This window comes from Aethalodelphis obliquidens, unplaced genomic scaffold (assembly GCF_003676395.1).
Source record: "Aethalodelphis obliquidens isolate GAN/ISIS:26980383/991018 unplaced genomic scaffold, ASM367639v1 scaffold19, whole genome shotgun sequence".
Taxonomy (NCBI): domain Eukaryota; kingdom Metazoa; phylum Chordata; class Mammalia; order Artiodactyla; family Delphinidae; genus Aethalodelphis; species Aethalodelphis obliquidens.
This window is the reverse complement of record NW_020837963.1, coordinates 20,072,253-20,144,341: the sequence shown is the minus strand read 5'-3', so window position 1 is coordinate 20,144,341 and position 72,089 is coordinate 20,072,253.

Genomic DNA, 72,089 nt, shown 5'->3' with positions numbered 1-72,089 from the left:
TTTCTCATTCAGGTGGCAGGGACCCTCCAGGCCAGCAAAAGAATCAACTCAATACTACCCTCAAATAGCTCCACCAGCACAAGGAGCTGTTTGTCTTAGAAGTGTCTGTGTTACTTCAAACATGTGATAGGGCTCATAGGGTACTTCTTAGAGTACAGAGCACTAGAAGCCTTGTTTGATCCACTCCAAATGCCACCAAATGCACTGGTAATACAGCTGAGGGCTGCTTGCTCATTGGAAAAATAAGGAAAAAATATGGAATGGCTTTACAATTGTAAACAGTTACTGACAATCTCATTTTAAAGAACAAATGCATACTAGAAACAGTAACAAGACTTTGTTTGATGTACATTACCAGAATGTAAGTTTCTTATATAGTATGTAAGTTTATTTTAGGGCCATGTGGTTGTCAAGAAATTTGTTTATCATTTTATTTATTTTATTTTATGTTCATCAGTTTATTATACATGATGAATCCCACATTTCCCTAAAGTTATAAAAAGTATGTTAGTCACTTATGTTTTGAGCTGAAAACATTTCTCATACTGGAGGGTGGATAGCCCTGAAAGAGAAAATCTTTACAACATGGTATTCGAAATCTGAAGGCCTAATTGACTATTGTGTCTGTAAACATGAATTTTTAAATTGGATTTTAAAAGCCTAACTTTATTTTTATAGCAACCTCTTCACAATTTCAGATTTTACTAATAGCCAGAAGAATTCACCAACAGCCAAAACTTTCAAAAGCCAGAAAATAATTATTTTGCTAAAATCACTGCTAAACGTGGATAAGTTTCAGTATAATAAGATTCTGTAGGGTATGCCAATTTCTCATTTGTCTCACATAATTAAAAAGATACAGGCAACAGAATGTAGGTATTAAGAAGCTCTCTGTGGAGATAATCTTTTCTCATGTGAATGAGGTAAACATATTTCTCTAGACTACTCTTTGTAGATAGTTCTGCATCTACAGATTCTCTTTTATACTGTTCATTTATTTATTTACCAAGACATTATTATTTCTGTGTTTAAAAATAATAAGTACTGATTGATTATAATATCTGAAAATGCTCAAAGTTTATTAATGTGGTTTTACTGAACTGCAAATAAAAGTAATGTAAGGTTTTCTGTTTTAGGCCATTTTCTATATGCATCACTCCAAACACATAGAAAAGATAAATAGAAATAGAAAATCAATGGTAAAAAGAGAAGATTAAAAACATGGACACTTCTCAAAATGTGAAAGAAGCAATGAGGGTCTTTTGCTCACAGAAAAATAGAAAGCTGCTGCTCACCCGCTGTTTCTTGTATGTTACTTCCTAGGGAGAAGACACAGGCACTGCCCACAGAGTAGGGCCTGAACCCAGCCATCCATAAGCCAGCTCTGTGACTAGATCTGGAATGCCGCCAATTTCAGCAGAAGACAACTCCAAGCTGAAAATGTAACACCTAACTGGCAACGAAGAATCGAGAAGATTTAAGGAAAAAGACAATGATTTTAGAAGGAATGTCTGAGCTGACGGAAGGATAGGCAAAAACCTTGGTAAATAAGCAGATAAACTGAAACAAAAAAAAATAAACAAACAAAAAAAACTCCACTGCTTATAGCTACAACACCGACAAGAGTGTTTGATTTGGAGATAATGAAAAAAATATAACTGAAGTCAAGAACACTAGGTAAGTCAGAGAGAGGTACCAAGAGCCAAGTCTCTAAAGTTCGTATCTTCTTCTGGGGGAGGACCCAATGTTGGTACAGGTTTTTACAAATTGTTAAGGTAAGTATGCATGTAAAACATTAAAAGTGATCAGCAATGGGAGGGAAATATATTGATTCCAAATGTGTACGGGAAAAAATGGGCATCTTGTCCTTTGAATACAATAACAAACAAAAATGCAGTAAAGAGGAGTAACAATGCCAAAACTTGGTACTCTACAACAGTTAACAAAAAATATTTTAGACAAAAATATTGAAAGTGAAAAGGGAGCATCACACCATAAATCAGCTTTTTAAATGACTGAAAAAATGGTAGTTAGTGAATAACCAACTCCATGTCACTACATTAGGGAGCTGTGCCAAACACATGACTTTCTACACAAAAAATTAGCCCATGACAGCTGGCTGAAGGAGGAAATAGGTTGGATAAGTCTAGTACAGATTAGTTACATGTGAACCACTGGATTTAAAAAAATCTTCCCACAAAACACAGGCCCAGATGTTTTTCTTCTCTTTTTTTTTTTTTTTTTGCGGTACACGGGCCTCTCACTGTTGTGGCCTCTCCCATTGCAGAGCACAGGCTCTGGACGTGCAGGCTCAGCGGCCATGGCTAACGGGCCCAGCCGCTCCGCGGCATGTGGGATCTTGCCAGACCGGGGCACAAACCCGTGTCCCCTGCATCGGCAGGCGGATTCTCAACCACTGTGCCACCAGGGAAGCCCAGGCCCAGATGTTTACAGAGGTGAATGCTGCCATAAACTTTCTGATAATGGAGAAAGAGAAACCATTTCCCAATCCATTGTTTAGGCTCTTGACCCTTTGAATACAAATCCAAAAAATATTTTTAAAGTACAGACATGTTCATCTATAAACATAGATGTAAAAACTCTCAGCATAGTATTAGGAAATTAAATTTGGCATTTTATAAATAAGGAATATATATATAATTTTTTTTGCTTAATATTTTTCTGATTAATTTTTTTTAATTGCTTTATTTTTAATGATATGCAATCATCCATGGCTTATGTCTACCTTTTTCAAAGTATCTAATTAGATTTTTGCTACATTTAAATTCTAATTTGACAGATGTTCTAAAAGATTAATTAATTTATTGAGGATTATTGTGATTAATATTTCTAAATTTTAATTACATATAAGATTTATAAGTACTAAAGAATAATTGTAACATGTTGGTTAGTTTAAATGTAATAATTTTAAAGTGCACACATATCAACCAGAAGTCAACTTATCAGTGGTCATAAGTTGAGTTTGTGTTTAGAACCCAGGCATATATATTTGTGAAGGGATATTGGACCAATTTTTGACTGTTGGCCAAAGGAGACAGTTATGTGGGTGTTAAGCCTGATGTGAACAGCTTAGTGAGAAGGTCCTGAAGCGAGCAGGCCCAGGAATATGGATTGGGCTCCTGAGGGAAAGCACAGAATTTGGTAGTTGTGACTTACTGTGGGCAAATGGCCAGGGAGAAGTTGTTGTTGCAGAAAGAGTTCTTTTAATTTATAACGCTGACTTACAAGAAGATTGTTTTGAAAAAGATGATTAATGGTACTTCTTCCAGTTGCATACTTGGCAATAGTCGCTGGATTACTCTCCATGTTTTATAAGTCATTTTAGTTGACAGATCCCAGAGAATATATGTCTCTCATGCTCAAACTATATCTCAGTTTCCTCCTGCAATACACTTTCCTTTTTATTTCATTAAGATCATATTGTTATTTTATGTTTATATCATTTCTATATATCGGTTTCCCCAGAGAGTAAAGGCTTATGAACTTTTTCTCTCTTTTTAAAAAAAGTTTTCTCCAAAATTTTGAGAAACAAAAAGAGATCAGTGTGGATTACATTTCCACAGGACCGGGAGGGTGATGTGATCAATACCATCAAATGTATGAGGTCAGGGACACTGAGACAGTCCCTGCAGAGTGTGCTGTGTGACAGGGGGCAGGTGTCTTGCAAGCAGATAAGCCAAACTAGAATCTGACTATCCTGCTTTCCATTTAGCCTGGTGTAAATCTCATCTCTCACCATGTTGCCCTCATTAAAAAATATACAAAGTGCAATATTTACTTTGCTAGGTTGTCCTGAGGTTAAATAATAAAGGTGTAAAGTTTTTAGTGCCTGGTAATCCCTCAAAGCACCATTTAGAAAACGCCTTTTTCTCCTACTTCTCCTGCTCCCAAACTCCCCAGTCTCCTCAGTTCTTTCTCTCCTCCCTCCCCCTCCCTCCATCCCTGTCCCTTTCTCTTCCTTTTCTCCTTCTTTCCGTCCTTTCTTTTCTCCCTCCCTCCTTTTCATATGTTCCAACTCTCTGCTTTACTTTCAGGCAGCCTAATATATTTCAATATTCTTTTCAGCAAAAAGGAATGAGTTGAGTTACCATATAATCCAGCAATCCCCCTCCTGGGCATATACCCTGGAGAAAAATATAATTAGAAGAGATACATGCACCCCAATGTTCATTGCAGCTCTATTTACAATAGCCAAGACATGGAAGCAACCTAAGTGTCCATCAACAGATGAATGGATAAAGAAGATGTGGTACATATATACAATGGAATAGTACTCAGCCACAAAAAAGAATGAAATAATGCCATTTGCAGCAACATGGATAGATCTAGAGATTATCACACTAAGTGATGTAAGCCAGACAGAGAAAGACCACTATCATATGATACTGCTTATATGTGGAATCTAAAAAGAATGATACAAATGAACTTATTTGCAAAACAGAAATAGACCCACAGACATAGAAAACAAATTTATGGTTACCAAAGGGGAAAGGGGTGGGGCAGGGATAAATCAGGAGTTTGGGATTAACATACACACTACTGTATATAAAATAGATAGCCAACAAGGACTATAGCACAGGGAAATATGCTCGATATTTTGTAATAATCTGTAAAGGAAAAGAATCTTAAAAAAGAATATACATATGTATGTATATATATATGTGTGTGTGTGTGTATATATATCTATATCTGAATCACTGTGCTGTACACCTGAAACTAACACAACATTGTGAATCAACTATAGTTCAATAAAAAAATACATATATATAAAACAAATGAGTATCAGAATCCACAGAATTTGCATAACATTTGAAAAATATATTGGTGAGGCTAAGTTTTGTTAGTATTTGTGCGTGTGTATGTGTGCTGTGTTGTATGTATGTGATATGACTATAGAATGTAGAGTTCTTCAGGCCAGAGATTATAAATTGTAAGTTATAAGATGAATAAGTTCTGGGATCAAATGTACAGAATGGTGATTACAGTGAACAATTCTGTATTGCATACTTGAAATCTGTCAAGAAACTAGATCTTCGATGTTATCATCACACATAAAAACCAAAATCATAGTAACTGTGTGAATTGAGGGATGTGTTAATTAACTTGATTGCGGTGATCATTTCACAATGTATACACAAATCATCACATAGTACAACCTAATTTATGCAATTTTAATTTGTTAATTTTGCATTAATAAAGCTGGAAAAATAAAATTTAAAAGTATTTTTGTGTAAACAAAAACAAACAAGTGAACAGTCAATAAACAGTCTTTTAGTTTATTAATAAATAGCCAATGGACACTAAAAGATGTATCACTAGCCATTTTTTTAAGTGGTATATTTGCTTGATTGTTTAGTTGCTTTCTTCATAAAGCTAATTCTCAAAATTCTTACTCTATAAAAAAGATATAGTAACACCTACCTTACGAAAAAAATTAAGCTAAATTTTTCCTCATATTTTTTAGTTACTTCGCTTAGTGTCTGACAATTCAAGAAGCTCACTATTTCTGTAGGTGGATCAGGAGTGTTGCTATGAAGAGCAGCATGTAATCAGTATCTCCAGTCTGATGCATCTCAGCCTCCATCCCTTACCAGGCTGAATGATAAATGTCATTGTGTGAAAGCTTGAGGGTGACTGCCCTAACTGGTGAAGAATCCATCTCTCCTGAACCTGCTGCTCTTTGCTATGACTGCTTTACTGGTCACTTTCACACCTGGTTTCCGTTTAACCTTTCCAGCTCTGTTGTAGATCCATTTACTTGCTTCTGGCTCTCACACTCTGGCTCTATTCTGACTCCTTAGTTTGGAGAGCATTTTCAGGTTTGATGCTTTGAAATGAAATCCAGAAATAATGGCTATGTGTTTCCCTCTTCTTTACATATTTACAGGAAAAAGCCTAGTCAAGGGCCCAGATCACTGTAGATTCATAAATGCTGATGTATTAGCCAAACAGAAAAAAAAATGTGTCTCCTTGGTTTGGAAAGGGATTTGAAAAGCATTATGAGGATGAAGACTGCACAAAAGGGAGACCCAAATTCACAAATCCTAGTGTGTCTTTATTGCCAAGAATTGTTATCCCAAATAACTTCTTAGGGGGCAAGAATAGAAGTTTATATCAAAGAAAGACAGGAACTAAAATTATCTGATTTATTATATAAACCATATATATAAACATAAAGTTATATGATCACTGTAGTATAATCACACATTTTCAAAGAAAATACTCATTTCAACTGCACAGCTACTAAATTTGAGTATTTCTTTCAAAATTTTTGAGTTGATCTATAAGACAGCCTTGGATTGATTTACGCAACATGGTACAAGTTATGTGTTTAGATAACTGGATAACTACAGATGAAATTCTCCTTGCCCATTAGTTTTTATCATTTCTAAGTATGTGAGGAGTGATGTAAAGGAAAAGAGAATATAAACAATGAAAGTAAATGATCTAATGTGCTTTTTGACATAGAGTTTATAAGTAAAGATATATAAAGTGCAGTGAGAGCACTTATATAGAAATTAAAAGTTGGGATCCAAGATTTTTCCCATGATGAATTAGCATTATGTAAAGAGTATAAACATGTCAAATAGTTAAAAATAATCAGGGCAGTGATGCTTCAAAAATTCTTATATTTTTGAAGAGAACAAAACTTTTAACTTGAAACCATTATATCAGTTTATCATCCTCTGGTGCTATATTAACCTTTACAAATTATCATATAGAGTGAAATATAGTTTTTATCCAACTGAAAGAGGCCAATTTTATCTCTTCTTTTATGAAAAACGTATTATTTTTAAATGACTTTCATCCACAAATATCTTTAGAATATTGGAAAGGAATCATTTGCTTTTTAGATTCATAAAATATTTTGGATATCTCCATGGACACATCTAGACTATCTACCATGTCTTCCTTCATTTACCATATTACATCACCTGACTTATGAGCTATACAATTTATTAGAAAGTAGAAAGATGTGTGTTATTTATAAACCTGAAAAATAACTACTTTCAGTCTGTTTGTATCTTTAATATGTAGCCTACAACTAAGTGTCCTAGGTGAAGTAATTTTGATTTCTTCTTTACTTTTTATTAAAGAGCAAACTTGGCTTCAATAAATGTGTTTTTAAAATCTAGTGTCTTTGTTACCTGCAATCTGTTTCTATTGAATTCTTACCCCTCCATTTTCAACAAGGAGGATGTTCTCAGAAAAAGGATGCGAAATTGGATGTATATTCACTGCACCTGGCTGGCGACAGAACTGATGTTCTGTTCATCTGATTGAGGAGAAACCTTGAAAAATCTCAACCTCCTACTTTCAGGCTCTGCTGAAAAATATTTCTCTTTTGAATAATAGCTAAGGCGGTATTATGTAATAAATAACAGAACAATTACAGAAGACATGCATTTTTCTGTCTCCCTAGGCAGACGTCTCTTCTTCCCTTTTAAGCTTCAGTTGAAATATTTCTTTTTCTTTAATGTGCACATTCTTGGACCTGAATCCTGAGAGATTCTCTGTTTTCACACTGGTCTCAAGCTACCTAAGTCAGCCACTCCTTCTCTTATGTGAGTCTTTTATTTTTCTAATCTGGTAAAAACAGCATGCTACACACAAATACTGATATGGAGAAATACCCACAGATTTTTAATGATAGCTGAGATTGTCCTCTCTTTTTATTTGGAAAGAGAAAAACTTTAAATTATTATATTTGTCACTATTAATAAACAGTTTGACTTGCAAAGTTTAATCAGACTTGATATTTAAACCCTTAAAATTTCACAATTAATTTGAATTTGAGATGAATATGAGAATATGAGATGCATATATAGAATATGTATATATAATAAAGGACGATTGAACATTTGAATATGCTATTATTTATTTGTACCAGATTATTACCAACTTGGAATCATCCGCAAAGCCTTCTAAGTTTTTCTCTGCATTTCAGAGAATAAGCTAAGGACTTCACTTCTCAGAATCCCCTTCCCTCTGTGCTCCAGGTTACGATTTGCCAACACAATAAACTCACGTGATATTTGGAAGGTGTTCTATTTGGAAGGTGTTCCATTTGTAGGTAGAATTGCCTCCAGACTCTCCTGTAGGCCTGAGACTCTCAGCAGATTCTTGGTGAGTCCTTGGGAAACACTCATTTTGAGGCTGCATGAGGAGAGACAGGATGGGAGTTTGAGAGCTTCCTTAAAACTGAAGCAGCTTTCTGGTGGTCGTCTTAGAACTACACATTTTAAATAACATATTTGAGTGTGAAATTACTGTTCCCTTACTGAGAGCCTATGGTGGTCAGTTTTGTTTGCGCCAAAGGCGAGACAAGGCTCTCCAGCCGCTCCTGACTGCCATGTAAGCTCACGTGCTAGCTGGGCCACAGGATCCACCCAAGAAAACGGTGATTATAGGAGCGAAGGGTCTGTGTCATTCCGTTTGGAGGCTTTGGTAGGTTTTCACGAGAGGTTCTCCTATCACTGACTTGCTGGGTCAGGGGTGCCAAGATCACCGGCACGTTCAGTGCTTCACTACAAGGACTCACAGTACTCAGCATATGATTGTACTCACAGGTATGATTTACTATGGGGACACAGTGAGGATGCCACTGGGCCAGTAAGGGAAAAAGACACATCAGGTAGAGTCTGGAGAAATCCATGCGTTGACTTCCTATGCTTTCTCCCACTCCTTGGTGGGGGTCACGCAGAGCATGACCTTTTCTCAAGCAGCAAATGCATCAATGTGTGTGCGCAGTATTTTTGTCCAGGGAAGCCCTGTTGTGACTTAATGCCTGAGTTTTACTGAGGACTAATCACACAGACACTTTCCACCCACCAAAATTCTGGACTTCTAGAAGGAAATCAAATATTCACATGGTAGAAACACTGGACAGGCTGGCACCATCCTGTAAGTAAGCCCTTCTTAGATCAGGCCTGCATATTCTTTCCCGCACACACGCATGCAGATACCTGAAAATATATGTGAACATCTGCAAATATTTAGTATCCTATTGAAAAACGGTTTCTGGCTGGCTATTGATCCCTGGTATAGATTGAACACTTGATCGTGGGGTGCCCTGAGCTGCCCATCATGAAACTGATGTGGATGTGGTCATAGTACTACAAGGTAGGTCAGATTTAACACAATTCTGAAGGACAGAAGCACAGCAAGTAGTTTAGATTATTATCGTAACTAGGACTATTACATTAAATCCTATCCCTCAAACCACATCTATAGGATCATAGGGAAATCACTATGACTCACTGACTCTTGAAGAAGGTATTATTTTTCCAGTCTTTGGATGATTCTACACATGAAAGTGGAACACATGAAACTAGATAGCTTGAGGATTATAAACTTCACCTAGTCATGGCTCCAAAAGACAATGACAAATTCTTTTAGCGAACAAAACTTGAAACAATGAATGTGGAATTTTCCACTCTCTTTGGAAGAGGGTATGGAAGAAGTGTAGACTGATGCTGATTTTTTAACAATTTTACTGAGGTATGATTAACATACAATGATTCATACATATTTGCACTGTGCAATTTGATAAATTCATACATACATTTGTGAATCCATCACCACAGTCAAGAAAGTGAACAAATCTATCACCCTCATAAGTTTCCACGTGACCTTCTGTTATCTCTCTTCTCCATCCCTCCCCAGATCCCCTCCTAGATGACTACTGATCTGTTATCTGTCACTACAAATTAGATTTTTTTAAAGTTTCTAGTGAACAGAATCACATAGTATATATTTTCTCTTTTGCCTTTTTCCCCTTATAATTATTTATGACATTGTATGTTTCAATAATTATTTTTCCTGAGTAGAACCCTATTGTTCATATACACTACAATTTATTTATACTTTTACTGATTGATAAATTTTGAGTTATTTCTAGATTTTGTGATTACAAACACAACTGTACAAAACTTGTATGAACATATGACTTCGTTCCTCTTGGGGTAAATTCTTGGGAGTGGAATGGCCGGATCGTATGGCATTTGCTCTCTACCTAATTGCTGAGCTGGAACATTGATCTTCTCCTGCCCTCAGCACTCCGGGTCCTCAGGCCTTTGGACTCAAACTGGAACCTAGACCATCAGCTCTCCAGCTCTCAGGCCTTCAAACTTCACCTTGGGCTTTCCTGCATCTCCAGTGCAGACTGCCGGTCCTGGGACTCTCAGCCTCCAAAATCACATCAGCCAATACCTTATAATAGTTTCTCTCTACGTAGATACTATTGCTTGTTTCTTGGGAGAACCCTGACTAATCTAACTTTTTGATAAGCTGTCAAACTCTTAATGTGCCTACAACATTTTACATTCCACCAGGATTGTATGAAAGCTCCACTTCTATTACAGCCTTGTCAAACTTCCAAAAACAGAAAAGGAGGGAACATTTCCTAATTAATTCTATGTTACCAGTATTACTCTGTTACCAGAACCAGATGAAGACACCACAAGAAAACTACAGACTATCCCCCTTATGAACACTGATACAAAATGTCAACAAAATACTAGCAAAGTGAACACAACAGCATATTAAAAGGATAATACCCCATGACTGCATGGGATTTATCTCAAGAATGCAAGGTGTTTCATAAGAAAGTCAGTTAAATAATACACTACATTAGAGGAATGAAGGAATGAAATACATAACCATCCCAACTGACAGAGGAAAAAACATTTCTCAAAATCCAAAAACCCCTTCATGATAAAATTGCCCAGGAAACTAGGAGCATAAAGAAGCCTCCTCAACATGATAAAGGGCATTCACGGAAAATCCACAGCAAACATTTTACACAATGGTGAAAAACTGAAAGCCTTCCCTAGGATCAGAAAGTAGACGAGAAAGCTCACTTTCATCACTGCTATTCAATATTATACTGGCAGCTTTGGTCAAAATAATGAATCAATAAAAGGAATAAAAGGCATCCAAGTTAGAAAGGAAGATGTAAAATTGTCAAGAGTTGCAACGTCTGAGTTAACACTCAAGTGAAAGAAATTTTAGGTTAAGAGGCAGGAATTTTCATTGTGTGGCTGCTTCAAATACCAGGACCCACAGCCCTAGAGAAGCTACTTATTTTTCTGACAGTCTCAGAGCCCTGCTCAGGACCCGGGGTGAGGGGAAAAGAATATTTGTTTCTTTCAGCATTAACTTTTTTGCTGGATAACTATTGTGATTTCCGACTCAGTTGCACTGACGGTTATTTTCTCTGAGTTTCTGGCACATTTTGGCTTTTTGATGTTTTCAAGTATTTTTTTCTCTATATATTTTTACAAGGATCATTTTTAGATGCTCTTAGGTAGTAGCTACTTGAAAACAAGCTAGGGGACTGGTGACAACACAGGAAAGCAAGTGAAGATTATTAACCCCTCTCATCTTAGTAAGAAGCATATGAGAATCAGAGATTCCAATATAAAAGTGATTGTAATAATAGAAGATATTTAGTTATTTTTTTTTTAATTTACTAAAATATTTAAAATTGACATTTTTGTAGTTTGGGGTCCTTATTAAAGCAATTTCTTTTCATTAACATCATGTGGAAAATAACAAGTTTTATTTAATTCTTTTAATATATATTAATTATATGATCATAGAATCATGAATTTACAGGGGCAGAGAGGGCATGAAGGATAAGAGTGAATCGAGATTTTGTGAACCTCAGTTCTCTATTTCTTGCAATATAAAAATACAAAGAAATAGAGAGTTTGCTTAGAGTTTGAACCCATGAGTACTGAATTTGAATTCTACATTTTTAAAGTGACAATAAACATTACAGAAGCTGCAGAGAGTCCTAGGGTTCATGGAATGAAGGTATTAGGTACAGGGATTTAAACCAGCCTTAAGAGTGTGTAGCCATTAGAAAAGCAGTTAAAGAAGATAAATTGAGTTACTTTCACTTTGCACTATACTTTGATTTATTGTAGTTTTTTCTATTGATATTGGCTCACTCCATTCAGTTTAATAAGTTGCATTTAAAATGCTGTGCTTTCCTAATAGATATAACCTGGGTACAAGGATCCCCCCCCGCAACAGACATTTCTCTGCTAATTATTTAATACCAACAGCATATTGAGTCAATTCTAAAATATAAACACAAGCCTAAAATGGCCAACTCAGACACATTTTCAAGAGACAAAAAGCTCATTTTATCAAAGGATTCAATACATTCCCTAGAGCTAGCCACAGCAGGGATTTTCTTTCTTTCTTTTTTTTTTAAACATCTTTATTGGAGTATAATTGCTTTACAATGTTGTATTAGTTTCTGCTGTATAACAAAGTGAATCAGCTATACGTATACATATATCCCCATATCCCCTCCCTCTTGCATCTCCCTCCTACCCTCCCTATCCCACCCCTCTTTGCAACACTAATTACAATAGCCAGGACATGGAAGCAACCTAAGTGTCCATCGACAGATGAATGGATAAAGAATATGTGGCACATATATGCAATGGAATATTACTCAGCCATAAAAAGAAACAAAATTAAGTTATTTGTAGTGAGGTGCACAGCAGGGATTTTCTATGGCAGTTCATTTACTTTCCCTGGGGCCAAATTATTTTTGTTGTTTAGGAAACACGCACAGAGTTGTTTAAGACACACACTCAGCAACCTGATAATGGCAGAAATTTTCTTCAGTGCTTCCAAGACCCTTGGTAAACACTTAAATCTTAAGGTAAACCAAATTTACAGAGTATTTGGAGTGTGTGTGTTGCCAAATAACTGTGGCAAGGACCCACTATCTATGTCACACATCGGTACACACCACACCATCTCCAAAGGGCAAAAAGTTTTGTCGTATCATGCCTTAATAACAAGTTTTGCCTTTACATTCTGTATAATAAGGCAACCTCCAGAGTTGGAGTAAATATTTGCAAGCCACACATCTGATAAGACGTTAATATCCAAAATGTGTAAGGAACTCATACAACTCAATAGCAAAACAAAGCAAAACAAAATAGCCCAATTTTAAAAAATGGGCAAAGAACTTGAACAGACATTTCTCCAAAGACATACAAATGGCCAAAAGGTATATTAAAAGATGCTCAACATCAATAATTATCAGTGATGTGAAAATAAAAACTACAATGAGATATCACTTCATATCTGTCAGGATGGCTATTATCAAAAAAAAAAAAAAATCCAAAGTTAAGTGTTGGTGAGGATGTGAAGAAAATGGAACAATTGTACACTGTTGGTGGGAATGTAAAATAGTGAGGCAACTATGGAAAAACAGTACGGAAGTTCCTCAAACAATTAAAAGTAGACTCCCATATGAATCACAATCCCACTTCTGGGTATATATACAAAAGAATTGAAATCAGGATCTTAAAGAGATATTTGCACTCCTATGTTTATTGCAGCATTATTCACAATGGCCAAGATATGGAAACAACCTAAATATCCATCCAGATTAATGGGTAAAGAAAATGGTATATACATACAATGGAATATTATTCAGCATCATAAAGGAAGAAAGTTCTGTTACTTGCTGCAATGTGGATGAACCTGGAGGACATTATGTTAAGTGAAATAAGCCGGTTACAGAAAGAAAAGTACTACATGATTCCACTTATATGAAGAATCTGAAATAGTCAAACTCATAGAAACAGAGAACACAAGTGTGGTTTCCAGGGTCTGGATATTGGGGGTAAATGGGGAGTTGTTCCATTGGGTGTACCATTTCGGTTAGGATAGATGAATAAGTTAGAGAGATGTGCTGTGCAGCATAGTTACCTACAGATAACAGTATCATATTGTGCACTTCACAATGTGTTAAGAGGGCAGATTTCATGAGAAGTGTTTTACAACAAAAGAAAACAACTCCAAAAAACAAAAACACCACTGGGAGGTGGGAAGGTGTTGTATTTCCTTGTTTGTGGTGATGGCATCACTGGTATGTTCATATGTCCAAACTCACTAAACGTCATGCATTAAATGTTCAGTTATTTGTATGTCAATTATACCTCAATAAACCTGGGGACAGAAAGCAAAACAAAAAATCTGCATATTAGAAAACCACATATGAGCATTCTTCCTTGTCTTCCTACTCATTCTAATTACACTGTATTTTCCCTATGTCTCCTCTTTCTTCAGTTATGAATGTTATTTAAATAAGCAAAGCCTTACTGAATTCTGTAAAAGAGTTGTTACTTTTAGCCAGATTCACAACTGAAGTGAGTCTATTGCAAAACACCCTGGGAAAAGAGTAATTTTTTGGAAAACAGAGTTGCATGAAAAATGTCCTGATTGGGAGATTCATATACATAAAGGTGTTTGGCTATGGTGTTGACTGAATTTTAGAATAATTCTGGACATAGTTTTTATTTGTATTTCTAAAGAGGGAATTAAAGATCTTAGAATTAGGACTTTCATAATGGTTTTATTTGTGAAAATGTTCAGTAATGTTTTATATTTGAGGCTCTCAGAATGAGGAGAGTTCTTTATCCTCTATGAGAACAAAGCTGTCCAGCTTTTCCTGGACAGTTGGTGGACAAATGCACTGGAGGTTATATTCATGAAGAAATGTGTTTCTAAGGGTCGTTTTGGTGTTAACTTTTAATCCTATGATAAACTAAACATATTGTTTGAAATGTATTATTAAACAATCTGCCTATGTATCCACAAATTTAAGAACACAGAAAGTGGCTTCATATTTCCACAGGGTTAGGAAATTATTTCTGTGGAACATCAAGTACATGGGCTTTTTTCCTATTATTATTTTTGAAAGACTGTGTTGAATAATTGCTTTTTTGCTCTAAAGAAAGCACTCGGAATCAAATTCAACTATAATCGTGAAGATTACCTTATTTAAATTAAGCTATTTTATAGATGAAGAAAACTAATGTCAAGAAGGCCAAGTTGATTATTATAATCATGGATTATTACTGGCATGTGAGATGAGAATCTTGAATACCCACCTTACATTCTATTCCTCCACTGTGCTACTGCAGTTACATGAGATAAATAGATTTTAATATCTGACTGTTTAATTATTTAAAAAGTCTCAGAATTCCTTCCTCAACGATCTTATTAAGAAACATCGTCAAAATGGAAGTTAAAACATGTCAAAATGCTTTTAAAACTAGGGCATTTGTCACAGTTCTTAAATTAGCCTGCCATTATTGAGATGGAATTCTTGATTAAACCAAAAATTCTGGGCAGGGCAATTGCTTGGCCCTCCTCACAATGAAAACTGACAGTGATTCAACCAAATCTTTCCATTATACCTGTTCTATGACTTCAATATATGACCTTCATCTTTAATTAATCTTAACTCACCAAACCTTCTCCTAAGTACTTAAAGTTTTCAAAAATAAATCCTTTGATAGATTATTTAGATGACAGTCTTGCTCTCACCTTTCACTTTGCAGATTATAGATTACACTTATACATCTTAGTAATGTCATCAGATTAATGATAGATTACAGAGGCAAGTAATCAGCATGGTATTTCCTTAATAATGTCTTCCCTCAAGTCATCAGCATCATGGCACTACAGCGGTATTACATCGACAGTGGTTTTCACCCGTCTATCATCTATGCAGTTGTACATCACTCCAGCAATAGGGATGTGAATAAATCATTTGCTGTCACCTTAGTATAGAATATTAACAATGCTGCCATGAGGTAACTGAAGGAATGGATTTTTTTCTTCTGTTACTCATTACCATTGAGGTGGAACCCAATGTCTGGATGCAACTGAGGTTTAGTGAGGCTTCCCTTCAAGCAGGATAAACCCCTAGCACTTCAGAAATATTTGGATCTGCATTGTATCATCTGTTGGGATTAGAAGTTGTTTCAATCAACAAAATGATTTTTAATTTGACTAAAAACATTTAAAATAATTCACCAAACTAGAAAATGCAGATAGGTATAGATAAATAATATATAAATATATTTATAGATAGATATTTCATAGGTGATTATATTCGACTATAACTACACTTGTTTTTAGATTTATTGATCTGCATGTTTGCATTGTGATTTGGGCAATTTATAGTAATTTAAAAAGCAATATACGGGAGTCATATGTATTTAAAACGAAGTCTCCTATAATTTAGGTGTTACTCTAAGGATAATTGTGGTGTGTGTGTGTGTGTGTGTGTGTGTGTGTGTGTGTATCTTCATTGTTGTACAAAATGGCATGACTTTTAAATGTTTTGTGTAATGATTACTGGAATATTCTTACATCTAATTGATATTTTAATCTTAAAAGATGGATTCCTTTGTATTGTTGTTAATTGCTGCTCTCCCATCATTTCTCAAGAATTATCTAAATTGTGAAGAAATGCAAAATTTTATACAAAACTTTAGAAAGCAATATTTTGTTATATAATCATATTCAACATTATATATGGTGTAATTGCTTTTTACTTCAAATAATTATATTCTCAGTATAGTTTTAAAATTTTTATTTAAATTAATTAAATTGAAATAGGTTTATGTTATGAGGATTATTTCCCAAACCATGTTTTATAAAAATAGTGATTGAAACATCATTTTTTTAAGTTGTGAGAGTGGGGAAACACATACATAGTATCAAGGAATGAGGACATGTTGTTGGAAATGAAAAGAAATCTCACAGAATATTGTGTCAATCATGTGTTCCAGTATGAGGGATAAGATATTTTCACATGATTTCTGTAATAACTGAAGTTTTATGTAAGGAATCACTAGTTTATTTAAAAAAATCACAGTTAAGAAACAAGCTTGAAGGAAGCGAGTGAATGCAAGGGAAACACAGGGAACTCAGGAGAGACTTTGAGAATTTGGGGTGGACTGAACCCTGAGTTCCAGGAAACAGCTTCCAAGGAAGATACACCAGAGATAAGAGGAAGTGATTAATGCTTGTTGGATACTCAGGACTTCAGAAGATGCTATGACGTATACGTACCCTGATGATTTATATGCAATAGTATTCACTGGGTGCAGGGTGAAGCTGCAGAATTTTAGGGTTGGTGGAATTGAGCTAACGAGCTTGGGGTATCATGGAGGCTCATTTCCAAGAAAAACACATTTGTGACCAGGAAACCTTGGGGTGAGGGCCTCTGTGCTATATGGTAAGGACATGGTATGCATAATCATGTCAGCAAAAGCTTGATGCAGATGCACCAGGGCTGTGGGCATTGGTTTTTGCTGGTTGAGTTTTCTAACTTACGTAGGCGACATATCGAGAAACATGTGAAAGTCAAAAGAAACAGAGGAGAGAAGATTCTGGTCATTGGATGATGTCAGGAGAGAAGTAGTTTCAACTTGAATGAAGCTTGGACTTAACTTTCAGGAAAAAAAAAAAAAAGTTCTCTGGATAAAGGAGAAAACTTGTCCTGATTCTAGATACAGTATAAACTTCCAGTGAAACCACGTTTCCTTAATAATGTATGCTGCTTGGTTTTTGTTGTTTCTTATTTTTTTGTAAAATTATCTTAAGACATTAGTGTGATATCGTATTCAATTGATCATTTTAAGATTATGAACATTTAAAAGATTTGAAATGCAGTACTGATATCATAGTGGGGAAATGAGAAGGGGATAATTAATTATTATTGTTTTAATATCAATTCGTAATCTTCAGTTAAGTTAGTGAAGAAAAATAAGAGGCTTAATGCCAAATCTTTCTTGGCTGGCTGTGCTAAAGAAATCACGCATATCTTGGTCATATATTAAAAGCAAAAAACCTGCTTCATGTTTAAGAAACTACACAGCAGATGCCTCTCACAGTGGTACTTTATGTTGACTTCTCTGTGTAACAGATTCTATCAGAGCTATTCCAGCAGAGTGGGTAAGGGAACTAGAGTCAAAAGGTTTGGGTTTACATTCTGGTCTGAGGTTTAGTTGTGTGCCTGAGTCAATATTTCTTCATTTATTTCCATACCATCTTTTTTTTTTTCTTTTTTACAGTTTTACGAAGGCATAAATAGCATACAATAAACTATACACATTTAAAATGTACAATTTGAAAAGTTCTGTCATCATACCTCTTTTCTGGCTCTTTTTTTTTTTTTTTTAACTCCCATGGCTCTACTTAACTTTCAAACATGTGGAATGTGGTAGGAATAACTTTTAATTTTCTTGTCTCCTAATTCTCATATCAGTGTTGATCATGGGTTTATTCTGATTTTTTTTTTATCATTTTGGGTTGCTTTTTCTGCTGCTTTTCATACCTGGTGATCTTTGACTGGATGCTAGCCATTATAAATTTTAACTTATTGATGTCTGATATTTTTGTATTCCTATATTCTTGAGCACAGTTCTGGGATGAAGTTAAGTTACTTGGAAATAGTTTGATGCTTTCAGTGCTTGTTTTTAAAGATTTATGAGGTGGGATCAGAACTATGTTTAATATAGGACTAGTTATCCAGGACTAGTTAGTGAGGCAATATCTTTCTAAGTGCTCTACTTGTTGCCCTATAAATTATGAGATTTTCATGTTTGGCTGGTGGAAGTAAGCTCTATTAGTGGCCCTATGTGGATCCTTGGCCCTGTTCCCTTCATTCTTTATGAAAGTTTGTTTCTCGCCTCTCCAGATCTTGAGGGTTCTTTCTCCTCTGTGATATAGTCTCCTGTGACTTCTACCAATTTTGTTCATGGAGTCCACTGAGCTGCAGTCTGGGTTTCCCCTCCTGAACTACTACCTGAAGATGCTCTTCAGGAAGTAGCCTTGAGCAGTTATAGAACTCACCTCATTTGTTTCCCATCTCTCAGGAATCATTATTCATTGCTGCTTGATACTAATGTCTTAAGGTTCATGATTTCAAAAAATATTTTGTCAAAAATTTTTGGTTGTTCCAAGAAGAATTTAAATCTCTTCTTTGTTGCTCCATTTTGCCTGAGCCTTAAGCAATCTAATTAATACCTCTGTGACTGTATTTTCTGTCTACAAATTAGAGACAAGGTTAATATTTTCCTAAATGTTTTCTGAGATTACCGTTTAGTTATTATGTGTAAAGGATGTGCAACTTTATTTGATACTTAGTAAGTGCCCAATAAATATTAGTTTGTATTATCAATGTGAAGAAGTATATATTGTTTGCATTAGTGTAGTTATACAGAGTATTTTAATATTTTGTTTCTTTTAGGTCTACAACCTTCAAAAAAGAGTAACACCATAGGAGTAGCATGAATATATGTTACAATGCTGTGAGACTTATTTAACCTTTTAAGCTTGTGTAAATTATTTAACCATCTAAGCCTCAATTTCCTCATTTATTAATAGATGTTGAAATAGCACTTAGCTCATAGAGTCATCATAAGGAGTATATGTGATATTCAATGCAAAGCACTTGACACAATAAAAAGCCTTTGATTACTCATTGTAATTCTTACTCTTATCCCTAGAAATGAGTTTGTCAAATAAACATTATGAAGTTGCATAAAAAGACTAATAAAATGATTTAATTTGTTGCAAATTAAACCTGCTTTAAATATACATTAAATGTCATTTTGTATATATGTTACAAATTAAACCTGCTTTAAATATACATTAAATATCATTTTGTATATATTTGTGTCAATTATTTTTTTAAACATATATATGTTTTGTCAATGGATTGAGAATTCTTGAGTGTATAAAATACGTAAGTATACTTTTGTCCAGAAACTGCTAGTTCTGTCATCTCTTCTTCTTATCCTTTGGTTTGTTTGAGCATCAGTCTTCCTGATAAAAGATAAGAATGCTGCTGCTACCAAAATTCCACATGTTGACCTATTGTCTTAGGAGATGGGGTACATCAACAATCTGTGTGATTTTATTAGCTTGACTCTATTGCATCACATGTAAAGCATTTTAATTAAGGTATTTTGTTTAATTGGACTTTCAAATAATTGTGTGCAATATATCAGGCATTGAAATTAATTATAAGTGAATCTATTAAAATGTTTTTGACCAAGATTGAAATAGTAGTTACTAAATGACTGAATCATTATTGGATTTAAATGCTTTACGGTTATGACCCACATATATTAAAAAAGTTTCAAATTAATTAAGTGCTGCCTTATTTCACTATTGATTAGAAACTTTTAGTTACCATATTCTGAACTTTCAGAAAAGAACAATGGATGAAAATACATATCAACATTTTTACATGTCTTGTTATTAGGAAGATTTTTATTCGAAAGTAATGCTTATTAGAAAGTGTTCACAATCCCCATGGAAAATAAGCATTGTTTATGTACTTAATACCTGTTGTCTCACAATTATATAGAGAAGTTTATTTTAAAACATTACTGAATTTATGGAAACCTTTGTCATTATTCTTTTGCTATTTGCTTTTGATACCAAAAATTCAACTATCATACATGTCGTCGGGGTCCATAAAGTTATTTGAAGTATGTAAAGAATCTCCATGCCTGAGATGATTAGATATTTCAGCTTTAGATTATGGTAGAAGTTATAGGACAAATCTAGCCTGCTTTGGGGATTCCATAATAGAACTTTCATGGGTGTGAAAAACAAGGCCACCTTGACTCTGGCAACTGCCACGGTGTATCTCTTTTTTGATCAGTGGCAGAATTTTGCTAAGAATACTGAACTTACGGGGGTAATTACTTAAAATATCTGGGCTTATTACTAATAGCTATCATATCGCAAAGTTAGCTATTTCTAACAAATGTGAACTAAATGAGAGTAAGCATCTTCTGTTTGAGAAATTGACCTACAGTGCAGAAAATAAAATATAAAATAATGATTAAAATCAAATCACAAGTTCTATTGGTTAAAGTTTGAAACCATGTCATAATTAAAATTATTTTCCCCAGAGACATAATGGGATAATTGTGACACACCTTTTAAATCAATCATTTCAGGATTTTTGATAACATTTGGAAACATTTTTTGCCTGTAACTACTGCTTTTCACTGATGCACATATGAAATATGGTAGGATGTTATTTTTCCTTATCCAGTTCACCTGGATTTTCAATAGCTTTTCATATCTTGTTCCCTGTAGCTTTTCATTTTCCCCCAATCGAACCCAAGAATGTCTCAGCATGAGAGACTGCTGCTGATTTGCAGGTTCAGCTATTTTTTCTGGTGAAAGTGTTTTTCACTTTGTTGCTTGGTTCTTCTGGCCCTGATCTGTTGGACTAAGAAATGATGAATGGCAAAATATTAACTTGTGCCATGTTTTATATGATATACTATTATACCTTAACTTATTTAACACAATTCAAATATTTTTAATAGAAGGTTTGATTAATAACCTGGATAATCACTTAAATGATCAGAATAAAGTTATAATTTAGATTGGCTTAATATTGTTGTATCTTCTGAGAACTCACAATATGACGTTTAGATCACCTGCTCTGCCATTTTGTGTTACATATAGTTAACTGGATATATATGAGCTTATTTAACGAATGCAGAACTCCTGAGTACACAGTCTGATTTATATTTTTGTTACAACATAAAGCATATGGACTACACACTGAAGGTCGTTGATTGAAAATGCGCATGCACACACACACACACAAATAAGACTTAACTATATGTTGCCTATTGGAAGCTTACTTCATATATAAAGACATAAAATATTAAAAGATAATGGACAGACTAAGGTATAATGTACTAATAATAATCAGAAGAAAAGTAGAGTGGCTATTAATATCAGACAAAGTAGGTTTCAGAACAAAGAATATTACCAAGGGTAAAGTGGATGTTTCCTGATGATAACGGCATTTATTAATGAGGAGTACATAAAGAATATAAGCATTTATGTATCTAAAAATAAAGCTTCAACTTACATGAAACAAAGACTGATAGCATTTCTTTAAACAGAGAAATATACATATATAATTTTAACACCTCTGTTTCTCAATAACTGAAAGAGCAGGTAGACAGAAAATCAGTGAGAAAATAGAAAACTTAAGCAGTGCTATCAAACAACTTGACCAAAGTGATTTGGATAGAACTCTCTAAACAACATCAGTAGAATGAACGCACACTCTTTCCAAGAGCACATGGAGTATTTATCAAAATGGGTCATATTCTGGCCCACTCACTGAGTCAAAATAAATCTAAAAGGAGTCAGTTCATACACAGTAGGATCTCTGACTACAGTGAAATTAAATTACATATCAAAAACTGCATGGTATTATTCATTACTAGAAGCAATGAGTTATCAATCCAAGAAAAGACATAGAGCAAACTTAAATGCATATTATTGATACTAAGTGAAAGAATCTGAAAAGGCTACATAGTGTATGATTCAACTGCGTGACATTTTGAAAAAGGTAAAACTATGAAGACAGTAAAAAGATCAGTGTTTGCTAGGGATTAAGGGTTGCGGGAGAAATGAATAGGCAGGGAACAGAGCATTTTTAGGGCAAAATACTCTGTGAAAATACTCTGTATGATACCATAATGATGGATACATGTCATTATACATTTGTCCAAATCCACAGAATGTGCACACCAGAGTGGAATGTAGTGTAAACTATGGTCTTTGGGTGATTACAATGTGTCTAATTAGGTTCATCAACTGTAACAAATGTACCACTCTGATAGGGGATGTTGAATATGGTGGAGGCTACGCTTGTGTAGGGCAGGGGAGATACAGGATATCATTGTATTTTTCCCTCATTTTTGCTGTGACCCTTACACAGCTCTAAAGAAAAAGAATTATACAAAATCTGACCATGTTTGTATGGATAAACACACATTAATAGATGTTCGTTATACTATCTTTTCATTCTTTAAAAGTATTATTGAAATTTTCAAATAAATACTTCTTGTATTTTAGTTTAATTTATTTATGGATGATCTTAGCATTGATAAGCATTGATATATGGATATATCTATATATTTGCTTTTCTACATTTTCTAAAAGAAATACATTTTATTTTCATTACCAGAATAAATTGGAGTAACATAAAATTTGTATAGTATTAGTTACAAACCTAGAGGCATGCAAGTATAAACTAAATAGTATGGTGAAATTATTGAATAAATTATAGTATTAGATAAAATATAGGACTCTAGACCACTACAATTTTCAACTTTGTTTCTATTTTTATTATTTATAAAAATATTTCTGTTAATTATCCACAAAGTAATTTAACACATAGCTTAGTATAGTTAAACATAGGGATTGGATCTAGGTTTAAGAATGAGTATGGAAACTAAGAAAATACAAATATCTTTGCAATTGAGGGAGAACAATGCAGACAATATAAATGTTGGTCAACATGTGTGATTCAATTCTGAAAATATTTAGTAGCTATTATTATACATTTATAATATATTAGTACAGAGAAATGTAACTAATTTCTTGAAGTTCAATACTAGTATCGAAAATAAGTTCAATTAATATATTCAGACAAAATTAATTCTACAAAAAGGCTTTTAATAAGACACAATTGTTCTCTGACTCAAAACAAAGAGTAGTTTTATATAGAGTGTTCCACAAGTGAAAATGGTAGATACCTTTTTGGTCTAACTGAAATAGTGATTCCTTCAATGGTCTGATGAATCATATCACATCTCATTCCCAGTATAATAGTAACTGAATTCACACAGTGGAAACTGACATAGCAATGTAGGAAGTCAGGAAACTAGGCATTCTTTTCCTTCTTTCCTTCTCTCTTTCTTTTTTTTTCTCCCCCTCTCTCAAGGAACAGAATCCCACTTCTGACTGTGCGACTAAAAGCTTGTAGGGTCCTGGGTCCCTATGTTTCTTAGAAAATAAACAAACTAAATTTCACCATCTGCTCTATTGCTATATATCTGCTTTTGAAGGCAATGGGTAGTTTTTAACCAAACTCCTCTGATGACATAAAATGCTTTGTGACCGCCTGGAGGGGTGGGATAGGGAGGGTGGGAGGGAGGGAGACGCAAGAGGGAAGAGATATGGGAACATATGTATATGTATAACTGATTCACTTTGTTATAAAGCAGAAACTAACACACTATTGTAAAGCAATTATACTCCAATAAAGATGTAAAAAAAAACAAACAAACAAGCAAAAACAAACCAGGGGAAAAAATAGAACAGTTCTTTGAAGGAACTATAGAGCAACTGAGTTAGCCAGGATGAAATAGCCAAGATCCTTGGAGAAGGGACATGAATTCAGGCAAGTCCATCACTCTCCACTAATTCTCCATTTGAGAGGATTGACAACCCACAGGCAATAGGGGCCCAGGGTCACACTTTCTGTAGTCTTACAAAAATGGGAGAATGCTGCTGAGAGTTCCTAAGCATGGTCTGAATTTGAGCAGCCAAAAACGTAGAGATAGGGAACCACAGTGAAGTCAGCCTGATATTCTGTTTCACACTTTGTCTCAAAGCATCTGGGGCGCGTAAGTTGCGTGGAGCAGGAGACCAATAAGAGAGTATCAACTTACAAGGCCAAAGAGCTAGGCAGGACTTTCAGCTGTCAGCGCTGCGAAGGGAAGCAGTGTAAACCCAGGATCTACAAAGGGAGAGGTAGCCTGGTTAACAGCCCGCACTTTCAAAGGAGACCCCTTGAGGCTAAAACTTAAGAGTAGGGACGGGGCTTCCCTGGTGGCACAGAGGTTAAGAGTCCGCCTGACAATACAGCAGACACGAGTTCGTGCCCCGGTCCGGGAGGATCCCACATGCCGCGAAGAGGCTGGGCCCGTGAACCATGGCCGCTGAGCCTGTGCGTCCAGAGCCTGTGCTCTGCCACGGGAGAGGCCACAACAGTGAGAGGCCCGCGTACCGCAAAAAAAAAAAAAAAATAGTAGAGGCAAACTTATCAATTCTGTAACCAGGCTCAAATCATCTCAAGGAGTAAGTTTATTCTTACAGGAAGAAGATAACATTACACTGAACCTCTACAATTTTTCATACACTGTGCAATTTTCAAATAAAGTATTAAGCAATTTTCACATTCTCCTGCAGCCAGAGAGCAGTAAAGCTCATTTTCAAACCCAAGTAAAGGAAGAGTAGAGAGCAGAAGAACAGTAGAGACTAAGGTAAATGATATTTATACCTAGCAAAGGGCACCCCTCTTTTTCTGTCAGACTTCTCAACAGGGTGTGTGGGCTGTGTGTGTGTGGTAATTTAATCCTTTATAGTAGGAAGTAGCTTGACTTACACCGTGCCTATTACAATATACACTGGCCTTTGCCGACCTCTGTAACCTCCTCCCGTAGACATACAGTCAATTAGCTTTTGCCCTACTATTTAAAAAATTTTTATTCTGCCTCTAAGAGGGCATATACTATAGTGCATAATATATTATTAATTGTTTGATTTAGAACACTTTTTTTAATGAAACATAGTTCAAATAGTAGAGCTAGAGTTTAAAAATTTCTCAGAGTAAAGGGCAGCTTCAGTTACGCCAAGGAAAAGTCAAGAAATCTCCGCTTACAGTGTGACTTACAGTTGGGCCTGTTATAAGTTGGCATGCTTTGTACCTTCTATTTAATGAAAAAAAAAAAAAGTGCAGCTTAACTGGAGTGATAATAGAGAGAGAGGAGAGAGAGTGAAAAAGAAGAAGGAAGAGAAGAACAGTGTTCTGGAAAAGTATTTTGTGACTTGAAGCATTATTGATACAGTGCCAGCCATTGTCAAATGGGACTATTTTGTGCCATTTTGGCAGTTGAGTGTTCTGACTTCCAAGTAGAAAATTACTTCCTTATCCTCAACTGAACAGTGACATATAGGGAAAGTGTTGGGAAAAAACTGAAAGGGAAAAAATAATCTGTCATAGGGAATCATATTTTACCATTTAGGATCCTATGTCAGAGCGACAAGACAGACTGATGACCGATTAGGAGATAATAATACAGACACATGACCTAATATCGAAGATGGACGTTTGCTTGATGAAGGATTTTTCTCCCACTAATGTTGAATTATTACAGGCAAAGTTCCCTCTGTGATTCACTTCATGATGTTGCCAATTGCGCTGACTTTTCAAATATCATTTATAAATAAAAGTTTGAACTTAATATTTCAGCAGCATTAATGAGACTACGTCAAAGATAATACAATTCAAGAAAGGATATACAATAGGGAATGTCAGACGCACAACTTTTCTCTGCTGTAATATGACTAGGAAGAAAAAGTCATGAGGAATTTAAAAAAGTTTCTACTTATATACAGGGATGCTAAGAGCTCTCCCAAGCCAAGGGTCCTCAAACAGATATGGAGGTTCAGGCTGGGGACACAGCGTGATACACAAGAACAGCTGTCCAAGGACAGCACATGCACAGGGGTGTCCCTCAGACTTGAAACTCGTGTTCTCTTTCTCTTACTCCATCATATACCTCACTCTAAATCTCTGTAGAATCTTGTGAGTACTTTTAAATATCTAACTTGGGGAAGATGCACCTAGATATTCTAAAAAAATTAAGTATGTAATTAAACCTCTTCAAAAATATTCACGATGAACAAAAAAGTAATGAACCACAATAGTACTCCAGATCCAGAAAGATTTGCTTGTGTATTCTTCCATATACTTAAGGAAAATATGATCTCCATCTTAAACTTCCAGAAAAAGGAAGAGGAGGTAGACGTTCTCAAATCATTTTATGGATTCAGTATAACAATTGTACTAAAATCTGAAAAAGGTACCAAGGTGGGGGAACTACAGATGGAAAATTCAATAAAAGTGTCAACAAATCAAACCTACCAAAATATAACAAAGGATGCTGTATCATAACCACGTAATGATTATGTTTAGAATTGAAAGGTGATTTAGCACTTAAATTTACTAACAATGTGATTTTTCACATTAGCAAGAAGAAGTAGAAAAAACATATGAACAATTCAACGGATGCTGAAAAAATCATTTGCTATAAAACAAACTTTCTTAATATGATAAAGTATCTAAAATAAATACAAGTAACATCATTTAAATGGCAAATAAGTTAAGAATTTTTCTTCTAAGTTCTTTAATAAATCTCTCTGTTTCTATCAACCATTTTTGTAGCCTTAGAAGCAGAGCCTACCACATGGTAAATGTTCAATAATTGTTACCTCTGCAACTATTATTTCTGATGGAATGTAGTTATTTTTTATTAAATGATGGATATTAAAATGTTCCATTTCATGTTATTAAGTCCCTATTACTTCATTTCAGAGTTCAATATGCAGGGATAATTTTCTACCCTTGCAACTCTTCCTGTTTGCCAAAATAAGCTTGTCCAGAAACTTCCTATGAAATATGATTCCCTCCCCCTTTTTTTTAAGGTTTGTCCTGGATTCGGTAATCTTACAAAGTTTTCACAACCAGATCTTACAAATTCACTTATACTAATTCACTGCGTAAACTTTCTGATCAATTTATATTAGTCCCTCCTCCCAAAGCCTCCAAATTCTAACCTTTTAATGGCTCATGATATTTCCCTGAAATGCAGTGTCCTCCTGGTCTCCTCAGTTTGATTATTACAAATTCTGAAAGCTCCAAATCAAGGTCCATCTACACCATAACACCTTCTCTAGCTCCTCTGACACATTCAGATGCTGCTGTTGTCAGAACTAGAAAGCAAGTTATTTTTATTTTGAACTTGCCATATGCTCATTCCTATAGTGCATTTGCATACTAATAGTTTATGGACACAACCTGAAAATTTCTCAAGCCCAAGACCATGACTCTGATTCTTATTATTCCCCAAGATGCCCACCCTATTTTGGTCTTGTAGATAATGACTGAGTTTTACATGGTTCCCTAATAACCAACACCTTTCTTATTTACAGGGCTGGGGCTCGGAGGAAGTAAATGTGGTATTCACTTTGAGTACAAAACTAAGGGGAGCACAAAGAAACCCTCTCAGGCAGCAAGATAAATAATGAACGTAATATATTTTAAAAATTACAATTAATGCAAAAATTCATAATGAACAAAATATATAATTTTAAGTAAATACAAGATCAGTATTACTAATTTTACCTTACGTCTTGGGCATAAGGTATTACTCAGTATGACAATGCTTATTTATAAGGTGAGAAAAAATTACATATATGGGGTCTTTTCATCATTCTTTTAATCTATTGGTAACTGTAAACACAAAGCTGAAATGACAGAATGACACCAGCAATCCTATGGAACATCTAGGTGAATTCAGTTTTTAAATACTTTTATCCTGCTAGGAAATGAACTGCAGTGGTCAGAGCTCAGATATTGAAGTCATACAGATTTAATTCATAATTGTGGCCCTTTTAAAAATTATTGTTAACTGGAATCTCTTGAGAAAATACCTAACATTTAAGATATGGTTTCATGATAAAAAGAAAAAGATATTGATGTCTTTGTAGGGCTATTAGGAAGATTAAGGGAAAGAAATAATACATATAAAACAATTGCTGGAAGAATTGTAATGATCTCTAGATTACAGATATCATGGTTACTACAAAACATTTGTAAGATATGTTAAAAAGAATTCTTTCTGATCTATAAAAATACAGATGACTCCTGAGGAGAGGAAGAAAAATGATCTGTGCTTTTTGGAATTTATAAGCAGTTCAAGGTAAACAGGAAAGCTGGAGTTCATCAAGAACCCAAGAATTCTCTAAATGGGTCATGAACATCTGTAAGACGCCTTTGTCCCTTTCTGATGAAACCCTTCAAAGTTAAAAACTAACTCTTTAAAGTGAAAGACTCACTTCCCAAAAGAGTGAGCTGAAGGTGGACAAGACAAGCAGATGGAGCAGGAGGGACATTGCTGCTGTGGGTGCTGTGGAGCAAGTCTGATGAGATGAAATTAAATGTTACTTTCTGTAGAACTGGAGAAAAGAATACAACATTACTGAATCCTTGAAGAATGGTTTGGACTTTTGGGAAAAAAATTTATTTACAATCTTGCTTAAGAAGGAATCAGTAAGAACATATTATGGGTCAAAAATAAAAGAAAGAGATAAATGATTAATTAGTAAATGAAAATTTTTTTACATTGTAAAATTGTGATAGAACATGATTTCTATATCCAGGAACTCATAATCCAATGGAGGAACAAACAAATATTAATGACTGTAACGCAAAGAACATTGGAAAACTATTTAAACTATCACAGAAGTATAAAGAAAGAGCCTAAAAACAACAGGGGGTCTATTTTGTCTGATATGAGAATTGCTACTCCAGCTTTCTTTTGATTTCCATTTGCATGGAAAAACTTTTTCCCTCCCCTCACTTTCAGTCTGTATGTGTCCCTAGGGCTGAAGTGGGTCTCGTGTAGACAGCATATATATGGGTCTTGTTTTTGTATCCATTCAGCCAGTCTATGTCTTTTGGTTGGAGCATTTAATCCATTTGCATTTAAGGTAATTATCGGTATGTATGTTCCTATTACCATTTTCTTAATTGTTTTAGGTTTATTACTGTAGATCTTTTCCTTCTCTTGTGTTTCCTGCCTAGAGAAGTTCCTTTAGCATTTGTTGTAAAGCTGGTTTGGTGGTGCTGAATTGTCTTAGCTTTTGCTTGTCTGTAAAGGTTTTAATTTCTCCGACAAATCTGAAGGAGAACCTTGTTGGGTAGAGTAAACTTGGTTGGAGGTTTTTTTCCCCTTCATCACTTTAAATATCTCCTGCCACTCCCTTCTGGCTTGCAGAGTTTCTGCTGAAATATCAGCTGTTAACCTATGGGGATTCCCTTGTATGTTATATGTTGTTTTTCCCTTGCTGCGTTTAATATTTTTTCTTTGTATTTAATTTTAGATAGTTTGATTAATATGTGTCTTGGTGTTTTTCTCCTTGGATTGATCCTGTATGGGACTCTCTGTGCTTCCTGGACTTGACAAATCAATCAATGTGATACACCATATTAACAAATTGGAAGAGAAAAAACATATGATCATCTCAATAGATGCAGAGAAAACTTTCAACACCCATTTATGATAAAAACCTTCCAGAAAGTAGGCATAGAGGGAACTTACCTAGACATGATAAAGGCCATATATGACAAACCCACAGCCAACATCATCCTCAATGGTGAAAAACTGAAACCATTTCCACTAAGATCAGAAATAAGACAAGGTTGCCCACTCTCACCACTATTATTCAACACAGTTTTGGAAATTTTAGCCACAGCAATCAGAGAAGTGAAAGAAATAAAAGGAATCCAAATCGGAAAAGAAGAAGTAAAGATGTCACTGTTTGCAGATAACATTATACTATACATAGAGAATCCTAAAGATGCTACCAGAAAACTACTAGAGCAAATCAATGAATTTGGTAAAGTATCAGGATACAAAATTAATGCACCTGTATGCAGAAAATTATAAGACACTGATGAAAGAAATTGAAGATGATACAAATAGATGGAGAGATATATCATGTTCTTGGATTGGAAGAAGCAACATTGTGAAAATGACTATACTACCCCAAGCAATCTACAGATACAATGCAATCCCTATCAAACTACCAGTCGCATTTTTCACAGAACTAGAACAAAAAATGTCACAATTTGTATGGAAACACAAAAGACCCCAAATAGCCAAAGCAATCTTGAGAATGAAAAATGGAGCTGGAGGAATCAGGCTCCCTGACTTCAGACTATACTACAATGCTACAGTAATCAAGACAGTATGGTATTGGCACAAAAACAGAAAGATAGATCAATGGAACAGGATAGAGAGCCCAGAGATAAACCCACACACATATGGTCACCTTATCGTTCATAAAGAAGGCAAAAATATACAGTGGAGAAAAGACAGCCTTTTCAATAAGTGGTGCTGGGAAAACTGGACAGCTACATGTAAAAGAATGAAATTAGAACACTCCCTAACACCAAACACAAAAATAAATTCAAAATGGATTAAAGACCTAAATGTAAGGCCAGAGACTATCAAACTCTTAGAGGAAAACACAGGCAGAACACTCCATGACATAAATCACAGCAAGATCCTTTTTGACCCACCTCCTAGAGAAATGGAAATAAAAACAAAAATAAACAAATGGGACCTAATGAAACTTCAAAGCTTTTGCACAGTAAAGGAAACCATAAACAAGACGAAAAGACAACCCTCAGAATGGGAGAAAATATTTGTAAATGAAGCAACTGACAAAGAATTAATCTCCAAAATTTACAAGCAGCTCATGCAGCTCAATATCAAAAAAACAAACAATCCAATCCAAAAATGGGCAGAAGACCTAAATAGACATTTCTCCAAAGAAGATATACAGACTGCCAACAAACACATGAAAGAATGCTCAAAATCATAAATCATTAGAGAAATGCAAATGAAAATTACAATGAGATATCATCTCACACCGGCCAGAATGGCCATCATCAAAAAATCTACAAACAATAAATGCTGGAGAGGATGTGGATAAAAGAGAACCCTCTTGCACTGTTGGTGGGAATGTAGATTGCTACAGCCACTATGGGGAAAGGTATGGAGTTACTTAAAAAACTAAAAATAGAACTATCATACGACCCAGCAATCCCACTACTGGACATATACCCTGAGAAAACCATAATTCAAAAAGAGTCAGGTACCACAATGTTCATTGAAGCTCTATTTACAATAGCCAGGACATGGAAACAACCTAAGTGTGCATCTACAGCTGAATGGATAAAGAAGATGTGGCACATATATACAATGGAATATTACTCAGCCACAAAAAGAAACGAACTTGATTTATTTGTACTGATGTGGATGGACCTAGAGTCTGTCATACAGAGTGAAGTCAGAAAGAGAAAAACAAATACCGTATGCTAACACATATATATGGAATCTAAAAAAAAAAAAAATGTCTTGAAAAACCTAGGGGCAAGACGGGAATAAAGACGAAGACCTACTAGAGAATGGACTTGAGGATATGGGGAGGGGGAAGGGTAAGCTGGGACACAGTGAGAGAGTGGCATGGACATATATACACTACCAAACGTAAAATAGTTAGTGGGAAGCAGCTGCATAGCACAGGGAGATCAGCTCGGTCCTTTGTAAGCACCGTGGGATAGGGAGGGTGGGAGGGAGGGAGATGCAAGAGAGAAGAGATATTTGGATATATGTATATGTATAACTGATTCACTTTGTTATAAAGCAGAAACTAACACACCATTGTAAAGCAATTATACTCCAATAAAGATGTTAAAAAAAAAACAACAGTAGAGGATTCCTGTTTATTTTGATAAGCAGAGTTCAGAACAATGTACTTAATACATGAACATTTGCACTTTTAAAAAGAAGGAAAAAAAAAGAGGTGGTAGATGTAGTCAGAATACATATTTAAATCCACATGAGTATGTATTCTTCATACTCACATGGAAATGCAATGACCCTACTGTATAACCAAGAAACTAATACCATTAGTTACCTTTAGTAGGTGAGAGGTTATATGGTCACAAGTTTAAGGGGGAAGGTAAGACAAATTTCCACATAATCTTTGTCTTTGATCAAATAAATACAATCCTAATTCCAAAAAATAAATACAAAATCTAAATTACAACAAAGTTCTGTAAATGAATAAAAACAAACAAATCAACCTATTCTTGGATCAATTTCATAGTATTAACACAGGAAGAAATAACTTATGTCAAGTAATTGAAAGGAAAGGTGTTGACTGTACTGTAAGATTGTACTTTATTTGATGCATGAATGAAAAGTACAAGGACGTTTAAAATTTCACACTATGTGTTATTTTTAGCAACAAAGTTGATATTTTGTTTTGGAACTACTGTTATATATTGCCAGATTAAGTAATTACTATGTTAACTGTGTTACAAATCAAGATTTTTGGATTCGGAGGAAATATGTACAATTATAAAGCATAACAGAAGAACTAAAATATTTAAATTAGAAATTTCAATACAAATTCATGGACTTAAGATATATGCATATATACGCTTTTAGTTCATAAAATGTAATTTTATAATACACATGTAATATGTGATATATAAATATATACATATAAAGTAAATACATGTGTTTTAATGTTTATATGTTTATTTATAGTTAAAATGTTTAAATACATGTATGCATGTATGTGTACTTTTTGTTTTTTAGCTCTGTAATTGAAATTTCTTGGAAGCAATTTTACCTCAGTAAAATGAGTAACCCTAACATCATGTAGATAAAGTAGAGATTTCTAATGGCAATTTACATTAAACAGAATCAGGATTCCTTGAAAAACAGCTGATTCCAGGAGTAAAGCAAGAAGGACACAAGATGAACTTGGGATATTATAATATATTGTGGTGGAAGAAAAGGAAACAGTAATTTAGAGAGCTATATAAACAGGATATAGACATCTGCTTGAAGGTAATTCCACTATTAATGTTTGCTAAAATGATAATTATTTTATTGGATAAATATTAATTGATTTATTAAAAATCCATTAGCTCCTCATTTTGCTCACAATAGGGAAAGCTGGATAACACCCATATGTTATCATTAGAGATAGCTATTAAACCTGTTTCTTCCTTGAAAATAAGGTAATTAAATAGAGAAAATTAAACATTGATCCAACATTCTTAGTAGAAACTCTATGTCAGGATAACCAAAGGGCATCAGTCAATAAGGGAATGAACTATTTTGAAAATCATAATTTCATAACCTGATATTAGATAGATAGATAGATCGATAGATAGATTGATAGATAGTGAGAGAGAGAGAGAGAGATTATTTCAAGTGTCAATAACCGTTTTCAAGACTGTTAAGGGAATGGTTGATGGGAATAAGTTATTTGTATGATGCCAAAGTAATACTATGCGTATTACTTGCTACTTAGAAGAGGAAAAGTGACTAATATCAATGCCTAAATTATTAATGAATCCTAGCAACAGTATGGTTGGACATACAGGATGATTAGTATTATGGGATGTGAAGCACTACAAAGTAAATAACCATTAAGATGTATTTTAGCCCAAAACCTGAATCTACATTTTAAGAATTAATGTCTGTCTTACAGAAAATATTGAATATTGAGGAGGAAGATAATACCTCAAGAAAGTAGTTAGAAATGTTGAGGAGTTGGAATAATCTGGGGAATAAATAGCCTGATCTTTTCCATAAGTCAGAGACAGGAAAAAATAATAAAACTGTTCTAGATTAAAGGAGCTGTAACAATAAGATTCCAATGAAATGAGAGGTTGTCAGTTGATCTGGACTGGAACAAACCAGCTATGAAGAAAATTTTAGGGACAATGGGGAATTTGAATATGGAATGAGTATTAAAAATTAAATGTATAGAAACGGGAAGGTCAAAATTACTAACTCAAATACATAGGATAAAAATGTAGAACAGGAAAATATTTGGAAGGATCTACACAGATGTGTTAACAGTGATAATCTATGGATGGTGAGGCTATGAGTTATTTTCTTAATTTTTTTTACCTACTTCTATATGTTTATTGTGTATCCTGTTTTGGAAGTGTAAAATGTATTTTAACTAAAATATGATAAGGTCCATATAGAAACCACTGACAAAGTGCTAGCCTTCAATATCCTTGTAGTATCAAGCAAGATCCAAGAAGATGGAGAAAGAAGAGGTAAAGTCAGGAAAATAACAGAATATGAAACAATAGCAAAAGCATAAAAAGCAAGAGAATTCTGAGGAAAGAGACAAGACTGCAAATGTATAGTAGCATAAGGCCAAATGATTAAAAAAAGGGTAAACGACAACAGGGTACAGGACATCACACAGAGAACTGTCTGGTGATTAGAGTAAATCTTCTAAAGTTGTTTCTACCAATAACTAGCTAACTGACTTGGACAAGTCAATAGATTTGAATGGGCCTTGATTTTCTCATCTGTAAAATAACAGATCTTAAAAAAATGATTTCTTAGGACTCTTTCATCTTTACCATTATAAAACAATATTCTAAACATGACTCTTACATCTCTATGTCTGGAATACCCTTCTCCTCAACCCAGCAACTCAGCTCAGATTTATCTTTCTAAAGCCACGTTGCATAATAAAAGCCCTCAACAAATTAGAGATAGAAAACACAACTTAACATAATAAATGCCATATATAACAAACCCACAGCTAACATCATACTTGATGTTGAAAAGCTAAAAGCTTTTTCTCTAAAATCAGGAACAAGACAAGTTTGCTTCCTCTCCACTTTTATTCAACATAGTACTTGAAGTCCTGACCACAGCTATTAGGCTAGGAAAAAAAATCCAGAAGGAATGAAAGAAGTAAAATGGTCTCTATTTGCAGAATACACTATCTAATATATAGAAAACCCTAAAAATTGCCCCCACCACACACACACACACACAAAACTGGTAGAACTAATCAATGAAGTCAGGAAAATTTCAGCATAAAAAAAAATCAACATACAAAACTCAACTGCATTTCTATAAACTAACAACAACATATCCGAAAGCAAAATAAAGAAAACAATTACATTTACAATAGAATAAAGAAAACAATAAAATATTTAGGAGTAAGTTTAACCAAGAATATGAAAGATTTGTACACTGAACACTATAACATGTAAATGAAATAAATTGAAGAAGACACAAATAAATGGAAAGATATACTGTGTCTGTGGATCAGAAGGATTAATATTGTTAAAATGTCCAAAGTACTCAAAACTATCTATAGGGTCAATGTAATTCCTATCAAAATTTTTATGATATTTTTTCATAGAAATAGAAGAAACAACCCTAAAATTTGTATAGATCCACAAAAGACCCCAAATAGCCAAAGCAAGAAGAACAAATCTAAAGGCATTGCACTTTCTGATTTCAAGCTCTAATAATCAAAACAGTATAGTACCAGCCCAAAAATAGACACAAAGAACAATGGAATAAAATCAAGAATCTGGAAGTAAACCCATGGTCAACTAATATTTGACAAGGAAGCCAAAAATACTCAATGAGTAAGAGAAAGTTGTTCAATAAATTATGCTGGGAAAACTGGATATTCACACAAAAAGAACAAAATTGGACCCCTATCTTACACCACTCACAAAAACTGAAATGGATTAAAGGACTTAAATGTAAGGTGTAGAAATGTAAAATTCCTGCAGGAAAATATAGGTAAAAACTCCTTGACGTTGGCCTTGGCAATGATTTTTTGGATATGACACCAAAAGTACAAGCACAAAAGCAAAGAAAAAAAAAAAGTGGAACTACATCATCAAACTAAAAACTTCTGCAGAGCAAAAGAAATAATCAACAGAACTAAAAGGCACCTACAGAATGGGAGAAAACATTTGCAAACCATATATCAGTTTGGAAGTTAATCGCCAAAATATGTAAGAAACTCATAAAACTCAATAGCTAAAACAAAGCAAAACAAAGCAAAACAAAATAACCTACAAACGATCCAATTTAAAAATGGACAAAGGGGCTTCCCTGGTGGCGCAGTGGTTGGGAGTCCGCATGCCGGTACAGGGGACACGGCTTCGTGCCCCGGTCCGGGAAGATTCCACATGCCGCGGAGCGGCTGGGCCCGTGAGCCATGGCCGCTGAGCTTGCGCGTCCAGAGCCTGTGCTCCGCAACGGGAGAGGCCACAACAGTGAGAGGGCCGTACACCGCAAAAAAAGGACAAAGGACGTGAAATAGACATTTTTCCAAAGAAGACAGAGAAATAGCCAATTAGTACATTAAAAGAAGCTCAACATCACTAATCATCAGGGAAACGCAAATCAAAACCACAGTGAGATATCTTCTCACACCTGTTAGAGTGACTAGCATCAAAAAGCCAGAGACAAGTATTGGAGAGGCCTGTGGAGTAAGGGAAATCCTTGCACACTATTGGTGGGAATATAAGTTGATGCAGCCAGTATGGAAATAGTATGGAGGTTCCTCAAAAAATTAAGACTATAACTACCATATGATCCAGCAAACCACTTTTGGGTACATATATAATGGGGATGAAATCACTATCTCAAAGAGATACCTACACTCCAGTGTTCATTGCAGCATTATTTACAGTAGCCAAGATATGAAGACAATGTAAGTGTTCATTAACAAATGAATATATAAAGAAGTTTTATAATATATATATAAATGAAGATGTTTATATATATACATAAACAATGAAAAATAAATATATACTCAGCCATAAAAAAAGACGGAAATTCTGCCATTTCGATAATGTGGCTAGACTTTGATGGCATTATGCTAAGTGAAATAAGTCAGACAGAGAAAGACGAATACTAATCTCACTTAGTGGAATCTAAAAAAAAACAAAACTCAGAGGAACATAGAGTAGCTTGGTGGTTACCAGGGGCTAGGGTCGGGGAAATGAGGAAATGTCAGTCAAAGGGTAAAAACTTCCAGTTATAAAATGAATAAATTCTTGGGATCTAATATTCAGCATGGTGATGATAGTAAACAATACTGTATTATATACTTGAAAGTTGCTAAGAGATGAATCTTAAATATTCTCACCACAAAAAAAGTTATAATTATGTGATTATGTAACTATGCACGTGTTAACTAATCTTATTGTGATAGTCATTTCACAACATATACATGTATCAAGTCATCACGTTGTATACCTTAAACTTACAAAATGTTATACATCAGTTATATCCTCAATAAAGCTGGAAAAAAACAATGAATATATTTCTGCTTTTAGTTAATCCATAGTGCCTCCAAGCAGATGAAACGACTGCAACCCAAATCTGTGGCCATTTTGTTCATACTTTGTTGTTTTACTGCTCACAGCGTGTTGCTTTGTCAGCTTGCATACTTGTCCCTTCTAGGAGCTTGTCTCTTTTCTGAGGCTGCGTGTTCTCGTCTCCACATCTTTGATTCTTGTGTGCCTAGCACGGTATCTAGCTCATAACAAGGATTCAGTAAGTATTTGCAGATAGCACTGAATGATTCTGTAGCTAAACTCCCAGATTGCATTGAATGATTCTCTAACTAAGCTCCCAGCATAAGAGATAGAGTCTGTTGTGATTAAGTGATTGATAAGCCGAGCAGATGTAGGGAAAGAAAAGGGGATTCCAGAATCACCACCATGTGTACTATGCCACATTATTTCCTCTCCCTGGGTTGCCTGGAAGGTTGTTTTACTTGGTGATAGAGTTTGATTCTTTATCCAACTTAGCTCTTCTAAATATACACGTTGTGATTACCGTTGAGGTATTAAAAAAAACAAAATCCAAAATAAATAAAGCTTAACTTGGGAGTGCTAAGTCAATTCAAATTAGTATTGCATCTGCAGACAGGGAGTGATAAAGTAAATTCTGAGTACCAACAGAATGTTCTCTATTTTGTGTCTTTCAACTTCATGTATCCTCTGTTCATCCACTGTGATTTCAAGTGTCCTGTCTCTTCAAACAAATCTCCACTGTTTTTCCACTCTGATGTTAAATTCAGTTCTAGATTTTTGCATATGTGCTCCATGTTTGAATTTAGTTTAAAAGCGAACTATTAGTTTTGCTTTTTTTTTTTTTCTATGTTGATATGTAAAACTCACCTGACAGGGCTATACCCATTCATTGCAAAACCAAAGCATCCACTCTACACCATAAATATTTGGGCGGATTTCTTAAATATGTTATTTTATCTTTACATTTGGAGGCTTTATTTAATCTCTTAATTGGAAAAGTAAATGAAAATGTCATTTTGTAATGCTGATCAGTATAACACTGATTTATTAAGCTAATTTTACAAGTTGTATTTTCTTTTACCCTTTGCTCCTTGGTGACTGAGAATTGAGATACACTGAAGTGTACAAGACAGAAAAACTAAGGGGTAAATCTAAGTGCATTTTTGAAGCAGCAATAGAGATAATTCTGCAAGTGTGATGTGCATTGAAATAGTAAAGGCCTCAATTATGTTCAGAGCTACTTCATCAAGCAAATACATTTACAAAGCATTGGAGCCAGCAGGTTGGCTCCTTCTATATGAGATGTCTGAATTATGTTGACAATCTAATAATGCGGCTGAGTAGCTAAAGGCTGATGCAGGCCTTCAGGAGTTAGTAACGTCGCTGCAACATTTTACAACATTAATGGCATCATGGAGATAAATGAGACTAATATAGTTTGAAAATCATCATCTCTCTTGTTTTAAAGAAAGATTTAAGATGTATAAATATTATATATTTATATGCTATGCTTCATCATTCACATTATGTGTCCTAGCAAACTGAGCATTGCATATAAAGTAGAAGAAACCAACTGTGGTAGAAAGTCTTTGTGAAATTCAACTCTTGGAGAGGCTAATTAATGTATAATAAATAGTAAAGATTGATTTCAAATTTGAAGATGGTTTTTAAGAGAGAAGCATGCACATTTCTTCATTTTCCCCAAACACTGGCTATATCCTTATAAAAACCCATAAAATGATACATGAGAAAGTAATGAAGTGTGGGTGAACACATCCACAGAGATGATGTACACAATAAGATGCTTATAACTATACGTGATGGCGATTTAAATACAGTCAAAATACTGCTCTATACAGTACCTCAAACGAATGGCTGGTGATTTTATTTCATTCAATTTTAAACACTAACATATTAAACCAAAGGAGACTTGGTATAACAGAAGTTAAAGACCATTTATTGTGAAGTGCTTTGTATTCAATATTATTTTCTTAACATAATTTTAATACGTATTAAGAAAAAATTCAGTTAGAAAGTAATATGATAAATATTATATTTGTCACTTAATCCATTTTAACTAATTACTTATATATTCATTTGCAGAAACAGGCATTTGCTCTGAATAATTCCTTTAACAATGCATTGGCTGCAAGTGAAAGATTCTAAGAAAACAAATACAGAAAAACATTGTCCAGGCATGAGATAAAGTGACATTTTTGCCTTTCAGTTGATATTAAAGAAAGGGTTAATGTGACCATTCATTTTCAGGATCTCATGTTTCTTTGTTTCAGAGGCTGGAAAAAAATATATGTCCAAGGGAAAATAAAAAAGTGAAAGTAATGAGCCCCAATGGACATCACCAAGGCGATTTGATACTGGGGAAGGAAGTCTGCACAGAAAGGGAGGGATTCACACGATAGCTTGAGCTCTGAAAACCTGCACACGGCAAGAGTCGGGAAGCAGTTTGTAGCACCTAGAACTCCTTGGGCATTTTGTGAAAACTTGCCAAAACAGCAAGAGAATTATGATTTATTCTGAGACAAACAGAAGGCCACTCATAGTTATCTGGTTCAGAGAGCACTGTCTTATTACCCACGTATTCATCCATTCAACAATAGTTATTGTGCACCTCTTATTTGGAAAGCATTTTGATCAGATACAGTGAGGAATACAGAGGTGAATAATATAAAGTCTGTATTTGAGAGGACCATATGAACACCAGTCAGTTCTTTAAGTCCAGCCAATCCACCAAGTCTTTGTCATTTCATGAAAACAAACTAAAACCAAATTAGTGATTTTTTTTTTCACATCAATCCCTCCACCCTTTGCTTCTGATTCACATCTTCTTGTCCTCATTTCCTTGGCATAGGACTTCTAATTTCCATGCTCCTTTTAAATGTACTGACAATGTGGTTTACCCACCTTCCTTTGGAAGACTCAGCATACTTGCATGCTTTTTGACTTTGTGTGAACCTTTGTTTTTGGTGTCCTCTGCCATTTCAGTTGACAATATCGACAATACTCTGTTTGGACTCTTTTCAGCACCTGTAACTAGCCTGTCCCCAGCTAGTTAAAATATACCCTATCAACTACTTGTATTATAATAGAGGGAATTTGGATATTTTATTTCAGATAGAATGAAAGTGGATTAAAATAAAATTTGAGGACACAGATGAAAGAAAAACACAAATGCATATGCACTAAAAGAAAATAAAATGAAGCCACAAAAGCATAAACTATATTTATTTAAATTGGAATTACATGTATCTGCTATGCCATGAATTTTTTATTCTTTACCTTTTCTTAACCCTGGTTCCTCTACATTAATTTGGTCATATGGGGAAACTTAATATTTCATATGGAATATAAAAGCAACATGAGAAGTAAGTGCTGATTAAAACAGAGTTGAATGTGTTTTGGGGAAACATATTTGAGGATTGACATTAAATATTCCAGAAATTTTGGGCAGTTTCCAATAATCATAGACAAAATTTTTGGTTTTAGCATGCAAAACTGGAAGACCAAATCCAGCAAAATACATATTTGGATCTTCCTAATTCTTTGGGGAATGGAGTTGTTTTTGAAATCTATAAAACCTTAAATAAACCCATAGTTACAGAATTTCCACATTTATTTTTAATTTCTAGCTCTTAATTTTTCCCCCCTGAATGTTAACCATTTCCTGGGTACCTTGATTCCTGGTATTATTGTTAACATGCCTTTGTGTTAGTGACAGATTTTTATGGTGGTAACTTGAGGCCATCGAAAAAGACCATCTCTATTTCCTGTGAAATTTTAAATCAGCATTTTAAATTTTATGCTGATACAGAGAAAAAGGGGCACAGTATATGAGTCATATAATAATCAACATTTAATTAGTTATTGAATAAATGACTCATGTGGAGAAATATGATATTAATGTTTAAATATATGCTTTTTATTTATGAGAGCATCTTGGCTGGTCTTATTTTTTCTTGGTAGAAAAATATGACTTGGAACAGTCGTTTATCTCAGTAACAAGACCCACACTTTCTACCTGTACCCTATCTTTCTGTTACGGGTAATGAAAACTGGCCTTAAGCAAAATAGGTAAAGAAGAGTAAGTGAAAGCAACAAAGGAAGCAAACTGTCCATTTCCTTCTTAGTTCCAGGCCCCAAGTGGCTGCCAGGTGCACAGTAGTTGTCCCACGGTGGTGCCTCTCTCAAAGTTGAGAGACTGTCCTCCTCCCACATGAATGTACATTAAAGATTTTTAGTGTTGCACCCACAAGTAAAAGTGTAGTTGCCTCAATTTTTACTTCCCATTTATTGATGTTATGGCTTTAGGTACAAAGAAACAGAAGGAGAAGAAAATACAATTAATACAGGAAGGATTTAATCTCTCTGGAGTCCAGGAATGTCTACGTTTCATTTCTTCCCTTTACTTCTCGATTCACATTTGAATGTTTTTATTATCAGTAAGTCTGCTGATGCAGTAAATATAAAGTCTATTAAGAAATATCTATGTACAAAATCTAGGAAGAATTTCTTCCCTGTTTTTTCTTGTTGGATGTAAACAATGTTCTAAGATATATGGCTTTTCTGATGCCATTGTGCTGAACTTCAGCCTGGGCATCAAGTTTCTTACGGTGTGAAATGTATCAATCCTGTCTATTTTCAACAGGAGAATAAGAAGTATCTAGCATTTGTAGAGATGTGGATGGACCTAGAGACTTTCATACAGAGTGAAGTAAGTCAGAAAGAGAAAAACAAATATTGTATATTAATGCATATATGTAGAATCTAGAAAAATGGTATAGAGGATCTTATTTGCAAAGCAGAAGTAGAGACAGACATAGAGAACAAATGTATAGATACTAAGGGGGAAAGGGTGGGGTGGGAGGAATTGGGAGATTGGGATTGACATATATACACTATTGATACTATGTATAAAATAGGTAACTAATGAGAACCTACTGTATAGCACAGGGAACTCTACTCAATACACTGCAATGGCCTATATGGGAAAAGAATCTAAAAAAAGAGTGGATATATGTATATGTATAACTGGTTCACTTTGCTGTACAGTAGAAACTAACACAACATTGTAAAGCAACTATACTCCAATAAAAATTAATTATAACAATGATATATTGGAAAAAAATGGTCCTTCATAAAACCAGCATTTAAATTCTTACCTAGTGCAGGGAAATTTGATTTACTACAATTTATGTACCTTGATTGCTGTAGGAAAATGTTTACAGAGGTTTTGCTGTATTAAAATTTCATCAAATTTCTTTGAATTTAACTGTAAGGAGAATGTAGTGAATGACGATCACTGACTGACTAATGTCAGAAGGTTCTATATTTGTAAACATATGACACACTGATAAGCCTGTGATGTCATTAATCTACTTGATTCATGTGTAAGTATTAACTTTCTATGTTTCTGATGATACATAAAGGAAATTATTATAATAGTAGGGAAGGTTTTTTGACATCAATCCTAATGCTCAAACAATAGTGAGCTCGCTGGGACAGGGAAAGCTGTTACTGAAACATCATAGATCAATATTAAATATGAAAACAATAAAGAAACACTACTTTGCTTTTTCTTTGTAATCAAAAAAAAAAAAGAAATATCTAGCAATTTTAGGAAGATGAGCAAAAAATCATTTACTATTTGCTATACATGCAAAGGGTAATTTGAATAGTTACATAAGCTACTTTTTAACTTTGATTACCTTAATGATCAGTGATGCTCAGTTTGGAAATTTGAATTTCATAAAAACACATCCTAGACATACTATATATTCTATTTGCTACCTATTCTTTTAAATTTTAATAAAAATGGAAGGAAGGAAGGGAGGGAGGGAGGGAAGGAAAAGATAGTTTGGGCACTTCTTTTTTAAAAATCCTAACTCTATTTCTACTTTAACTCAATAGGATTTACAACATCCAAGAAGACTTCCGCCTTTTTCTGCAATAATGCTATTCAGAAAGCAACAATAAATCTCATTGTCTTTTAATAACAAATATTGTATTGATTGACTGATTGATCTTCATGGGGGCAAATGGAGTGGCTAGGCTTTATGAGCCACGGCTGGTTAGGTTCAGGTCTACTCCATATTTCTTTGTGATCTGGGACCACAGGCCCTCACTCATCTACAGGATGTCAGAGAGTGAGCAAAAACATGTGCTGTCTTCTAAGACCTATGCTGAGAACGGATATAGTTCTGCCCTTATTGTCTGGGCAAAACAGTCATCAGGCAGCCCAACATCAAAGGGATGAGAGATAACATTCTGTCTATTGTGGGAGGAAATACAAAGCCAAACATCAAAGAGCACAGATGGATAATTCCAAAAGAGTGAAGGTATGAAAACTTGCGAACAAGCATCCAATTCACCACTGATTTTTAGGGATATCAGAAAGGCCATCATCATAGTGAGGTAAATCCAAGCTGAAGTTATTCAACAAATATCAATCGACAAACTTTTCTTAAACACCTGTCTGAGTTAAGGGTTTTGTAATGTGTAGATGTTAGAGTTAGGAAGAGGTATACACCTAAGTTTATTTTTGAAAGGCTTATTTTTGGTTGCTTTTGAAAGTTAATATTTAGCTCCTTCCTAGGATCATCTGAAAGGCTTATGGGCTCATCATTCAAACCAAATTCTTGGATTGAGCAGACAAGAACTAAGTTGTTTTCTGTATGTTGAAAGGAGTTTGTTGTCATTAATCAATATTCTTAAATGTTCCAGATAGATGAACACTTAATCTTTCAATCAAAAGAATTATCTTTTAGTTCTTTTTGTATGTGTAACATTTATAATGAAATGCCCTATACATAGCAGTTGCTTAATAAATGTTTATTAGATACAACCATCTTCTTGCAGCAGATCAATACATATTAATTTATACTGCAATGTGTATTATAGTATATTTGAATTTAAATAGATGACATTTTATCGTGCAAAAAAAGCTTATGTATATTTTCTTTTCAAATTATTTTCAAGCACAAAGTTATATTTGTGGGTCGTTACATTGCATACTATATAACTAAATATTATATTTGTATATATATTTACTGTGAAGAAATAATATATATCATATATACAATATGTATAAGTACTTGTGGGTTTTATATATACATATATATTTTTTAGGTGAAGAAAAAAAACTTGGCTTGATTTCTAACACTGATTATTTCAATTGCAAAGTAATATAGAATGGTAATTAAAAGAGAAAAATATTTGTCTTTGTGATTCCCTTTTTGAATACCATGACTAAAACTACTAAAGTTTATTAAATCATGTATTTTACTATTATCATCAGTGTTTTACAATTATGTGTAATTTTATGTATTTAAACCTTATATTATTTGCATATTTTTGGTTGGATGTCTAACTTAACAGGCTAAGAAAATTTACTGTCATATAACTGTATTGTAATTGAAATACTCTCCTATGCATCAATAAAACTATTATTTAGCTTTTTGTTTTTAACATCTTCATTGGGGTATAATTGCTTTACAATGGTGTGTTAGTTTTTGCTTTATAACAAAGTGAATCAGTTATACTATTATTTAGTTTTTACCTTCACTACGCTCCACAACTGCAAAAGATTTCAGAGTAAATAAAACAGTGAAAATTGTCTCTTTTTTTTTTTCTTTGTACACAATGTTAATTTATTTACCACTAGGCAAACATGAATATCCCACAAAGAGCTTTATATGGCAAAACATTTAGCTACTTGTTAGGGTAAGATACTATAATCAAATTTAGAATGAAATATTTGTATATATCTTTTATGAAATGGTAATGTTCTACTAGCCAAGAAAACACACATGGCCAACCTAGATTTAAGAGTTAAATAATAGATCCACTTTTGATGAAAGGAGAAGAATTTAAAATTGATTTTGAAATCTACCCTAGTTTTTGTTGCATTCCTCATGTGTAAAATATCACTTCCATCCAAAGACTTCCAAAATTATCATCCAATTATGATATCAAAATCCCAGATTATGATTTACATTACACCCATTATATATATGAAGTTCAGAAGGAAAGGAGATGCTTCCAGTGCAGTTTTTCAAGTGTGCTACCTCTTAATCCCCAGTCCTATAAACTAAGAAACAAATGATCTTTTCACACTTGTAAATATCATGGTGAGACAGTTGGTGGATAACTGTAGTAAACCCTCATGTTTTAAGACATGAAGAATGAGAGGTACATGGAGTCACTGGTCCACAAACAATATGAAATTCCAGTGGCACCTGGTGCCAGGCCCACCTGCTGAAGCAGTAGTGTATGTCACTTCACCTACTTCTAATCTGTGGGAAGCCATCCCTAGTTCATTGTTCTACATGTCTTTTGACTCTACCATGTGGGATCTTTACTCTGCCTCCTGAAACATCCCACTTTTTCCTTAAGAAATTGCCAACATTTGTAGTTTAATAGCTTTCTCAACAAACTTCCTGCTTGTAGAAAGTTGGCAATCCTGAGGGCCTTTTGAGATTTGATCAATTTCAATTCCTTTTGGTCAAAGCCACCATGTTTCCCTTAAAAACTTTTGTGAGGATATTACCTTTAAGTTTATAATCTATTTATAGCAAAAAAGAAAACAAAAAAAAACTACAGTTCTTTTGGAGACCTCTCTCTACTTTGCATGTTTCAACTCTGTGTAATGCCTCTTATTGTAGCTGAGAGGGTGTATTAGGTATTGTATTAAATCTTTTGAAGATATTAATACAGATAGCCATATCTTTGATATTAACTATGGCGTTAGTCCTTCTTTTACTTCAAGAATCTTTTACTGACTTGGAGACTAGAGGTGAGTGAGAGTTTATTTTCCAGCCCAATAATTTATGCCTCTTCTGTAACCGTTTTAAATTTTTCTTGCAATCTTAACAGTTTCTTCCCTCTCTCCTAAAGTTCTTTATCATATGTAGTTAGGAACATCCAGCTGACACTTTCAATATTCTGCCTGGAGATCTCTTTGGAAAAATTCATGTTTATGAGGTAGGTTTTCTATCTGCCAAGCTATTGCAGGTTACAGTTCTGCCAATTGTCTCATGATGACATAAATAAGTTGTCATTTTTTCCCACCCTTCAGTAATAATTTCTGCACCATTTCTCCAGCCTTCTTCAACAGTGTGCTTGGCGATTTTTTATTTTCTGACTATCACCCAGTTCCAAAGCCAATGCCATATGCTTTAGGATTTACAAAGACAACGCCCATTTCTAGATAACAATTTCTGTTCCATGTAGATTTTCTCTTTGTAAAAAAAATCTCAGAAGGTAATTACAACAGCAATGTTCTATCACAATTTATTTATGGAAAACAACCTGTGACTGCTCTGGCTCATCTGCTTTGTTGCTCTCTGCTGGGTTCGCTCATGCCTCCAAGGTGAGAGAGTGAGCTGGAAGCTGCTGTCTGGTGTTTGGCAGACTTTGGTTTAACTGGGACAGCTCGTTATTTGTTCCACGTGGTCTCTCAGTATCTAAAAGTCTAGTCTGGACTTATTAATGTGTTTGTCTTAGGGTTTGACAGAGCAGCAACTGAGTGAGCTCTCATGTCCAAACACTTGTCAAGCTTCTGTGTGATCGCAGTTGGAAAAGTTCTAACTGGTCTTTGAAAGTCACTGCATGCAAGTCATTCCATCGCCAACCTAGACTCAAAGAGTGGAGATGTAGGTTACGTATTTTGATGGGAGGGGAAGAATTCATGATAAGTGATAATTTTTAACTCTGCCACTGCATACTTCTGCTACTCTTTCGTTCTTCTGCCCTCAGGAGGAGAAAAGCTTCTCCCAGATACTGGCTGGCCTGACGGGGCAGTGGCAGTGCGCCATTTCCCCAGCTCACCCTAAAAGGGATTGTGTGCTTCCATTTGACTTCTTGCACTTCTTCTATCACGAAGAAAAGCTTTCTTCTGGTAGTTTCTGCCCCCTTAGCTTGGACTCCACAATTTAAAATATGGGAGTGCTAACTACAAATGGGCACCTGCCATCAGCCTCTATAAGGATTAGCTCATGAGCAGCTGCAGCTGCTGACCTTCAACACCCCATGCAAGGAGTTCAGGGTGGAGACCAGGAACGAGGCCCTCTGTGCTCTGGGACAAACTGGAAGAACAGGTCTTTAGACAGATATTTTCAGAAGAAGATTTTTATGAGCCCAATTCTTGCATTTCCTCGTATCTATAAAAGCACTAAAATCATTAATGGTGACATCTGCTCCTCATGACTGGCAGCAAGTCTCTGCCAACATGTGTGCTTGAGTGCACGTCCCACCCTCACTGACATCATATATAACACTGACCTTTGCCGCTACCTCTTTGGAGCAGTTCCTCAGAGCCATATGAAATGCTGTCTCCCAGGCTATAGTTCTCATTTTGCCCCAAATAAATCTTAACTCACGACTCTCATATTGTGCTCTTTTTTTTAGCTGACAAGAGTTATGCTTTATCCAAATGCAGTGGGAATCAGTTCAGCTAGTTCTGCAACTATCTGAAGTAGACATACCCATTGTACCTCAGCCAACCACAACACATGTGTTGGCTGAGGTCCAGTGGGTATATCTCACATATGTATGAGTAAAAATAAATGTAATGTTATTCTATGCCACTGAGTTTGGAGTGTCTTCTAATGAAACAATAGATGACTAATACATGCACTTTCACTTTGATGACCAGGAAGATACACTGAAGCTTTGACCTGTACTAGTGGATTTATTTCCTTAGATAAGCTGAGAATGTTCATGATGCTTACCTAATTATTTATCTATATGAAACAATACATTTTCTTTTTCATTGATAAGAACTATGTGTTATGTTATTGACAAATGCAGTCAATCTGTTTTCATTGCCATGACTCCGCATATTCATCATGGAACCTGTGGCCAAATCAGTTTTTTTTTTTCTTTTACTGATGAGAGGAATATCACCAATGAATTCTAAAAATATTAGCTTAATATATCTACACTCAGACACCTGTTAATGAAGGCAAGGTCACTTCTAAATAACAAATGGGCAAATTTGGGCCTAATTTTAAAAAGCTTTTATTTCTTATGCAATGTGTGCTTGATGCTTTCGCCTAAATAGTTGCTTCAGTCTTCCAGTTTGGGTATCTGTTAACACTAGTTTATAGCAATCTTTGAAATCAGGACTTTTTTTGACACAATGAAAGTTTTGTTGAGAAAAATTTAATGGAGACTATAGAATGAATAATGATGGCTTCAAGAATTACCTTCAGGGCTTCCCTGGTGGCACAGTGGTTGAGAATCTGCCTGCTAATGCAGGGGACACGGGTTCGAGCCCTGGTCTGGGAGGATCCCACATGCCACGGAGCAACTAGGCCCGTGAGCCACAACTACTGAGCCTGCGCGTCTGGAGCCTGTGCTCCGCAACAAGAGAGGCCACGATAGTGAGAGGCCCGCGCACCGCGATGAAGAGTGGCCCCCGCTTGCCACAACTAGAGAAAGCCCTCGCACAGAAACGAAGACCCAACACAGCAAAAATAAATGAATAAAATTAATAAAAGGCAGAATAGGTGATAGTGTGCCCCGAGCACACTATTAAAAAAAAAAAAAAAAAAGAATTACCTTCAGCACATGCTAAACAACCCTCCCCCCCACACACACATACCCCATGCACTCACACACCAAGACATTCTCACTGGGACAATGTTTAACCCCCAGGAATTAGAAAACGGATAAGCGTCTACAACAGTTCTTATATTATTAGCTTTACAATCTGCTGATTCATGTCTACAGTACATGATCTTTCAATTGCATTTTCCTATATCAAGACACAAAAAAACTGATTACTTCCTTGATTCAGTTGTTATATTTATTCAGCGCTCTCTATCTTTATATCTACATTTTCTCCAGATATGATCATTAAAACTTAGAGAATCTATTATTTGAAATAATTACCTCCCTATTTCCTACTGTAAGGGCTGGTATGATATTGAAGGCCCAGGGGTGAAAACTTTTTCCACTTTAAATGAACTCCACTAACACATCCGACAAAAGCTGTTATACAAATTATACTAGACCATATTTTTTGCGTTTGGAGTGATGAGACAGAGTCTATAGAAGTCGATGGCGTCGGAACAGAAATGATTCTTTGGGGGTTTGAACATTGCTTGAGGAATTCCCCACCCTCTCAGAATCAGGTTCTTCAGCTGCTATTTACAGCAAAGCTTATGGATTATCTGGCTATCTCAGCCAAATGGATGGCGACCTTTTAAATATTTCATGGACATATCACGTTTATGAGAATCCTGAAAAATTATCCTAGCTTCTGTCATTTGCTTTGGTAGGAAATCCAGAGATTGATAGGGCACTGGGTACATTTTATTTTCTTTGGGTGTTTTATTTCTATTCCTTATTTTATTCTGTAGGTCTTACTCAAGCATTTATTTATGAAACAGGGGAGGTAGGAGGCAAGGCTAAGAAGGGCAAGTTTCTGAAGTTTTCTAGGCAGTCCAGCATCTCTGCTGCATCTTGTTATTCTTGCCTTCGTGTAACTGCAGGTGCAGGTTCCCTTTGATACAGTAATTGGATTCGGGAAACTCTCAGGCATGAACATATAATTATTGCTCCTGTTTTCTTTTTGCTCCTCGGACCCACAAAAAGACATCTGGCTCAACTGTACCATTAGGAATAAAGGAAAAAAACATAGAACAATTGATTCAAATTGTAGTTTTTAAATTCCTTATGAATCTTCTTTTCAACCAAGAAGAAACAAAGGAATCTGCTCTTGACAGCCCTTAAGAAACATAACAGGAGACCTAAAATAGAGAATGTACCAATTCAAAACAACATTTTAATTTTCGAAGTAAAACCATTACACACTTTCATAAGAAATAAAATGGCACTTTAGTTTGTGTGATCAACATGGAATAGAGGGAAATATCTAAAAATGAAATGAAATATTGAAGAATAATCATAGAGCTGGCAATGCTTTTCTGCTTTCTTCTCCAAAATTGTTGTTAGAACTGTTATATCAGCATTTTCAATTTTAAAAAGAAAAATGCATTCTTAAAACGCCACTACTTTGAGGTTTGTTGAGCTGTTCATTCTGTCTTCATGTCAGTGGTAAAACACAGCTAACTGAGGAGGCAGGTGATATTTTCTGATGTTTTCACATGTTCCATTTTTATTATTAAAATGGCACTTTTTAATGTGATAACTAACGGTTAATATAAGCAGATGGAAAATCATGTTTGTTTTTCAACTGGTTACTAGGAAGGATTTTTTTCCTTTTTTTTAAACATCTTTATTGGAGTATAATTGCTTTACAATGGTGTTAGTTTCTGCTTTATAACAAAGTGAATCAGTTATACATATACATATGTTCCCATACCAGGAAGGATTTTAATCGCAGATCTAGCATCCAGCAATTAGATATTGAATATCATTTCCATGCTTTAAAAATGTGCATCAACCTGTGTTTACATGACTGGATGTCACGCGGCAGGTTACACACACAGCTTATTGCTCGCTACTGACAGGATTTCAATGATCTATTTGTTTTGAAGTTTTTTAAACATCGCAATGCCTTCCCCACTTTACTCCACTCTTATTATATAACATACCCATTTAAACAATGTCATTTTGGACTTTTAGAGACTATTTTAGAATATTAGGACAAAAGTAATAAGATAATGAAGGAATGAGAAGCAGTATTTTGATATCCTACACTCTGTAACTCATTTTTCCATCTAACCTCAGGTAGAATATAATGGTTATTTCTGGAGGACTGTCAAGGGTTAAGAAGCAAATTACAAATGATAACTTGATTATAAAGTTTTTTAGAGCAAGAACATTATTGCTATAAAGTCTTAGTGAAAAATTTAGTTTTACTTATAATTTTGTAAAGAAAAAAATACACACACACAAACCCAAATGACTTTATTCCTACATTTGAATGGAACTATTTATCAAGGCGAGAATTCAGTAGGCTTCTGCCATTGTGGTAAGATGAATGATGAATCAGATGCAAGGCAGGATTCCTTAATAATTTATTGGGTCAGAAGTTATGGTTTTGTTCAATTGAAAATTATTAGATGGGTTTGCCTCAGGCGAAAAGCATAGCGTATGCAAAAGGAAAATACATTAAGCAAACATTCCATGAGTTTAAGCATTTCAAACAGTGTACTGGATAAAGGCCCTGATGCAGTTGTCATTAATTCAGGGGACAATTTTACCTCCACACAACATAATCACAAGATGGGAATTGTCAGCACAGTTCTGTAAATGAGATGTTCATAATGAATAGTCAGTATAAGTCATTACTTTATCCAATGTTCTTCCTCGTGAATGAGGATAAGGAACAGTGCAGAAGTCAAAGCTTGACTTTTTTTTTTTTTTTTTTTGCGGTACGCGGTCCTCTTACTGTTGTGGCCTCTCCTGTTGCGGAGCACAGGCTCCGGACGCGCAGGCTTAGCGGCCATGGCTCACGGGCCCAGCCGCTCCGCGGCACGTGGATCTTCCCGGACCGGGGCACGAACCCGCGTCCCCTGCATCGGCAGGCGGACTCTCAACCACTGCGCCACCAGGGAAGCCCTGGACTGTAGTATTCAATTCTGAGAACCATGATAATGTGGATTGCATTTTAGAGAAAAGTTAAATAAAAATGTTAGGTAAACTTTTAAAGTTGTCACTAGTACTAAGGGACAAAATATATAGTCCCGACTTACAATGTTTTGATATATAGTTTTTTGACTTTATGATTGTGTGAAAGTGATGCGCACTCAGTAGTGGCCATGCTTTGAATTTTGAGTTTTGCTCCCTTCCTGGGCTACAATCCTCTCGGTGAGTGCTGTGCCCAGCCTGTCACGTGACCACGAAGGTAAACAACCGATACACTGACAGCCATGCTGTACCCAGACAACCATTCTGTTTTTCACTTTCAGTACAATACTCAGTAAACTACATGAGATATCCAACATTTTATTATAAAATACGTTTTGTGTTGTTAGTTTTGCCCAACTGTAGGCTCATGTAGTAAGTTATGTAAGTAAGGTGTTCTGAGCACATTTAAGGTAGGCTAGGCTAAGCTATGATGGTCGGTAGGTTAGGTGTATAGTCATCCCTGAGTATCCAAGAGAGATTGGTTCCAGAGCCACCCTGGATACCAAAATCCACAGATGCTCAAGTCCCTTATATAAAATGGCATAGTATTTGCATATAACCTATGCTCATCCTTCAGTGTATTTTAAATCATCTCTAGGTTACTTCTAACACCTAATACAACGTAAATACTGTGTAATTAGTAGTAAAATACAAATGTAAATTATGTAAATAGTTGCCAAAATCATGCTGGAAATTCGAGTTTTGCTTTTTAAAACTTCCTGGAATTGTTTTCTGAAATATTTTTGATTCACTGTTGGTTGAATCTGCAGATGTATACCCATGGATACAGAGGGCCAGTGTATTAAGTTCGTTTTCAATTTACGATATTTTCAATTTATGATGGATTTAACAGTACGTATCTGGGGAGTTAATGAAGAAATTCAAGAAGGAAAAACCTAAGAACAGTAAAGATGCAAAGTTGTCCTTAGAAAGTTGACTTGGGGAAACAGTCTGTTCTCCAGAAGTTTCTTATTTTAAAGTTACCTGTATCTGTGGATACGGGAAAGGAAAAACCAATAAAATTGCAGACTCAGAGTTGACATTTTTCTCAGAAAGTAAACATAGGAAAAGCAGGGCAGATTTTAAATTAACATTTAATGTAATATAGGTAATCAGTAGTAGATACAGCCAATATTGATGTGGGGAAAAATACACTAAAGGACCAGATACATGCAGGTCATCACTCTTTCTTTTTTTTTTTGACGTAAAAATCTTTAATCCAAGAAACAATATTGTGGAAAATGCCTTAGAGAGTCTTAATTAGAGACAATAGCGAATGGAGCACAGTGGCTAAAATAGGGAAGAGCAGAGTATAAAAAAATAACCAAAATATTCCCAGGAACTAATTTTATTCTTAAGCTGTTGTAGCTCTAAAGCCTTTTCAGTGTCTAGAACATAGTTGCTGTGAATCGCTGAATGAATGAGTAAATATCCACTGACAGACGTGGGGAAAGTGCCTGGCAAGCCAGTGGCATATGCATGTAAGAGAGTGTGGAAAGGAGTTAGGCAACGTGAGCTGGGTGATTAACTGCAACAGTTTGTAACTCAGGAACAAGAACAACAAAAAAAGCAGAGAAAATCGAGCATTATTGTAGAGTTAGGATATTCTAGTTGGCTAGGGTTTCACAGAAAATACTATGCAAGAGAAATTTAATTAAATATTTTCTTTATAGGATGACATAATAAAAACGTTTGCTGCAAATCTGTCAAATCAGAGGTATTAGAAAAGCTTGGAAAATGTTTTTTAAAATAAATCTTCTGCAGAAAATGGACAAAACCAGAAGCTGCTCTGTTGAAGTGGAGGTGTGGGTTCCAGAGCCCTGGTGGGGTTCCTGTTCCTTTCTCACAAGTAGTGGCGATTAATCAGACTCTCACTTAGAATGTTCTAGAACCCTCTTGATCACAGCTGGCATCTTTGCAATCTCATATGAACAAATTTAATCCTCCATCAAGAGTCCCCTTAACCTCTTACCAAACAACAAAAGCCACAGATGTTGAAAGTATGTTTGAAATGCTGAGCTCTTTAGAACTCTCTATATCTACAGACAGAGCAGACATTGTGCACCAGTTTACCTGTATTTGTTTCATGGCCAACATATAGACCTAAGAACCAAGTGTGAATCACAATCAGCAAGATGAGTAAGTCATCATAAACAAGAGAACACTGTCCCCAGTCTAAAGGGTTTAACATCTGTGCGTGTTTTGTATAAATTAGGCATTTCATAGAAACTTGGAGTTCAGTGAAACAATTCTCTGCTATGTAAGAACCCAGACAGGGTGAATTCTAGGTTAGGTTTTTATATTTTCATGACTGATGCAAAGTGAACTACATATATAGATTATAGAAACATTTCTTCCAGTTCTGAGACCATAATTCAGAGACTTAATACCCTATTGCTATATATTACAATTATACATATAGCATTAATATAATATTAGCTAAAAGGCTTGCCATGTAGCCATGAAGTTAAGGGAAATTTTTCATCTGTATTTTAATTTTAGCTTTAAACAAACAACTCTGGGAATATTATTCAATCTATATTAACTAAGACTAATAACCAAGGCCTTCCTTTAAACAAATACTAACGCATGCAGCAGAATTAAATCCAACGACTTTGATTTTTTTCCCTGGAGCTATTGTGAAATTATTTGATCCATCTTTCTTAACATTTTGAATCTGGTCCGTTAAGACTTTGAAAAGGCAGAGAAATGCTGCATTAAGATTAAAGCTTATATATCGAGAAGCAGCTAGCTAAACTTTGAGACGTTAATGCCTAGATGTAATATTTTTATTGTACATGAAGGGAAATAAGCTTCTGTTGTTTCTGACCTTCAGAAGTTGTGCTTTATGTGTAGTTAAAATTAATAAACTCCCATTTGCTGATCAACAAGCGAGGCTGTTTGTGGGAGTCAGTAGAAATAATTATGTGTATACATGAAATTGTAGGAAGGTCTAAACTTTGTACCCTACAGCTAGCTATTCAGCTCTATCCATTACTATTCTACCTTATTCAAATACAGTCAATTATTTATGCACTTTTATCCATCTAAACTAATTAATTTCTGCCCTGTTTTTTTAGCTTACAAATTTGCTTGACCAGTAGAAAAAAAATCTGTTGCTTTAGGTACTGGTGAATTATATTCTTTATTAAAATAAAATTATTTGATGCAGATATTTCTCTCACTCTTCTCAGGTTGTGTCATATTTTAATGATTATCCTTACATACTTTAACATATCATGTCTACGGTCCTTCCAGAGGTGTCATTTTCAGTCTAGACTTTTAGGATATGATGATGCTTGATTGCATTTACTTATAATGAGCATCTAGAAATAGATTTCCACTTCAGTCTTGTAGACCTTGCCAACCAATTAGAAATGAAAAGCCAGAAACCCTGTTACAATTAGTGAACTTACACTTTAGCTAAGCCATTCCTACACACCTTTTATATAATTATCATTATTTTTAATCTGTCCTTTTCATTCCTTAAGGTGGGGTATCTCAATTTACAATGTAGAAAGTTCAGTGTTTTTTTAAACAATACTGAAAACCATCAAAAATTAACTTAACAGTTTAATAAACAAATACACTCTACTATGTCATTCCATTTGAAAATATTTCTTTCCTAAGCAATTCTTCATTTATTATTATAGTTTGAGGATAATATACTGGTAAGATAATGTTTCAAATGTAAGCATAATTTAACTCATATTTTTAGAAGTTTTAATTGGTTTTGACACTTCTCTGAAGATTCACAGAGATTTCTTAGATATTAAATATCATGTAAATATTAAGTAATGATTATGGCTAATGTGGTATTTTCTAAATGAGGAATATCAAGGTATCTAAGTAATTGATAGTCACTCTGGAAACATGGGCAAAAGCTAAAGGACAGGATACACAATATCATTTTAGCCCTATACATAATTAAAAAAGAATAAAACTGAATATAAAATGTTTCACTCCACCACTCTATCATAGAAGGAATTTGTACTTAGGTTTTTAATGTTTGTTTTAAGAATCAAACGTCTAAAAAAAAAAAAAATCAAACGTCTATTACAATCAATAATGAGTTTTTATGAGAATGAACAGACACATTTTTTTCATAGGTCTATGTTTAGCTATGAACTTATTTGAGACCCAACAATCCCAAGACTAGATTCTTCATATCTTATGAAGGATAAACTGCTGTCTTGGCATCCTTCAAACTATAGTTCAACCTGGAGTGGCCTGCCATTTCTTTCTCCTCTTACAATTAATTCATCCCCAAAATAAAGCTAGAGTCATCACAATGATTTGTCACAATCTATATGGAAAGGGATATAAGAAAGTGGCCTCTGGGATCACATTGCTAAAATTTGAATCCTGGATTTGTGACCTCAGGCATTTAGCCTCTATGATCTGTTTCTTCAGGTTAGAAATGGGAAAACAGATACTATACGTATTTTATAGTGTTGCTGTGAGTTCTAAATGAGTTACAATGGGAAAACTCTTAGAACTCTATTTCACACATAAATATGACCTCTTTTTAATATCATCCAAACTCAGTAATAATATATTTACATAGAATTTCAAATTTAAACTATTCCAGAGGCTCTGGTCAGAAGTTAATATGAAAATTATATACCAGTCCCTTGTAGATTTTATATACAATTCACACACTCTACATTCCACAGTAATAAACACTGTTCCATCTATTTTTTAAAAGATCTTCTGACAAGTGTTTTGCAGAAAATATTGTAGATTGGGAATAAAATTTTCTTGAATCCCACAAGTCCCTTCAATGTTGATAACATCCTTGTTTCTAGTCAAATAATTCCAAAGAGATCCACATTTAACTTACTTTCTTCTCACACAATTGTGCTATATTGTCTTATTATATATTTATATATGGTCACTGATTGCAAGTCGATACCAAAAATACCAAATAATCTTACTCTATATATTTTTACGGAATTTTTGTTTCCTTCATCAGAAGAGACTGTTTTATTTCTCCCTAAACTTTCCATGCTGCCTACAGATTCTCAGCTGATGACCTTCCCTTATGCTTCACTTAGAAAATACAGGCAATTAGTGAGGAACTAATTCATCTTTCCACTGCCAAACAGACACATCTGCAAACACTTCTGCCCAGACACTTTGACTTTTATGTAGTTCCAATTAAAAGACTTCTGTTCTACATTTCTTCCATTTTCTGGTATTATGGATCCCAAATTCTATCAACTTTTCATAGAAGCCGCTCCAGAAATTATACTCTTAACTCTGCATTATTGATTTCACACTCACAACTAATTCTTCAGGGAAGTGAAATGTTATGATCCCTCTAAAAATTCTCGTTCTACAAGAGGATTATGTTGTTTTGACACACTCATGTATTAGGATTTGCCATGTTACTTTCTTTGGCAAGTGGTATGACAGTGAGAATGATACATGCTGCCTCTTAGCAACAGCTTAAGAGCTATCATATGGTTTGCTTATTGTTGTTTTCCTTCATTATAAGGGGAATGATGACCCAGAAAGGGGATGCTATTTCATCCAGGCTACATACAACCAGGACCATGTATCAAGTATTCAAATTAACACCAATGAGGCAAATTTTATATTTTTATATATATATATATATATATATATATATATATATATATATATATATATATATGAGCTTGAATCTGGAGCCCATGTTCTTAACTTCTGTTCTGAAATATATTCACCATTTTCCTAAAGGATAGAAACTCAAAAGTCACATTAACCTAACATATTCAAAAGTAATATCTAGAGATCACTTCAAAAATTGCTTTTCAGATTGAAAACTAATAATCTCAATCCTCCTAGTTCTTTTGTAATACTAACCAGACTATCTACTTACTGACCTTCTATCATTGAAATCACATTACGAAGATGAGCCTATGCTTCTACTGTCCATAATGTCTTTATAGCTCAATATTGAAAGATAAAAATTCTATATAATTGCTTGAAAATATTCTCTAAACTTGGATGAAATATGATAGTTTTCAAACCCTGATACTTTCAGGAGATCGGTTAATAAAAACATGAATCCTTTATTCATTCACTCATTCATTCATGCGTTCAACACATATTAACCTTCTACTGAGTGATATATGGCCCTGAGACATATGATAGGAATAAGGATACACAGAAGACACAGTTCTTGCCATTAATTGGCTTTCAGTTACAGGGAGATAAACAGAACTGAAAATAAATTAGTACAATAAAGTATCACAGGTATTCTTATAGATTCATACACAGGATGGGACATTAAAGAGTGCATCATCAACTCTCCTAGGAGGAAACAGGACATATAAACAGAGTGCTGTTTTTAAAACTGACAGACCAGAAAGGTGGAGTGGTCCAAGAACCAAGGAAAAGTGGTACCATAAGCAAAGACAGGAAATAAATATGAAGCATCCCAGAATGTTCTGGGAATCACAAGCATTTCAAATTATCTAGAGTTTAAATGGCTGTGAGAGGAGTGGTGAGCAGGGGAAACCTTAATTAGAACTTGTGGCATAGATTCCTCTCCATTCTAGGAGATAAATAGATCAAAATTGCACAATAAGTGTATAATTTTAATTGTCTGTATCTGAGACAAATATATTAATTATACCATGAATCCATGTAAAATAAGCTACTGTCTTCAGAAGCAGCTTTCATGGAATCATCTCAATGCCTACAAGACAAGTGACTTTATGGTGTTAATACTGTAAACTTAAGTCAGTAAGATGAGGGTAAAAGTTTTAACTGCACTCTAAAATTGATTTAATCATAATACTAGGAAAAAATAACACATGACACTTGTGAAGTTCAGCATAGGAGAACAGCATAGGAATAAAGCTATAGCAAAAGAGATTTGGGACATGCTAGGAAGGCCATTTGACACCATATTAAAAAATATCTCCACTCACCTTTGAATAACTTTTTAATTGACTATTAGCCAATTAATTAGGCTGAAGAGTAAAACAATAGACTCAGATCATTACTGTGAAGATAAAACAAAATGAGTTTTTGAAGTTAGGCAAAATATTAGGATAAACTATTTTGCCCAGAGTAGGATTCATTTGTTTTCTTTTGTTATTTGCTTTTATCTTTAAAGTACTTACTATGTAAAATTTAAAACAAATACAAAAGAATATTATAGTAAAGCCCCTTTTATTCATCAACCAGCTTCAATTTCTTTTTTTTTTTTAACATCTTTATTGGAGTATAATTGCTTTACAATGGTGTACTAGTTTCTGCTGTATAACACAGTGAATCAGCATACGTCCTCCCTCTTGCATCTCCCTCCCACCCGCCCCATACCGTCCCTCAAGGTGGACACAAAGCACCGAGCTGATCTCTCTGTGCTATGCGCCTACTTCCCACTAACTATTTTACATTTGGTAGTGTATACACGTCCATGCTACTCTCTCACTTCGTCCCAGCTTACACTTCCCCCTCCCAATGTCCTCAATTCCATTCTCTATGTCTGCATCTTTCTTCCTGTCCTGCCCCTAGGTTCTTGAGAACCTTTATTTACTTTTTTTTAGATTCCATATATATGTGTTAGTATATGGTATTTGTTTTTCTCTTTCTGACTTACTTCACTCTATATGACACTATCTATGTCCATCCACCTCACTACAAATAACTCAATTTCATTTCTTTTTATGGCTGAGTAATATTCAATTGTATATATGTGCCACATCTTCGTTACACATTCATCTGTCAATGGACACTTAGGTTGCTTCCATGTCCTGGCTATTGTAAATAGACCTGCCATGAACATTGTGGTACATGACTCTTTTTGAATTATGGTTTTCTCACGGTATAAGCCCAGTAGTGGGATTGCTGTGTCATATGGTAGATCTATTTTTAGTTTTTTAAGGAACCTCCATACTGTTCTCCATAGTGGCTGTATCAATTTACATTCCCACCAACAGTGCAAGAGGGTTCCCTTTTCTCCACACCCTCTCCAGCATTTACTGTTTGTAGATTTTTTGATGATGCGCATTCTGACCAGTGTAAGGTGATACCGCATTATAGTTTTCATTTGCATTTCTCTAATGATTAGTGATGTTGAGCATCCTCTCATGTGTTTGTTGGCAATCTGTATATCTTCTTTGGAGAAATATCTATTTAGGTCATCTGCCCATTTTTGGATTAGGTTTTTTGTTCTTTTGACATTAAGCTGCATGAGCTGCTTGTATATTTTGGAGGTTAATCCTTTGTCACTTGCTTCATTTGCAAATATTTTCTCCCATTCTGAGGGCTGTCTTTTCATCTTGTTTATGGTTTCTTTGCTGTGCAAAAGCTTTTAAGTTTCATTAGGTCCCATTTGCACATTTTTGTTTTTATTTCCATTTCTCTAGGAGGTGGGTCAAAAAGGATCTTGCTGTGATTTATGTCATAGAGTGTTCTGCCTATGTTTTCCTCTAAGAGTTTGATAGTGTCTGGCCTTACATTTAGGTCTTTAATCCATTTTGAGTTTATTTTTGTGTATGGTGTTAGGGAGTGTTCTAATTTCATTCTTTTACATGTAGCTGTCCAGTTTTCCCAGCACCACTTATTGAAGAGGGTGTCTTTTCTCCATTGTATATTCTTGCCTCCTTTATCAAAGATGAGGTTACTATATGTGAATGGGTTTATCTCCGGGTTCCCTATCCTGTTCCATTGATCTATATTTCTGTGTTTGTGCCAGTAGCATACTGTCTTGATTACTGTAGCATTGTAGTATAGTCTGAAGTCAGGGAACCTTATTCTTCCAGCTCTGTTTTTCTTTCTCAAGATTGCTTTGGCTATTCGGGGTCTTTTGTGTTTCCATACAAATTGTGAAATACTTTGTTCTAGTTCTGTGAAAAATACTATTGATAGGTTGATAGGGATTGCAATCTGTAGATTGCTTTGGGTAGTATAGTAATTCTCACAATGTTTATTCTTCCAATCTGGGAACATGTTATATCTCTCCATCTGTATGTATCATCTTTAATTTCTTTCATCAGTGTCTTACAGTTTTCTGCATACAGGTCTTTTGTCTCCTTTGGTAGGTTTATTCCTTGGTGTGTTATTCTCTTTGTTGCAATGGTAAAAGGGAGTGTTTCCTTAATTTCTCTTTCAGAGTTTTCATCATCAGTGTATAGGAATGCAAGAGATTTCTGTACATTAATTTTGTATCCTGCTACTTTACCAAACTCATTGATTAGCTCTAGTAGTTTTCTGGTAGCATCTTTAGGATTCTCTATGTATAGGATCATGTAATCTGCAAACAGTGACAGCTTTACTTCTTCTTTTCTGATTTGGATTACTTTTATTTCCTTTTCTTCTCTGATTGCTGTGGCTAAAACTTCCAAAACTATGTTGAATAATAATGCTGAGAGTGGGCAACCTTGTCTGTTCCTGATCTTAGTGGAAATGGTTTCAGGTTTTTACCATTGAGAACGATGTTGGCTGTGGGTTTGTCATATATGGCCTTTAATATGTTCAGGTACATTTCCTCTATGCCTACTTTCTGGAGAGCTTTTATCATAAACGGGTGTTGAATTTTGTCAACAGCTTTTTCTGCATCTGTTGAGAAGGACATATGGTTTTTCTCCTTGAGTTTGTTAATATGGTTTATCACATAGATTGATTTGTGTATACTGAAGAATCCTTGCATTCCTGGGATAAACCTCACTTGATTGTGGTGTATGATCCTTTTAACGTGCTGTTGGATTCTGTTTGCTAGTATTTTGTTGAGGATTTTTGCATCTATGTTCATCAGTGATATTGGCCTGTAGTTTTCTTTTTTTGTGACATCTTTGTCTGGTTTTGGTATCAGGGTGATGGTGGCCTCATAGAATGAGTTTGGGAGTGTTCCTCCCTCTGCTATATTTTGGAAGAGTTTGAGAAGTAAAGGTGTTAGCTCTTCTCTAAATGTTTGATAGAATTTGCCTGTGAAGCCATCTGGTCCTGGGCTTTTGTTTGTTGGAAGATTATAATCAGATTTTCAATTTCAGTGCTTGTGATTGGTCTGTTTATATTTTCTATTTCTTCCTGGTTCAGTCTTGGAAGGTTGTGCTTTTCTAAGAATTTGTCCATTTTTTCCACATTGTCTATTTTACTGGCATATAGTTGTTTGTAGTAATCTCTCATGATCCTTTGTATTTCTGCAGTGTCAATTGTTACTTCTCCTTTTTCATATCTAATTCTTTTGATTTGAGTCGTCTCCCTTTTTTTCTTGATGAGTCTGGCTAATGTCTTATCAATTTTATTTATCTTCTCAAAGAACCAGCTTTTATTTTTATTGATCTTTGCTATCGCTTCCTTCATATGTTTTTCATTTATTTCTGATCTGATCATTATGATTTCTTTCCTTCTGCTAACTTTGGGTTATTTTTGTTCTTATTTATCTAATTGCTTTAGGTATATGGTTAGGTTGTTTATGTGAGAAGTTTCTTGTTTTCTGAGGTAGCATTGTATTGCCATAAACTTCCCTCTTAGAACTGCTTTTGCTGCATCCCAGAGGTTTTGGGTCATCGTGTTTTCATTGTCATTTGTTTCTAGGTATTTTTTGATTTCCTCTTTGATTTCTTCAGTGGTCTCTTGGTTATTTAGTAGTGTATTTTTTAGCCTTCATGTGTTTGCATTTTACAGATTTTTTCCTGTAATCGATATCTAGTCTCATAGCATTGTGGTCGGAAAAGATATTTGATATGATTTCAATTTTCTTAAATTTAGCAAGGCTTGATTTGTGACCCAGGATATAATCTATCCTGGAGAATGTTCCATGAACACTTGAGAAGGAAGTGTATTCTGTTGTTTTTGGATGGAATGTCCTATAAATATCAATGAAGTCCATCTTGTTTAATGTATCATTTATAGCTTGTGTTTCTTTATTTATTTTCATTTTGGATGATCTTTCCATTGGTGAAAGTGGGGTCTTAAAGTCTCCTTTGATTGTTTTACTGTCGATTTCCCTTCTGTTAGCATTTGCCTTATGTATTCAGGTGCTCCTATATTGGGTGCACAAATATTTACAATTGTTATATCTTCTTTTTGGATTGATCCCTTGATCATTAGGTAATGTCCTTCTTTGTCTCTCATGATAGTCTTTAATTTAAAGTCTATTTTGTCTGATATGAGAATTGTTACTCCTATTGCTACCACACTTATCTGGATCATAGCTATTTCTCATGTGGCCAATTAACACAGACTTCTAATAGGTCATCCTTCCCTTACTGTGCTAAAAGAAGACAGCCAAGCAGAAGTAATGCTACTCATATGCATAATTGTTATATTGTATCTAATTATATTATGAGGTGTGTTTTTTTAAAATGTAAGTTCTTCAAAGAAGGGAATCATAATTTCAATGGATTTTTACAGTATATCCAGTGTTATCTTTCAAAATACATAAACATGATTATGGCATCCCTTTACTTATGAGATTACTCTTATTTTATATTTGCCATATTATTAAACTTTTCAGTGGTTTTTCACAAAGCCCAAACTTTTTGATATGACTTACAAACCCCCATATATTCTGATCTTCATCTATCTCGTCTGTTTATTTGCATTTTACTCTTACACACAATGTTCCAGTCCTAATACCCTTCCAGTAGCTTTTATGAAGTGGCAGACCACACCCCTTTAATCTACCACACATATAGATTCTTTTTCTATTGGTTCTGTTGCTCTGGAGAACTCTAACTAACACACTGACTACTGAAAGAGAAGTGTTGTGTTTTTTTTTTGAATAAGCAATGCTGAGAATTGAAATTTTAAGTCAGTACTTTAAAATATTCTGTACCTGTGCTTGTTCTGTTATTTGAGGTCAAACATAAATATAACACTATTTGTAAAATACATTACTTCTCAAAATTTAAAAATGTCAGTTTCTCCACAGTATTTATACATTAATATTTAAGATAACCTACAGTTAATTTTTTTACTTTATTTATAAATATGCCTGCATTCTTATCAAGATATTACTTTATCTCAAATTAACAAGTTGAATGGCAAAAATACACAACTTTTGGCAAATGCATATGCTCCCTATAAATATTGACTGATGCTGATATTTTCGGTGAACTACATATAACTTTTTTTTCAGAATTTTAATGTCAACATTTTTTTCAGTTTTAAAACATCACATTGAAATGAGCACATTTGCCCCTAAAATTTTGGGTGCATAATTCTAGGCAAATTTATGTTGATTGTCCATGCAATCTCCTTAAGCTGAGTTTATTGACTTATTTCTACAGTGGTCCACAAATTTTATCCATGTTATCCAAACTCTTCTATGATAATTGTCCAAATTTTGTCATTCACTTAAAATGATCCTCCTTATGAAATTAAGTCAAATATACAAGTTTTTTTCTGGTTCATTCAGGGGTTTTTCAATGAATGTTCTTGAGCCTCAGACAGACCCCTCCCTCTTGAGCCCTCATTTTCTCCCTGTTATATCAACTGCATGCTCTGTGAACGTCTCCTTTTTAATTAAACTCAGCAATTATGCTCTGTTGCCTTATGCTAGGAACACCTTTACCCTAGATCAATCCATCCAGGTAGCTTCTCTATAGCAAATCCAGGACTGATGAAGTCTACTGGAAAAAATTACAACGTCTCAGATTTGATCTCTTTATCAGTTTCCTAACTCAACTTCAACTGAGCCCTAATTAGTGCTTAGAAAACCTTTTGTTTTAACTGTTTTTTCTTTTTTTCCCCATCCTCTCCATAGTGATGTTTCAAATATTTTTCTTTTCTTTTTCTTTTTTCTTGAACCTATGGCACTGCTACTCGTGCATAATTTTAGTGAACTCAATCTCTACTTCAGTAACAAAAATATAAACCATCAAAAAGAATTTCCCTCAACATTATGCCAACAACCCTAAAAAATGATCTTAACCTATGCCTTTGCTGTTCTCCGAATGTCAGACTCTAGTGGACAAGGAAAACTTCCTATAAAATAGGGGTTATTCTTCCCCTAGTGCTGGGTGTTACATCCACCTTTCCTCCTCAATCCGTGGAACTCAAATATATTGTAGAATAGGGAAGGAGGAGGGAGTGACAATATTTACATACATCCTCCGTTATTATGAAACAAGAGGTGATCCAGAGAGTGTCTTGTGAGAAAAAAGCATAGAGAATGTCCTTAAAATTATCGAAGGCAGCAGCATCCTATTTCATCCAGGCAAAAGATTTTGATGATGTTTTATGCCATATCTCTTTCAAAGAGAAGATAGTTAACACTTTTTTGAAAGTATGTTGGAAAACCCCATCTCTCTGTTTTCATCATTCTCAATATTGAGAATGCTTAGGGCACATTCTCAGTCATCCTTGTCTCATCTGGGTTTTACCTGCACGCTTGCATTTTTTTCAAGCAGGTATATGGGGGGTTCCCTGGTGGCACAGTGGTTAAGAATCCGCCTGCCAATGCAGGGGACACGGGTTTGAGTCCTGATCCGGGAAGATCCCACATGCCGCGGAGCAACTAAGCCCGTGAGCCACAACTACTGAGCCTGCGCTATAGAGCACGTGAGCCACAACTACTGAGCCCGCATGCCACACCTACTGAAGCCCACGTGCCTAGAGCCCGTGCTCTGTAACAAGAGACGCCCCCGCAATGAGAAGCCCAGGCACCACAACGAAGAGTAGCCCCCTCTCACTGCAACTAAAGAAAGCCTGCATGGCAACAAAGACCCAACACAGTCAGAAAAAAAAAAAAAAAAAAAAAAAAAGAAGGCATATGGATAATTTTCCACTTTTAATTCCAACAGATAAATTATGAATCTTCAAATATCTGATAGAGTTAAGGTGATTCTTTATAATAATTTAACATCTTTTCAAACTTTAAGAAGACTAATTATTCATTGATTTTGCCAAAGTATTATTGGAAACTGAAGATTCCTATTTTCCACTTACATAATCTTACAGCACACTCTTCTGTCAAACTGTTTATTCCTATCATATACTTATTATATTTAAATTAACATAATAGGAGTATATGTATATATTATGTGAAGAAAATTAAATAGAAATATGTGCTGTAGGTTTAGAAAGAACAAATTAAAACAGCTGATGTTTAATAGTTGATAGATGATATTAAATCACTATGATATTAAATTTCTTTTGGGTACATTTAAAAATTTAAACAGTTTCATTGGCTGACACCAATATGATCAAATAAGTAACAATGTTGAAAATAATAGGAGACATATTTCTATAAAAGTAATGATATATATGAAAATTGTTGAGAGTAAATCCTAAGAGTTCTCATCACAAGAAAAATTTTTTTTCTTTTCTTTTTTTGCTCTGTCTTTTTATTGTTTCTATATGTGATGACGGATGCTAACTAAAGACTGGTAATCATTTCACAATATATATAAGTCAAACCATTATGCTGTACACCTTAAATTTGTACAATGATACATGTCAGTCGTATCTCAATAAAGCTGGAAAAAGTTTAAAAATATAGTACAAGGGTGGGCAAAGATTTCTGTGTAGCACAAGATAGTAAATATTTCAGTTTTTCAGCTGCATAGAATTTTTTTGCAAATTCTCTTTTTATTTGTTATTGTTGTGTGTTTTTATACCACATTTAAAGGTGTAAGAACATTCTTAACCTATGGGTCATAGAAAAACATGCTGTGGGCCAGATTTAACCATGAGTTTCTACTCAATATAGAGTCCAGAAACAGGCTCAGGCATGTATGATCATTTGATTTTGAGAAAGGTTTAAAGTAGTTCATTAAAAAAATTTTACAAGTACTTCTACATTACCTAATACAGAAGAAAATTCCTTCTACATTAAGCTTGGAATATTTCTAACAGTATCAATGTTTTTGCTTTTTCATTTTTTTTAATTGAATGGACTATCTATTTGATTTCATTTAGGGTTTCACTGCATTTGTTTTAAATTACATAGATTCATTTATTGTTACAATCAGATAGTGTTTTTCTTATATTGTAGAAAATAAATTTTTACTCACATAAATCATAAATAAAATCACATATTGACTGCTCCGTGAAAACAGTTTGAATGTGTTTTCAAACTATAATGTTTTGAAATTTGAGGAAAAAGATGTGATAGCACATATTTGTTATGATCATCATAATCATACTGAACTTTTATCTACTATGAAATAATTGTAGATTTAATCAGCCTACATCATTATTACCTATAGACCTCACAATTAAAGCTATTAAACATATGCTATACGATATAAAGTGTTACAGATATTTCCCCATTCTAAGACTTGCATCACATTTAAGTGAGGAGCAAAAAAACCATATAAATAATGCTTACTTCCACTCAAATACTATACTCACTGGGAAGAACAAACACTTATAAATTTATTATCAAACTTTGTTTAAATCACAAATATCTTGTGGCCTTTCTCTCTATGAATTGTAAATTGTAAAAGGTAGACATAATTTTTTTGAAAGTCTATGTAAAATTGGAATGAAAATATTTTTCATGAGACCCATTTTGTATTTGGGAAATTCACTAACTTTTGCACTATTCTAATTTATTTTTATATGTAATTATTTTAAGATAAAATGCTATATCATGATTACTACAAATTTCCTTTGTTCTTATGTGTGTCAAAGAAACCTTGTAAAAGGCACATTGCTTAAAGTATTTTAATTAAATAGCAAACACATATAGCATGTTTGGTAGATAGTACTATAATTGGATGGAAAAACATCAATATTTTGCAGTTCCGATAACATGTCTTTTTAGACAACCATATTTAAAGCAGTATGACAGCCCTGTCTTTCTTAAAATTTTCATTAATAAAAAAATTAAGCTCACTTTGCTGTATAGAAGAGAGTGGCACAACATTGTAAATCAACCATACATCAATAAAAAATAAAATTCAAAAAAAAAAGGGTTAAATTCATATAAGAATGTTTGTATCATGCCTGGGCCTTGCTGAAAAATTGAAAATAGAAATAACTGAAATACAATTAATCAAAATGAATCTCCAGCTTTGCCAAACTTAGACTCTAACAATTAATAGGGAAAGACAGGGAAACTGTCCCAGCAGGCAGGTAACACTTAGCTGATTGCTACTTTGATGGCTACATATGGGGTGGGCGTTCCTGAGACACCAACAATAACTAACAACTAATTCTCATTATAAGCTAACCAAGAAATATTCCAAAGCAAGAAGTTATGAAAATACCAAAAAATAAAGATTTTTAGAAACCTTACTTATGTTTTCTAACATTTCCTAAACTGCCTTTTACTCACACTTTTTTCTGTTTCCCATTGTTCCTAAAATTAGATTGAAATATCTTTACGATTATAGGCTGTTGTTTATCTTTCTATGAGGTAAATATTTTAGTAAAAAAAAGGCAATAGAATCATAGTAGGAGAAATATCCTATAATTTCATGAAGTGTGTTGATAGGAATCAAGAGAAGGTGAGGGTTAAGAAAACAGCACTGCCCACCTGTGTAGAAGTGAATTCACCCTTCCCCCAATTCACTTTGTGTGTAAACCTATATAATAGATTTCCTTGGGCATTTTCTCATCCAGAAAATCAAAATGATAACTGTATACAATTCATAGGTTTGTCTACAGATAGAACTACCATATGACCCAGCAATCCCACTACTGAGCATATACCCTGAGAAAACCATAATTCAACAAGAGTCATGTACCAAAATGTTCATTGCAGCTCTATTTACAATAGCCAGGACATGGAAACAACCTAAGTGTCCATCATCAGTTGAATGGATAAAGAAGATGTGGCACATATATACAATGGAATATTACTCAGCCATAAAAAGAAACAAAATTGAGCTATTTGTAATGAGGTGGATAGACCTAGAGTCTGTCATACAGAGTGAAGTAAGTCAGGAAGAGAGAGACAAATACCATATGCTAACACATATATATGGAATTTAAGAAAAAAAAATGTCATGAAGAACCTAGGGGTAAGAAAAGAATAAAGACACAGACCTACTAGAGAATGGAGTTGAGGATATGGGGAGGGGGAAGGGTAAGCTGTGACAAAGCAAGAGAGAGGCATGGACATATATATATACACTATCAAACGTAAGGTAGATAGCTAGTGGGAAGCAGCCGCATAGCACAGGGAGATCAGCTCGGTGCTTTGTGACCGCCTGGAGGGGTGGGATAGGGAGGGTGGGAGGGAGGGAGACGAAGAGGGAAGAGATATGGGAACATATGTATATAAATAAGTGATTCATTTTGTTGTAAAACAGAAACTAACACACCATTGTAAAGCAATTATACTCCAATAAAGATGTTAAAAAAAAAATTCATAGGTTTGTGTGAGAATTAAGAGTGTAGATGCATGAGAAAATTCTTAATAGAGTCATCACTGAGCAAATATATCCTTTTTTGATTCAGATTTATATTACCATAAAGTACATATTAATTCATTTTGTTATTACTCTTTTTCTTTTGAAATAGAGTATCAAGTAAGACCTAAATGACAGGTGAAATAAGATCTAAGTAAGATCATTCAAATTATTTTAGTAACCCTCCTTAACAAATTCTATGGTCATGAAAGTTATGGTTTTCACTGTACCTGGGCTATTCCAAAGTATTTATTACAAAAAATACTATCTGAAGTGCTTGAATCAATCACAGAAAGTTTGTAATGTGCTCGTTCAGACAGAAGGATGCAGGGGGAGATTTGTCTCCTAGCAGTATGTTGGATACTTAGGACTTTGAGGTCAACAGTTCGTCAAAAGAAGTTTGGGAGAAAATAATACAAGAAAAACAGTATTCTGGAAAGTTATCTTTGGGATAATATCACCTGGAGATTATCCTGGTGAAAATGACATTTTCCTCACACTTCTTTGTCTCTCTGTTTCTGGGATAAATAGAAATGATATTTTGACATCAGCAGTTAACATCATAATAATATTGCCAAAAAGAAAAACTGAATGCAGAAATGCACTCTCCATAGGAAGAAACTGATGCCAGCAACATGCATGCTGAGAAGGTACAGACTGTATGGAAAGTAACAGTTATGAAGAAATCAAATAGTAATACCTAATATATGGGGAAAGATTATGTAACTCCTGTCATATTTCCTGTTTCTCTCTAGAAGTATCCAATGTCCTATTTGTTTATTGCAATTGATAAACTGGGCTTGATTGGAATAAAACTAAGTTTAACTTGGAAAAGGTGGGTGTTTGTATATTACAATATAAGAAAATGTAGTTGTCAAAATAAAAATGCTGAACAACAGCATTAGTCAAGCTACAGTTAACATGGATTTATCTTCCACATTATGATTCTGCATATTTTCTATTGATTTATTTAGTATTCATGCAGAGACCTTGAAAAAAGATTCATTTTGCTGATGGATGTCGGGGGTGGAACTGCATCAGTGCACAGAAAATGCATTAACTGATATGATAATATAGTCATAAATGTAATAGGATTCATTACTACCAAAAAAATAGTGCTATGATGCCTACGAACTTTTTCTCTAGTTTTCAAAATGTGTATTAAATAGAGAGTCCACCAAGGTTTTAAACCTATAGAGATTTACATTATAGTCAATAAATAAACTGAAATTAATCATCTCAAAAGGCAAAGAATTATTTCTGTTCTGCTCTACATGATATCCTTTTTATTTTTTATATGATTAAGATGTAAAACAAAATAAAGTGTGTGTGTGCAAACATGTACCTCTATGCCTACCTATAGTCAAACATCTATACAGTATTTTCCTTGGCACGCAGTTTGAAACATTCCATTGGAAAACTCTCACCTACATTAAAAAACTATGATCCAGCTGTTTTAGTCAGGGTTTTCCAGAGAAACAGATTAGATAGATAGATAGATAGATAGATAGATAGATAGATAGATTCAGACAGATAGATAGGTAGATAGATTTATTATGAGGAATTGTCTCATGTGATTACTGAGGCTGAGAAGTCCCACAATCTGCTGTTTGTAAACTGAAGATCCAGAAAAGCCAGTGGTATAATTTGATCCAAGTAGGAAGGCCTGAGATCCAGGGGAGCCAATGGTGTAAACCCTGGTTTACAGAAGATGAGATGGGATTCCCTAGCTCAACAGTGAAGAAGTAAAAAGGGGCTGCTTTCTTCTTCCTCCATCTTGTGCTCTAATCAGAGCCTCAAATAATTGGGTGAGGCCCACCTACTCTGGGGAGGGCAATGTACTTTACTAAGTCCATTGATTCAAATCCTAATCCCATCCAGAAAAACTCTCCCAGACACACCCAGAAATAAAATAATGTTTAATCTGGGCACCCCAAGGCCAGTCCAATTAACACATAAAGTCAACCATCATACCAGCTATACTAAATATTTGGCATTTCAAGAATGAGTAGATTTTCCTTCTATGATCATTTCCCCATTTTCTTTTTTGCATTATATTTCTTATTGCTTTAGCATGAGTATTGGGGTTAAACTCAGTTTTTGTTTGTATGTATATTTTCACCTTTGACTTTGAAAGATAATTTTTCTGGGCATGCAATTCAGAGAAGACATTGAATTTATCTCAGTACTTTGAACATATTGTATTACCATCTTCTGGCTTTAATGTTTCTTGTTGAGAAAATTATTATTCTAATTGTCTTGACTTTGTAATTGTTCTCTTTTTTCTCTGGTGGCTTTAGGTTTTAAAATATTTCCTTCAGTGTTTGCAGTGTAAATAAAAGGTGTCTAGATGTATATTTTATCTGCCTTAATTCAAACAACTTATGTCTTCTGGATTTGTAGCATCGTATCTTCTTCAATTCTGAAAATCCTTGTCCATTTCTTTCTCCCACACTGTCTGTCTCCAATTTCCTCTATTCCCTCTCCTTAAATCCATTTTTCAGTTGCATGTTAGACTTTCATTTCTTTCCCTACCTTTTGATTCTGGGAGTTTCTTTATGGAAGTTATTCGTGTACGAAGTGTCTCGGGATCAGTTCCTTTACTCTGCAGGCCTCTTGGGATGGTCTTTGATATTCTGTCCATGATAATTCTCAAAATTGATTGCTTACTTTTGTCAATAGCCGTAAGTTTTCCTTTCACTTGATAT